Source organism: Aotus nancymaae, unplaced genomic scaffold (genome assembly GCF_030222135.1).
Source record: "Aotus nancymaae isolate 86718 unplaced genomic scaffold, 86718_ANA_hifiasm-v0.15.2.pri h1tg000040l, whole genome shotgun sequence".
Lineage (NCBI taxonomy): Eukaryota > Metazoa > Chordata > Mammalia > Primates > Aotidae > Aotus > Aotus nancymaae.
In genome coordinates this window covers 37,674,488-37,737,276 of record NW_026988454.1, presented here as the reverse complement: position 1 = coordinate 37,737,276, position 62,789 = coordinate 37,674,488, and the positions used below count along the sequence as shown (strand labels likewise).

General features: G+C 36.0%; 1 protein-coding gene across 6 annotated transcripts; it reads right to left on the bottom strand.

Moving 5' to 3' along the window:
• Positions 1-2,176: 2,176 nt before the first annotated feature.
• TMEM244 (transmembrane protein 244) lies at positions 2,177-35,028 on the bottom strand. Of its 6 annotated transcripts, none has more exons than XM_012458356.3 (9): positions 34,783-35,028; positions 34,004-34,087; positions 27,849-28,178; positions 19,489-19,574; positions 17,264-17,337; positions 13,304-13,429; positions 11,540-11,584; positions 8,755-8,833; positions 2,177-5,961 (listed from the first exon to the last, which is right to left on the bottom strand). In XM_012458356.3, the coding sequence occupies exons 4-9, from the start codon at positions 19,506-19,508 to the stop codon at positions 5,874-5,876; spliced, it is 432 nt and encodes a 143-aa protein (XP_012313779.1). In that variant the 5' UTR covers positions 19,509-19,574; positions 27,849-28,178; positions 34,004-34,087; positions 34,783-35,028; the 3' UTR covers positions 2,177-5,873. The 6 variants fall into 6 exon arrangements, with proteins under 6 accessions (XP_012313779.1, XP_012313780.1, XP_012313777.1 ...); XM_012458357.3 differs by lacking the exon at positions 27,849-28,178 and adding an exon at positions 20,289-20,438; XM_012458354.3 differs by lacking the exon at positions 27,849-28,178.
• Between the last annotated feature and the right edge of the window lie 27,761 nt (positions 35,029-62,789).

The following is a 62,789-nucleotide window of genomic DNA, read 5'->3' as shown; positions in this document are numbered from 1 at the left end:
CTGTCACTGTGTAACTGATGGATCCTTTTCCCTCTCATTTTCCACTGCAATCACAAGCAGTGGGTGCCTAGAGAAGAGGAAGATTAATCTAGTTTTGACTATGGAAGTTGATTACCTCTGATGCTTCTTCTCCAGGGTGGACCTTTCTGCCCTTAAAAACTCAGCCTTGAGCTGAGCCTGATTGGGAATTCTAATATCTGCAGATGCTACTATCTTTTCCTTGTAAAATGGCAAGGAGATCCTCTAGATCTGCACTGGCAAATGCAGTAGCCACTGGTTTAAATTTAAATTAAATTAAAAATTCAGTTCCTCAATCACAGTAACAACATTTCAAGAGCTCAATAGCCATATGTAGCTAGTGGCTACTGTGTAACACAGCATAGATAGAGAGCATTTTTATCATTGCAGAAAGTGCTATTGACTAGAACTGTTCTCCAACATACGTAGAATATTTCCATTCCAGCAGCAAAATTTGGGCCTGAGAAGAGACTTGATATCTTTTGATAAGCTGACTGTCTTGGAAGGTCCTTTGGGATAGGACAAAGTGATACTCTGAAGGAACAAGATTGGAGAACAAAGGATAGTTGTTCTTTGGTCAGCTAAGGATTTTGCTTCGATTGCCTGAATAAGTTAGCTGTGGTCTGATCTGCTTGGCTTGGAACATACAGGTGTTTTTTAGAGGCTGTGTGGAGAGAAGGCAAGGAAGGGAAAAGAGATATGGCAATTAGCAGCAGCTAGAGGAGAGAGCCAGGATGTTTAATGAAGGGCTAAAGCAGTATGCTTTGTCAAGTGCAATGCAATCCCTTCCTCCATCTCCCCTGAAAAACCTTGTGTAAAATATGCTTTACTCACGAATGAGTTGAGAATTTAAGATGTTGTTTTTGCTGAGTCTGCTCTCAACAGGAGTACTGGGAATGTACAATGTGTCCAATTACATTGGGTTTAAACATTTTACTCCCTTGCTACTTGATATCTTCTTTCTCCAAGGCAATCTATGCATGTCTTTTCCTTAGGACATTAAAGACTTTTGATTGGCTGAATCAGTTCAATGATCAGTCCCTTCCCGGGTGTGCCCGTGTTTGATACTTCCCTGGAGTCTTCCAGTTTGCAACTAATTTGATGGATTGTAGCTGACTGCTTTGAAGCAAGGAAAAATGAATTTGTTTTTTCTTCTCATTTAACAAATATTTATGGTGCACTTGATATGTACCAGACACTGTTTTAGAAGTTGGTTATATAGCAATGAACAAATCCGTATTCCTGCCTTCAAATAGCTTAAATCTCTCCTCCTTCTATGCCCTATCATCTACCCCAAAACGATTAGTTGCGGATATGACGATTACTAGATACACTGCTTTACCTGTTACACTTGACTATGCTAAACGTTATTTAATTTAACAAGTACCATTCACTTGTAAGGTAAGGTAAAAAGATTCATCTGGGTCACACAGTTAATAAGAGATAGGGGTAGGGTTCCAACACAAACTTCCTCCTTTCTATCTTCCTTTCCCGCCTCTCTCTTGAGACATTATATGCTTAGGTGAACCAAAAGATGGGAACCGGGAGAAAAATCAGTTGTGTCCTTTGCTTTTATATTTCCCATAGTGACTAGCATGATATCCCAGGACCTAGCAAAATTGTCTGACATGTAGAAGGCATTCAATAAATATCTGTTGGCTGGTTACATGAATAGCTACATAGATGGATGGGTAACTGGCATCCTGTGCAGAGTGGCATTTAATCCATATTTGTTGTTAAAGGCTACTCCAGAAGTAGAATGAAATTAAATTCTTCTGAATTAGATTTGGCTTACTAACCACCTTAAAGGTTTCAATTATACAAATCAGTTTTTGGCAACGACTTTGGAGTTGGTATTTTTTTTCATAAAAATATAATTGTTAGATGCATATTAATAGTGTAAAATAATCATTCTTAATGTTGGAAGGATATAGCAAAGTGTGTATGCTCAAACTTCTGAGGGGAGAATAAATAAGTATAGCATTTCTGAAAAGTAATTTGGAAATATTTTTCAATAATAAAAGATTGTCACACCATATGACTTAATAATTCTACTTCTAATGATTCATTTAAAAAATATCCAAGAATGCAAATGAAGACCTATCTAAGGTGTATCTACTTAATGTGAGAAAAAACACAAAAAATTCAAGCATCAATATTAAGTATAAAATAAATTATAATATTTATATCACAGAAAAATGTACAGCCATTTGAAATACTTTTTATAACAAATTTAGAATATAACGTTAAGTTTTAGAGAAGCAGAATTTAAAACTACAGTATAATCCAAAGTACTCAAATAATGCACACACACATAGACATATACACACACATACACAAATACTGACTGAGATTATCTTCAGCCTAAATTGTAAGATTATGAGTTAACTTGGTTTTCTTCTTCACACTTTTTGTATTTTTTTGTTTTTAAACAATAAAGTATATAATACTGAGTGTTAATGTACAAGAAATACACAGGCGTAATAAAGAAATAAAACTCAGTTTTAAATAATGAAATGTTATGCCAACTTTTAAAATATTGGTTAGATTAAGAGTTTGATATTTTACAAAGGTGTCATTTAAAATAATTAGCTGAAATAATATTTCTGGTTTATTTGAATTATTGGGTCTGTGGGAATGGTGGTGGTCAATATTCTTCACGAAAAGGAAGTCAAGTGGTAATTAACTGTTTTTTAGGAAGTATTTGAGCTTCTTGTTACTGAACAACCAAAAACATTTATAAAATAAAAGAAAATGTAAAAGAGACAGCTAAGTAAGAAAAAATACATGGAAAAGTTGTAATTTTATTGTCCTCTATTAAAAATGTGAAATATTCCCAAATATTTACATATTTTATAACTTTTTATAAAGTTGAAATTTTCTATAGAATAATTACATTATCTTCATATAAACCATGTTGCATTTTCTTCCTTTTGTGACAATTTTTACCAAAGCCATATCTATGGATGCTTTGTTATGCATTTACTTACCTAGTAATTCATGTTTCTAGAGTGTATAAAGCAACATTAGGAAGTGCTTTTGTTCTTCTGTAAGATATTTATCATAAACAAGATTATCTATTTTATAATATATATATTCACAATTTTATAGGATAATCTCTGCAGCTTTAGTGATACTAAATAGCTTTAGAATTTATCAGTTCAGCTGTTAAGGTAAATTGGTTGAACAAAACCCATAAAATTTTAGATAGGAATCTGATCTTTATACTGCAAATGTGAAAATAGTTCTCATACATATATTTGGGATTATTATCAGCAAAAGAAAAGACACTGTTCATTCATTTGGGATATAATTTTTTTAAGTAAAACATTATTAAAATAGTATGTAAATGGATTTAAATATAAAATAACACAATGGCATAATAACTTTAAAGCATATTTGTGAAGAAGTTATGCATAACATTAAAGTATTATCCTTCTTAAAAATATGAAAATATTAATACTAAAAATATGCATCAAAATACTGGGTAGGATTCTACCAACTTATGCTTTTATATGGGACACTAGAAAAGTTAGTTAAATAAACATAACTAACTCTTGGTCTTTGAGAAGGTTTTATTTATCATTTAAAGCAATAAAAACTAAAGTGAATATTTAGTTGGTATGTTTGATATACCAATATTTTTGTGCTAAAATATGTGTTCTAATTGAATTTTAAATTTTTTTGTGTCAAGAGATGTCATCAAATAGACAATGGTAATCATCTTAATGAGTAAAAGAGGAAAAGCACAGATTATTCCTATGATCAGAAGAGATAAAATGAAAGAGTAACACAATAGTAATTACCTGAGCAGGTGGATTTCTAATTCTAGAAATAAACATGCTAATTAAACTACACTACAGAATGACAAGATATTAAGGTCTTCTGAGTCTGCAGAGATTGTTATTCTAATTTACTAGTAGAACATAATTCTCATTATATTAAAAAGTACTTAATCAACCAAATCTCTTTTAATTAACAAATGTATTTAGGCAGTTTTAGTGTTTCTAAAAATTTCTTCTAAGGGTGTGAGTTTTACAGGAGCACACTTCCTCATCAGTGTATTCATGGTTTGTTTAGCGTCTGCACTTTGCACAGAGCAGAACTGAGATTCGTTGTCTCTCTGGCAAGGCACTTTTTCCTGTGTGCTGTTAATGGGGATTTTAATTGGAGAATCAAAGCTCATACTGCTGGAATTTTCATAGCTATCCTATGCTGCCTTCCTTAAAAGATATAAAAATCTTCATTAGTAATAGGAATTCATAGTCCCTTCAATGATTAGGTGAACTGCAGATTTTGCTACTTCCGTGACCAAACATTTTGGAAGAAATTAACTGGAAAAATGGGAATAATGGATGGGATACAGAAGTTCATGTGATGTGTAATGTGAGAAAGAAGCAAAAGAGCAGTGTCATATTTTCAAGCTTAAATGTACCTGGTAAGTTTACATTTTCTAAACTAGCAACTGATCAATACATCGCAGTTTTTGGAAGGACACATAAAATACAGAAAATCAGCATGACATTTCTTATTGGGAGAATGAATGCCTTTGTGAAAGAAATGCATTTTTAGGACGAAAAGACACAGGAGAAAAATCTTGGCAATGGTTTAGTTTAGTTTCTCATTTGTGTGGGTGTGTGTTTGAGGAAGTGTTACTTTCCGGTCCCTTTTCTTATCCTTATATTTTAGTCGTTACCATAGTAGGCACTTATTTTATATCAGGAGATACTTTAACTACATTAGAATGTGGTAAATATTTAACACAGTTATAAAAACTTAACTCACCTCAGTTTACATCCAATTCAACAGGCATTTATGGAATAATAATTATGTTTTTTTAAATAGAGGACTGGTGATACAGAACTATGCCAACTTAAAAAAAAATATGATCCCAATTGCTTAGACCCTTGTTACTCAAAGTATGGTCCAAGCACAGGCATTTCTTGGGAATTGCTAGAAATTCAGAATCCTGGGCCCCTAGAAATTCAGAATCTTAGGCCCCATTTCTGCCCTCTGAACCAAAATCTGCATTGTTAACAAGATCCTCAGATAAATCAAATGCACATTAAATTTTGAAAAGCACTATGTTAGAAGACCACAGTGTAAAAAAAGGAAATAATTTCATAAGAAATGCTCTAACAGAGAACAAATACCAGAGGCTAATCATAGAATGTAATTCTGGTTGCAGGGATTCACATTAGGTTTGAATCTGCCCTCTTACTACATTATACTTTCCACAGGATTTATCAGCAGCTTCTAAAGTGTGTCCCTGGTCAAGTACATTTAAGAAACAGTGCATAATGTACACTATAGATTAGAGATGGCTTGTTCTTAATAGTATGTTAAAGATTTTAGCCAGGTGTGATGGCAGGTGCCTGTTGTCCTGGTTACTCAAGAGGCTGAGGCAGAAAGATTGCTTGAGCCCAGGAGTTGGAGGTTGCAGTGAGCTTTGATTATTGCCAATGCACTCCAGCCTGGGCAACAAAGTGAGATCCTGTCTCAAAATAAATAAATACACATTCAGAGAAGTCCTGAAATAAATAAGCCTGTTTTACTTAAACCCAGGATTCCACATATAAACACGAAACTGTTTCTCCTTTGCACAGCAATATTACATATTTTAGAACCAGCATTTTATGGAACACACTTTGGGAAACACTGCATGTTAAGAGTTTCAACATTTTGCTTATGAAGTTTTTTACTTGAGTTGTTCTGCACTCCATTAACTTCTTTTTATACTGAATACATTTAACCTTGAATATAAGTTTGAATAAAAAATAAAATTTGGCTCTGACACAATGTATGTAATAATACAGAAATTCTGAGGCAAATTAATTCAACTGTTCTGTTAAAAATTATCCAGATCTGGATAGATAAAGTTGTCTTTGAACAAACAGTATGCTAAAGTCTGGCCTCCACATATCATTGAAATTAAGCCGGATCCTGCAAGTAAATGAAAGGGATAGTTAGTTAACTATCAATAATGAATAATTCATTGGTGAGATTATGAATAAGAACAATTGTCATGACTAAAATAATGTTTCTGAAACTGACATAGCATTTGAAATAGAATAGTTTATAGATTCAGCTAAGAGAGGGTAGGTATATAGTCTGAGGATGGTAAATTGTTGCAATTTAAAACTTCCTTTGGGGAATAGGTGCATGGTTCTGTCAAATGATAGTAAGGAATTCTTAAAACTCAGAAATCAAAGGCAATGGAGTCAAAGCACATGCCAAGGAATCCATGATTCTCAATTCTTTTAGCTCTTCAATCTGTCATTTGTTTGTTTTGTGGTTGTTTAAAATACATTGTTTTTCTAAAGTGCTTTCCCTCTAATTATAAAAGGAAAGCATGCCCACTAACTTGGGAAATATTTCAAGTATAGAAAATATATTTTAAAAACCAGAATCTCACCTACCTGAGATTCTAAACTATTTGGTTTTATGAAAATGTCTTTGGTTCTGATTTCATTGACCCAGTGATTCTTGTTTGTTTTAAAATATTGATCTGGTCTTACACAATTTTCATAAATCTGCTGTTCTCTGTGTGGCAGTAATAGCATAACTCCCATAAAAGATAAATTTTCCTGAGTTAAGAACTCTGACAGGTCTGCACAACTTCCTCACACAAAGACACATGTCCAGTGTGAGACCATGAGATAGAATTTCCCAAGCATGTAGCCACTGTTCTCTTACATTTAAATTTTTTCACTCAAAGAAAAAAAATAAGAAGACTAGCTCAAATGTCACCCTGCAGCTTTTTTTTTTTTTTTTTTTCAGATGGAGTCTTGCTCTGTTACCCAGGCTGGAGTGCAGTGGCATCATCTCAGCTCATTGCAACCTCCACCTCCTGGGTTCAAGTGATTCTCCTGCCTCAGCCTCCTAAGTAGCTAGGATTACACATGCATGCCACCATGCCCGACTAATTTCTGTGTTTTTAGTAGAAACGGCTTTCACCATGTTGGCCAGACTCGTCTCGAACTCCTGACCTCAAGTGATCCAACTGCCTAGGCCTCCTAAAGTGCTGGAATTACTGGTGTGAGCCACCACACCCAGCTGCAGCAACTGTCTTCTAAGTAATTCAACCGTAGTTATTGAACCAAAATAGTCATCTAACTCTTAGTAAATTGAATTGGCCATTCCATATGCTTAACTTGACTCTTCTTGGCATCAAGGTGGCATATGCCATGTGCCTGAGCTGGCTAAGGCACAGTAAATTCTGTGGTATTACAAATAAAATCCAAAAGTTATAAGTTCTTTTTTTTGGGAGAGAAAAAGTCATTTCACTTATGCTTATAGCATTTCTTTCAGTACCTTTTCTGATGTATTAAAATTACTCATCTAAGACTTTACAGACATGTAAGATAAGTGGAGAATTAAACTCTAGTGAAGAAGCCAATAAGTAATGTAAATAATATTAGTACCCTAAACAGATAATGTGAATAGATATTGTGATCAACATCTGGCTTAAGCGAAACAAAAAACTTTAGAAAAGTTCATTTTCACTTGGTTAATTTCCTTACTAGATATATGATTGACGAACTCAGTTAACTTTGTGAGAAAAAAATACAGTTTCACTCTTCCGGTACTACTATCATAAAGTCAGTAATGTCATACATGAAGAAAAGTGAAGGTGTCACAAATATATCCAGCGTGTTATTCTCCATAGTTTTAGAATAATAAAGTTTTTGAATTCTTTTGGTTTAATTACCTGACCCACAGAAAAATATTTTCCCCCATCTTTATACAGAAATACATAATTATATAACTAATATGTAATATGCATATATTTATAATGCTATATATAATTACACATAACATATACATATATATATATATATATATATATATATATATAATTATTTACAACAGTCAATTGTCTATGTTCTTTTGGAACCCTCCCATGGTGAAGATTGAATAGCTTTTCTTGATAGTCCACTGGAGTGTGTTCTCTGTCAGGACCCCAAATATACTCATTACATGCCAGGAAAATCTCTGCTCCTTAATTTTATCTCATTTAATTCTCCCCATACTTACACAATAAATATTTATTAATGCTCTACTGTGTGCCAGGCACTGCAGTGGGGACTGAATATTTTATTATGGACATTTTAGGTCTTAAAATATTTTTGTTTGATACTTGAATGAAAATTAAACCATTCCATAATTTTCTTTTCAAAAGGCTAAGCAGCATTTGCTATTTTCCAGTTGAGTTTAGAAACAATTCCTTTGACCATTTGTATGTTCTTTCCCAAGTCATGTTTTGTATATTTGCCTCTGTGTGCTTTGAAAGCAACAGTCACAGAACTAGAAAGCAACAGGGAAGTCCTACTATGTCTTGTGACACTAACTGACCAGTCTATCTTCTTTTATTTATTTATTTTTTGAGACAGAGTTTTGCTCTTGTGGCTTACCACAACCTCCACCTCCCAGGTTCAAGCAGTTCTCCTGCCTCAGCCCCCCGAGTAGCTGAGATTACAAGTATGAACCACCTTGCCCGGCTAATTTTGTATTTTTAATAGAGATGGGGTTTCTTCATGTTGGCCAGGCTGGTCTCCCAACTCCCGCCCTGCCTCGGCCTCCCAAAGTGCTGGGATTACAGGCGTGAGCCACCGTGCCCGGCCCAGTCTATCTTCTTTTCCATTTCTTTTTACTTGTCACATTGCCTAAATGGTGTTCTCAATTTCTGTAAGCTCTGCTCTTAAGCCCGTATATTCTTTATTTTAGAGTGCGTACCCATGACAGAGGCAGCAAGCATCACATCTGTGCAGTTGCAGCCTCAGGATTCTATGCAGAAGTATCTCTGAGTGGCCATCTATGTTGAAGGAAAGGCTGGTTAGTGGACACACCTTAGTGACTGTGAAAATGCTCCTAAATTATCCAATTCTATAAGCTTTGGTTTTTACATTTGCTAAATTGGAATATAATACTTATCTCACAGGATTGTAATAAAGGTTAGTGAGATAAATGCAATGTCCCTGGCTCATATTATGCAAATCAATGAGTGATAAGTACTATTAATATTGTGTAGTCCATTAAAATTGAGTGGCAATTCCAGAATATGTTTGCGTATGCATGCTGTTGTCAGAACAGATTGAAGATATTAGACAAGATTATTGCCAAATCAATTAAGAGCGATTTAGAAAAAGATTATACAACCTTTATATTTGAAAGCCAGATGCAACAGATTTAGAACTAAATGGTTTTCATATTTGACAAATATTGAAATCTGTTTAGAAGCATCCAACTTTGCTTTACGTTTACTTGTATTTACTTTTTTTTTGTTTTTTTATTTTTTAGAGATGGGGTCTCACTCTGTTGCCCAGGCTGTAGTGCAGTGGTGACATCATAGCTCACTGCAGCTTCAAACTCCTGGTCTCAAGAGATCCTCACACCTCAGCCTCCCAAGTAGCTTTGATTACAGGCATGAGCCACAATGCCACTTGTGTGGCAGTTTACTAAGACAAATAAATGTTAATATTATAATGTTGCATTTTTCTCCTAAATTTCTAGTTACCATTACATAATATGATTAAGGAAGAAAGTAAGTAAAAGTGATATTGTAACAGTCTCATTTTCCGTATGTTTGCCATTTCGTATCTTGGTTTTCCTGTTTCATAAAATAGAATGTTTTATTTCCATGTTCCATGGAAAACATAATCCAATTTAGATTGGATTTCTTGGAACTAAGAGTGAGCTAAATGTGGTTGGCTACTTCAATTCTAGAAAATGATGATTTAAAAAACAAGAGGGGAGATTAAAGTTAGGTACTTTGAAGAACTTCTCAATTGTTAAGAGCTTGAAAATACTATAGAGGCATAAAATTGATTGACTTTGTTTTAACTTAGGGGTTGCATAAGAGAATAAAAGGACTCAGAGCAATGTCTGTGCTATTGTAGCTCCAAGTATGGTCTCTAGACAAGCAGTGCCAGCATAACCTGGGCCTTACCCAGGCTGATGACCTTTTTGCAAGATCTTTAGGTGATCTGCATGCATTATGTACATTATAATCTGAGAAATTCTGCTCTGAGATACACTTCTAGGTTCTTTGTATTAATACGGGAAAAAAAAGCATGGAGGCTAATTTACCTTCGTATATTCTTATGTTCCTAGTTCCTTACCTGGAAGCTCTTTTCACACTTTGCTAGTTTCAATACACATTCATTTTTGTTGCTGTTTCCTGCATCATAATTTTGTCTTCATTGAAGTATAGCTTGAGCCTTGACTATTTCACTTGAATTCATCTACAGAGGGCAGTTCCCTCCAGTGTCTATAAATCAGGTTTCAACCTCTTTGTCCTTCTAAAAATTCAACCTTTTGAGGATCCGTAAATGTTACTAGAGAGTTTATTTAGATAAGTTGTGAACAATAAGAAGTTAGACAAAACTGTGTCTTGGGACATAGGAATGTAAATGAAATATAGTCCCATAATAAGAGGTGAGAGCAGCATGAAGCTCTGTGAATAGATTCAGGAGATGTCAGAGAAGGAAAGAAGAGGAACTGTATTGTTTGGCATCAGGTCTGTGTGTACCTGTAACTCATACTATTTCTGAATCTACCCAGTCGACCTGTTTTTACAGTGGAACGTTTGATGCTCCCGCGGGCATATAATCAAGTATGTATGTAGATTCCATTAAAAGTGCAAAATTTCTCCCTAAAACACTTTTTAAAGAAAGTTATATCTGCTCTAGTTTCCCTCTGCATGGAAACTCAGGTCTTATTTCCTACTATAATGAAAAAATGAGAGGGGAGGAAAGGGAGAAAAAACTGGTGTAGATCAGTCTTGGAGGCAAGCTAAGAAAATGTATGGCTTAATGAAGACTTTGCCGGAATATAGAGTCTTTCTGGCTTTCACTCCGGCTCCTTCATTATTGCTTAACATCTGTCCTTGCTTCATAAATTCAAATTTTACCAAAAGGAGAAGTAGGGTATGCTGTACATTTTTTTTTTTGAGATGGAGTCTGCTCTGTCTCTCCCAGGCTGGAGTGCAGTGGCGCAATCTCGACTCACTGCAACCTCCATCTCCCAGGTTCAAGTGATTCCCCTGGCTTAGCCTCCTGAGTAGCTGAGATTACAGGTGCCCACCACCATGCCATTGCTAATTTTTGTATTTTTAATACAGACAGTTTTCACCATGTTGGCCAGGCTGGTCTCAAACTCCTGACTTCAAGCGATCTGCCCACCTCGGCCTCCCAAAGTCCTGGGATTACAGGCTTGAGCCATCACGCTTGGCCACTATGCTTCTTATATGTCTATATACCAATGTGTTTTTGTTTCCAATACATGTTATGATGGTAGCATCTCTCCCATGGTTGGTATCTGGGTTGGCCTGAGAGTATATTTGGGCCAAAAGAGACAACCAGTGGCATCCATCTTCAGCAAAACTTTTTTTTAAATTATCTTAAATATTATTATCTTAGATAATAATTATAAAATCTGTGAGAAAATCAAATCTATTTCCACATTCTATTTAACATTATTTTTGTGCATTAGAGAATCTAAACAAACAATTCTGATATACCTAAAGCAGCCCACCAATGTGATGTCAAGGGAAATTCCAACATAACTGCAATAGAAAAAAAAATGTTTAGTTTCAAAACATGCCCTTTTATTTTTTACTCAAGAAGAAATGCTTCTGTTTGGTCAAATCATATTCACCCATCAAAGAGAAAGTTCATCCATATTCATGAAATCAAGTAGCCCCAAATTGTACTTCAGTCCTGGTCTAAAAGGTCATTTGTTAAGCCAAACCTTTACAACACCTCCTAGAAATAATGCTATGAATCGTGAGGGTCTCAGGTCAGCTCCCAAAGTTGATTTTAAGTGATCATCCTAAGGCCATCCTGAATCCTCAATGCCTAGTTCCCTCAGGAATTCCAAACCACTTCACTCTGAAGTCACTTCTGCCCTGTAGTCATTTGTTAACATTTTCTAAGTGCCATGTGTTAGACCATTAACTCATAACTTTTCTAGGTCTAAAACCTATAGCTCATCTCAACCCTGAGGATTGAACCACCTATACTCCAAGCCCTTTTACAAAAATCAGTGGCTGTCTTGCAGAAAACATTAAGCCCTAAAGTAAAATACAGCACTTCAGAAGCAGAGTGATGGGGGCGGGGCATCCAGTGATCCTTTGCATTACCGAGGGAGAGTCTGTGTCTCTGGAAATTAATGCTAAAAGATGAATATACTGGCTTTCTCTAAGAGCAGTGAAGCTGGGAAGTTGCAGTTCCTTTGGAAATTGTGTGTTCTTCAGGTGGAGACAGATTATACTATCAAGAGATCAGGGCACTGAAAATATGACGGTGATTTAAGTTGGTCATAAATAATAAATTTAAATTATAACCCATGGTGGCGATCACATATTTTGACTGATATGCTTTTAAAAAGTAAGGCAGTATAGTAAGGGAGAAATAAAATATGGTGGATGAGTAAATTTTTAGTGGATGGGTGAACAAATGAATGAAATAGTCATTTACTGAGTAATTATTATATGCTAGACACATGTCAGACAGTTCCTCCATTTTGTAGAGAAGGAAACTGGAGAGATGTGACTTGTCCAAGATAACCCCCCTAGAAGGAGGTATGACTGGAATTTGTATCTATTTTCTTCTGACTCCAAAAACATCACAGGTACAAATAAAAACCACTTAGTCTAAGAACTGGTATTTGTGTTAAAATAACTATTATTGGACAGGTGTCTGTGGATCCCAGTTCCCAGTCTTTGATCAGTTTCTGCCCTCAGGGAAGGATTTTGGAGGAAAAATATGTCTTACAGGGCAAACCTCGTCCAGTTGGTGACAAGTTGAATATGAAAGGGAAACATCTCTATTTCAGTTCAGTTCTGATTAGATTAGATCTTGAAAAAGAAAAATGATGTAGGGAAAACCAGGATAAAGTCTATAGTTTCGCTAATAATAGTATCATACCAATGTTACTTTATTAGTTTTGGCAATTGTACTATGGTTATATAAAATGTTAATATTAGGGGAAGCTGGGTGAAGGGTACATGGGAACTCTCAGTTACATTTTTGTAACTTTTCTGTAACTCCAAAAATTATTTCAAAATAAAACATTTTTAAAAACGTTAAAAAAAACCCTCTCTGAGAAGAGTGGTAGAACAAAATGAGGCTGGAAGGAGGAATGAAGACCTTTCATCATCAGTTTTTGTCATTTAGCTATCATACAAGAATATGCAGACAACAAAGTTCTATTCGGGAAGTGGTTTAGCTCCAATATCTGATTTAATACATTCTCCTTGTTTCTGTTATTTTATTTTGCTTACCAGTTGAAGTGATGGCAACATGAAGAATAGTTACTGAAATAGCATAATCCCAAACCCATTCTTCCGCAACCGGAACAAAAAGCAATCCACAAACAAAGTAGGTGACTTCTGTTGAAACCAAAAGAACTGCAAATAAAAGGAAAAATATAATTATTGGGGACTAGAGCAACTCACATTCTGAAATACAACTAGTAACAAGACCAGGAAAGCTTACTCTGAGAAGAAATTTTGGTAAGAATTTTTTAAATGTTCCATTTCCTAACAATCCACAAATCTGGATAAAATGATTAATATATTTTATCTTTTAATAATTCTTAGATTTGTAGAAAACAACAATATATATCATTTCTGTTTCACATTCTTTGTACTTAACATTTTAGAAGGTGAAATATAATAAAGAAATGTTATAATGTAACCAATATGTGCAAATCTGTAATCGGATTGCAAATCTCATTTTAAGATATATTAAAACTAAAGAAAAAAAAGTTCTGAATTTTAAGAAATGAAAAAAAAAATAAACCAAATGTAAGAGTTTATCAAACTACAACATGTTTGATACCAAGTACTGCCTAACTTACAAATGAGTTCCTTTGTATCTTTATAATAAAATGATCCATTCAGATCGTTGCTTGGGAAACATAACTGATAACCATGGATGAAAGACAGTCTCATAAATGACAGGTATGGATGGAGACACTGTTCTAAATACACTGGTTGTGACAGAGTGGTTTACCCGAACATGTATAAAGAGCTGGATATTTACAGGTGAGAACCACAAATCTCTAAGAATCCTGAACACGTGATGGGTCAATCTTCTTTCTCTTATCTTTGATATGGATCTTTAAGACTATCACAGTTTCAAAAGAGAGATCCATCAAACTTTAAAGAGACAGGTATATGTGATAAACCACCAAGGTCCCTTTGTAAATGATACCACTTTCCATAAAAATTACCTTTCTTTCTTTTTAAAGCACAGGAAATAAGTGGCATGTTCAGATAATTCAGGAGTGAATACATCTAGGTAGACAAACTCTATATTTTTCAAAGCAAAAAATAAAATAATCACCTTATGTCCTACTGTGCAGAAGTAATTTATTATCCAGCAAGCCAGTGATTGCAGCCGGTAAGCGAGGTACCAAGGACACAAGCCCCAGGTGCAATCTTTTTAAAGACCTCACACTTATTCCTCTTCAATTCTATTTAATTTAACTTAACAGGTTTCAAAAGTTAAACATAGAATTCATACTAACTCCTTTTCAATTGCACAGGAATCCCTTTGACCAGTGGAGATGAGTTCAGGATGTCCTGCCACCTAATATTAAGGAAAGAACTGTCCTATTGTGTCGTATTGATGCTATCTCTTTCCATCACATTTCATTCCTCCCTCCCCCACTGGTTTGCAGAATCACTACATTATTGTAGGAAAAGAGAGATGCATCTTTTGTCAGCATTTAGAGATTTGATAGGTTAACTTGCAGCTGCTCGGAGGTATTGATTTTAGTCTTGCACAAGCTGTATTCAAGTTTGTTAATAGAGAATACTTATGCTTTGTTTATGATAGGGCATGGCTTAAAGGAAGTAATACAAAATTTGAAGTCAAGATACCAGCTTTAAGTCTCGCCTTTAGAGCTTAAGAGTCATAAGACCTTGGCTAGGCATGGTGGCTCACACCTGTAATTCCAGGACTTTGAGAGGCCAAGGTGGGAGGATCACTTGAAGCTGGGAGTTCAAGGCCAGCCTGGGTAACGTAGCAAGACCCTGTCTCTAAAAGGAATTTTTAAAAAATTAGCCTTGCATAATAGTGTGCCCCATAGTCCTAGCTAATCAGGACGCTGAGGTGGGAGGATCTCTTGAGTGCAGGAGTTTGAGGTTACAACAAGCTATAATCACATCACTGCACTGCACTCCAGCCTGGGTGACAAAGTGAATCTGTCTCTTTCCCTCTCTCTCTTTTTAAAAATGTTATAAGAACTTGAGCAGGATTTTAACTTCTAGATCAGTCTGTTTTCTTCTCCATAAATTGGAATATGGAGTATTATCTATCTCAAAAAATTGTTGGGAGTTTTAATGTAAAAATGAAAGAAACTTGCAAACTATTCTCTGCAATGCAAAGGACAGATATTAGTAATTGAAATATTTTAACTGGACTCACACTTTCCATTGTCCTTGCTAAAACTGATCTCATGGGTGACAAAGTTATTGAAACCTACACAAAACCTGACCGTAATAAATACATGCCAAAGTCTCTGAGACTACTCTTAGATTTTATTAATATCTCTGAGATTAGACAAATATCGATTCTCAGAGAAACAACTTTGAAAAGTTATGACATGTATCTCCCCAAGCCCAAAATTAAAGATCTAATGGGCCAAGGGTTTATTGATATCTTTGTACAAATGTTTGTGTTTCATGAGAGGAAAGGACGACTGTAAACTTTGCCAGGCATTCTGGGGATCTTCACTAATCCCTGCTACATAAAAGATCATCACTAATCTCTGCTATGAAAAAACACAGCCTTCTTCAATAAGCCTATGATATTGTCCTTTCTTTATTGACTGGCCCAAAGACTAGAATTAAATAATGACAGTTGAGTTTTAAATCTCTTCCTCTACCCAAAACACACACATGGCCCATACTCATCTCTTTACTGAGACTATTTTTTTTTTAATCACTGGTGGATAGTATTGGTAAAAACTAGGGAAGTGCCTGAAAGAAAGTTAAGATAAAGTGTTAGACCTCTTGTATCTCGGAATCAAAGTATCTTGTTCTCACATATTTTTCACTACCCAAAGTTAAATCAATAATGATACCAAACAAGGATACCCATTTGAGGATGCTGTTCTAAAGCTTTTTTTTGAATTTAGTAACTCTAACTGACTAAGTTTCCTTATACAAATTACATTAGAAATCAAATTTCATTGGCCTTTAGCAATTTTTCTATATTTGCATATTTGTCCCCTCAAAAGATTGTCCAGTGGTGTTCTAATGATCTCTGAAGATGAATGCCCCAGAATGTACTGTCAATTTAAGGAATTGACAGTACATTGAAAAACAATAATAGGGAAAAACAACAAAATATTAAGAGTAATTACTGTATACAGGATATAAGTATGTGATTAATTTATTTTTCATTTTTCTGCTTGTAGATTTTTTTAAGCTTCCATTAGTTTATATGTTTTATTTTATGATAGAAAATAATATTAAAATTTTACTTTTCAAAAATGGGGCAAACCCACCACGAAGAGTCCCCCAAAAAGTATGTTTTACATAAATTCAAGGTACCTAGGTATGATTATTAACACACATAAGGTGAACATACTAGACATTAATTAATAACTATTCAATAACAATGCCAAATTTAAGAGAGAGAAATTTTGCCTTAGTATATTCTTTCTTATTGTTTTCCTTCTCAACAAGTTCTATACTATTTTGGGAAGAAAAATAAAACGAAGCAGAAATGTACAAAGTAGAAAATGAAAGTTCTCTGTCATCCCAGATGGGAGATAACAGTTTGTTGCATAATTCTCCAGATTTCTTATCACTGACACCATGTATTTTACTTTATGCCACAAAAATGAAATTATACTATATGAAATCTTTTGTTGTATTTAATTTTCTATTTTATGCCTCACAAATATTTTTCTACATCAGCACATTAAGTCACTATTCCTCCTTTTATTTAAAAATATTTAATGAACAAAAATTTACCCCCAGTACCAAGAAACGAAAATTTATATAAGAATTCTTTTCCCTTTTATCCATATATTCCATCTTACTCAATCTCCAAGGAATAACAACTTTAAACCTTTTGATGGCACTTTTCCTAATTAATTGTTGAAGTCAGATAAAATACACAGATGACTGTGAGACAGTCCTGATATTTAAATTTTTTTATTAAAAAATTACTTTTAGTGGCATTTAGTTCACTAATTGATAAGTATTTAAAATTAAAACAATTACCTTTGTAATATATGTTGTGCCATGAGGGATTTGTCTTGAAATCGAATGGTGCCAGGACATCCAACTCATGCACCCTAAAGATGTAAATGAGAACAGTTTACTCTGGCTGAGGCAGTTCATAACTGCACATCAAAGCTTTCCACATTACTATTCACATACAAGGATAAGTCATTCGATTTACCCACATTGTGGCACATTTAAAAACTGGCTGAAATGGGAAGGAATCAGCAATGATGGCAATAATTTCTATAGAATCTTTTTCTGACTCAAACATTTTACTCTTCTTGCTAGATTACAAGTTGTGGTAACAATTACAGCAAAATTTCAGCTCAATCATGAGGTGAGAGGGAGAAAAGGTAACAAGGGACAAGGCAATGTCTGGTTACGAAATGTAAACTCACTTCGGGACCAAGCCAGTAGTTCTTCAGATGTAAAATAGGTCCCACCAAAATGGTGCTGTAACATATTTTTTAAAATTAAATGAGCTACTATAGCAGGTAAGATCAAATAATTAAATGCTAAATACATCCTATTATGGATATATTTTTGAAACGTAATGTTGAAAAAAGTTATAAAATGACACCTATTATTTGATACCATTTATATAAAAAATGTGCTAAGCAGAAAAAAATGAAGCGAGCTAAAAAGAAAAAAAATTTTAAACTGGCCGACTTGGACGACAGCCAAATAACATTTTGTCCATATTGTCTACTTTGTCCAATTAAGTCCCACATTGTTCATCAAGTGGACTTAATTTTATTTGATGTCTCAGCTAGAATCTTGGTAGTTCCTGCCATCAAACATGGAAGGAGAACTTAATATCCTGGAGACAGCAGAGGTTTAAAAACAGCAAAGTACAGGTTCTAATCCTCCTGATGTTACAACCATGAACTTGGACAAGTCACTTAACCTCTATAGGCTCCAGTTTCCTCTCTGTTAATTGAAGAGATTAATCTCTCAGTTCCCTTCCTGTTCTAAAATCTGAGTCTACAAAGTATACACCTGGACTTTATACGCGGCCCAAGTTTGTAGTTGTGTGCACCTGGCCAACCAGTTAGCTGCCTCCTGAAGCTTTAAGGTCTAATTACTTCAAATTCCTCACCTCTGACTCATGTTAACTACAAACTCTTGATATCCCATGCTCAGAGGATCCTACAGGGTCTTGCCTTCTTACTCCAGGCATAGCCTCACCATCTTCAGTTTCAGGGAAGAGGCTAAGACTGCATGTGAGCACCAGATACTTCCTCTGTGGGTTTGCCTCCAAGCATGCTGAATAACATTCTTTCCATTGCAAACATTGGTATCATTATATTTTGATAGTTGCATATTGGTATTAATTTGCATATTGAAATAGAATTCTTTGCTTGCACAATAGAATTGTATAAGCACTCAATTTCTAGGAAATCATTTGTAAATACAAATAACGTATCTCAAGGCAACCAATATATTGGCAACTTAAATCTTTAGAGACAAAATTCAACCATAGCAAGACAAAAACTTACCTGAAAAAATAATGTTTTACACTTACATTGAAATAATACCATTAAAATACATGTATTATCCCATTTTATCCTCATAATAACTCTTTTTTTTTGGATTATTCCATTCAACAAATGAAAGCATTGAAATAGGAGATACTGTGATTTCGTTAAGATAATTCAGAAAGTTAGTAAGAACTTGGGTCAGAATGTGAGTCTACTGACTCCAAAAAATGATTTCCAATATATAACAAAAATTATTTAGATTGGATGGGGATGATCTTTAAGTTCCTTTCTTGTTCAAACCTGCTCTGATACCAGACCAGGGACTAATGGGTTCACTTTCTTTCCATGAACATCCTCCAAAGAGGTAGGAGAAACAGTCCTAACTGGTTCTAGCCACTTCATTTCATGATTATTACTTTTATCATTTTCAGAGATAGAACATTTGCCTATTTTTACTTAAGTAATGAAAGTAGGCTGGATGCAGTGGCTCATGCCTGTAATCCCAGCACTTTGGGAGACCAAGGCAGGAGGATTACTTTAGGCCAGGAGTTCAAGACCAACCTAGGCAACATAGTGAGACCTTGTCTCTACAAAAAATAATAAATAAATAAAAGTAAGAAAATATGCCATTAAAAAATCCATGTCCTCTAATCCATAAAGACATGTGAAATGTTAAATATAAAGTCCTTTCCTATTCAATGTTAGCTTTTTAATTCTGTTTGAAGACAGTATGCTACTTACTGAAACATTATGCAGCCCATGCTCAGGGACACATAGTACACAGTGTAGAACAGGATGACACATAGAAGAAGCTTCTGCAAAACAACCTGTGGAGAAAACAGGCATGAGATCCAAGAGCCTGGGCTTTTTCACATGGTCTTTGGTAACTAGTTTGACAAAAGATGATGAATGACTAGTAGATAGTGTTGGTTAGCCTTGTATTGCTTAAAGACCAAGGGCATGGGAAGGACTTCAAAGTGCACTTCTTGGACCTTCTTCAGCGGTATAATTTTCTTAAGACTCATGTGTCTTGGGTCTGCTTTATTCTTCATACTATATATTGAAATCAATCAGTTTTTCTTTTAATTTGAGCATTAATAGCCTCTAGATATTTCTACATGATTGCTTTATTTCATTTTGATCCAAAATAAGATGAATAATATATAGTCTCTATATTAGTATGTATTTTCAACCATGAAACTTTTCTTATTTCTGTTAATATAAAATTTAAATAACATTTTAATTTTTTAACACATTCACTTACTATAAAATTTTGCTTGTATAATCCAAGCATGAGGATTGTACTACATACCCAGAAAACCTACAAATACTAAATCTGTGTAAGACATTTGGAACTATTTTTAATTAAATTATAATTTGTGAGACAATATATTTGTTGACAAATTTTACACAGAGATACACTTACTTTTTCTCAAATTTATAAAACACTACATATGAAAACAGTGTTGCTTCCTGAAGAGGTTAACATCCTACACATTTGCACCAGGGATTAATGCAATATACAAATCCATATCACTTACCCTTCATTCACTGGAACAAACTTCCTAAATACCAATATTTGTATTTTACCGTGACAAAACGGTTATAAACCTCAGCTGTGATAATATAATTCTTGCCAATTATAATAATGGCAAGAACCGCAGTTACTTTTGCACCAACCTTGCACCAACCTATAAAAACATGAGAACAGGTAAATTCCAAATAATATTAACAAAAAGCCCACATAATAACACAATAATTAAACCTCTGCAAGAATTTACAGAGCAATTTGCTAAAACACAATAATGGTCCTGAAATTGACTCTTCTACATCTGAGACCTAAGAAAGAAACACTGCAGATTAATGAGAATCAGATGGATTATTTGACAAATGGTGCTGTGAAAAGTCTAACTTCTAAACAGAAAAATTCCATTAGATTCCAGTCTTGTACCAGACACCACAATAAATTTCAAGTGGATTAAAGGCCTAAATGCCAAGGAATAGGTTGGGAGAAAATATTTGCAATATATATCACAGACAAAGGATTGATATCTATAATGTATAAACTCACACAAATGTTAGAAAAAGATAAACCAATAGGAAAATGGACAAAGTATATAAATAGGCAATTCACACACATGAAGAAACACTTAAGAAGCCAATAAACAATCAAAAATGTGCCAAACTTCACTATGAATCTTTTCAAAGATATCCTTATGAATATAATAAAGGTTCCAGCATTTCACATGAGAAATGCTTAATTAATTCAGTTTATTCTTTCATGTTAGCATCTTAAAGCCATTTTTGCTTAGCCTACACCCCAACATGTTAGGATTATTATTAATTTTCTTTGAATGACCAATTCACCAAACTGACCACATATTTTCACTGGCCTAGGTACAGAAGGAGCCCACAGCCAGAGGCAAGAGGAGAAGGTAGTTAGCAGAGAGCATACCACAACCAATTGTCTGAATAAACCAGATTTACAGATCCACCAAGAACCTACTTCTTCCAACTATTTTTAAATGGGTGGATGACAGGCCTAAGAGGGCCATGAGAAAACAGGACTCTAAGGTTCTGGGACCTTCAGGATCTTCCCCCACCCCTTGTTCCCACACCATCCTCAACACCCACCCCCTACTGTTTGCCTATGTCCACCCCAGTCCCACTCACCAAGTCTCGACTAGCTGCCCCTTATTCTCATTCCCACTTCACCCTCAGGCTCTCACATTCCTTGTCTCTTAATCTCTTCTCCCTTATGATGCTCAGTCTCTCTTTCCTTAACCTTTTGTCTCTTCCCATGCATGCTTTTCATTCTCTCCCTAAGACCTGCATAGCCTGTGGTTCCATGATAGCTGACACAACATGATTTTTAAAAAGGAGTAAAAGGATGTGTGCCAAAGAGACCTTCTTCCCATAGCTGCCTTTCTTTTATCAGAGAATAAAAATCCTTCCTAGAAGCTGCAAACAGACTTCGCATTATGTCTCATTGTCTGCCACAGGGCCGCATGCTCACTTACCAAATAATCACAGGCAAAGAGTAAATGGGTTTACCCTGGCAGGTTTAGAACATCATGACTGAGCTTCCAGGGACAGGGACCTACTGCCTCAATAAAAGAAAAACTGCAGTTCTATTAGCAGGGAGGAAGGAGTCAGGGCAGGAAACTATGTCTTCCTTTGGAAGGAATCAATATAAAAGCCCTCATTTTGTAGAGAAGAGTCTTCAAAGGTCAAAAGAAAATGTGGAGGCATTGCCTGAGTTGAAGGCCCAAACGTTGTGCCCGTACATCAACTGACTCAATTCCTCCCCAACTTCTGGGATGAGAATTTGCTGATGAGAGATGGGTATGTAATCGGGAGCATCTTGGAGCTCCTTCAGCACTATAGTTTTCTTAAGAGTCATGTGTCTTTGGGTTTGCTTTATTCTTCCATGTATTTAAATCAATTAGTTTTTCTTTTAATTTGAGCATTAATAGCCTCTAGATATTTCTAGATGATTGCTTTATTTCATTTCTATCCAAAATAAGATGAATAATATATAGTCTCTATATTAGTATGTATTTTCAACCATGAAACTTTTCTTATTTCTGTTAATATTAAAATTTAAATGACATTTTAATTTTTTAGTACATTTACTTACTATAAAATTTTGCTTGTATAATCCAAACATGAGGATTGTACTACAGACCCGGAAAACCTACAAACACTAAATCTGTGTAAGACATTTGTAACTATTCTTTAATTAAATTATAATTTGTGAGACAATATATTTGTTGACAAATTTTACATAGAGATACACTTGCTTTTCCTGATAAATTTATAAAACACTAAATATAAATATAATAACAAAATAATATATTTTTAAATGATTTGTAAAAAAATTTTGAAAAGGAAGGCATAACTTTTGTAAATAATTAATTTTTCTATCTGAATTATAAATCTAGATTTTCAAATAATACTTTTGTCATAAGCAAATTCACTTGCTTTTAATATTTTCTTCCTCAAATCTATGTGAAAAGTGCATATATATATATATATATATACACACACTCTACAGAGCCTACGGAACCTAACAATTTTCTTTTTTGTTTTTTCTTTTTTTTGAGACAGAGTCTCACTCTGTTGCCCAGGCTGGAGTACAGTAGCACCATCTCGGCTCACTGCAACCTCCAACTCCCAGGTTCAAGCGATTCTCCTGCCTCAGCCTCCCGAGTAGCTAGGATTATAGGCGCCCACCACCACATTCGGCTAATTTTTTTTCTTTTTTTTGTATTTTAGTAGAGACAGGGTTTCACTATGTTGGCCAGGCTGGTCTTGAACTCCTGACCTCAGGGGATTCACCTGCCTTGGCCTCTCAAAGTGCTGGGATTACAGATGTGAGCCACTGTGACCAGCCAAGAACTTAACCATTTTCTAAAAAACAATCAGACCATGAGTTCCTCTGCTGATATCCTTTTATGGCCTCACATCATCATCAGGATTTATTCATACATTTTTTCATTTGACAAGTAGTGGCTGGGCAGAGTGGCAATGCAAGATAAACTGGCTGTGGTCCAAGCCATAGAGATGCAGTTGAGTTGTTGTTCTCAAAATACAAGCATCAGACTCACATTAAGGTCCTGTTAAAACACAGATTGCAGGGCCCCAATCCCAGAATTTCTGATTTGGTAAATCTGGGATGGCCTCAGGAATTTGTGTTTATAACAAGTTCTCAGGTGACGCTGGGTCAGCTGTACCTATTACCACACTTTGAGAACTACTGATCTAGAGGCAAGAATGAGTGAACAAATGGCTACAATACAAAGAGAAGAGGTATAATTGAGGAGGGCAGAGAGTCTATGGGAAGCCCAAGTGAGGCAGATAACGGGTTGTGTGTGTGTGTGTGTGTGTGTGTATGCACACGTGTGAAGGGGGCATGAACATTTCCCCAGAAAGTCTTTTACAACATTTATTGTAGGTTTTCTTGTGTTAAGGCATCATTGCATTACCTCGTTTAATCCTTACAAAACTTCAGAGAGGTAGAATCCTTTTTTAGAAGAAAAATGAAGCTCAGAGACGTCTCGTAACTTTCTAAACATTTGACAATAAATTGTGGAGTTGAGACTCAACCCTTATGCTACTTACGATGAGCTAGGGCAGCGGCAGGGGTTGCTCTAGGCACAAGAGGCACTTGCGGAGACCTGGGTGAAGTGAAACTTGATGGAGAGGGGTTTTGGTAGGAGAGAGTTAAAGAGTTGAAGTCAGACGTGAAGGGAAATGTATGCCTTAATGAGGAATTTGCCTGTCTCTGAAGGCCCTGGGGAGAGTGAAGGATTTAAGAAGCAGTACAGACGAGAGGGGCCATTAGGTCGGTAAGGCATTTAAATGGGTTCGCAATGGAAATGGAGAGGAGGACAGGTGTGTGAACTATTAAGAAAACAGAATGGATAGCTTGTGGGGGTTAAGGGACAGGGAGCTGGTGACTCTACCTCCCAATTTTCCAACCCAGGTTTGTTGACTAGATGGGCAATAAGAGTAGCAGGATCAGTTCTAAATGATTGGAATAGCGATCAGTGATCTAGCCCAGTGCTGTCCAGCAGAAATACATTGCAAGCCACATATGTAATTTTAAATTTTTTAATAGCCACATTTATAAAAATTTTGAGAGGGTAAAATTAATTTTAATATTTATTTAACACAATATATCCACATATGATTTTGACATAAATGAATCATCAGAAATAGAGATATTTTATGTTGTTTGTTCATACTATGTCTTAGAACTACAAAGGGTAGTTTATTTACAAGATAATCTCAGTTCAGACTAGCTTCATGTCAAGTGCTAAATGGCCATGTGTGGCCAGTGGCTGCCACAGTGGACAACACAGTTCTCACCTCTGCCCGACCTCCAGCCTCATCTCCTCAGCCCCTACCCCAGTTGATAGCCTAACTATATTGGCTATTTACTGAAATATTCCTAGTGACAATCACTGTACCCATATTTTCTCATTTTATCCACCCTTCCCTCTACCCCACCACTATATGCACACAGGAAAAACCTTCTGGGTTTGGTTGTCTTTCATTTGCATTTCACAGACTTGGAAACTGAGACAAAGAGAGATGAAGGAAATAATCCCAGCTCATGTGGCCTATATGTGGTAGGGCTCTAGGCCAGATCTGCTGGATGTTTCCTCTCAACTCCGTGCTGTCCTGCCTCCCGCCCGGAGGTTCACAATTAAAACGTGCTAAATAAGCTTTATTTATTTATTTATTTATTTTGAGATGGAGTCTTTCTTTGTCGTCTAGGCTGGAGTGTGTGATCTTGGCTCACTGCAACCCCTGCCTCCCAGGCTCAAGCAATTCTCATGTCTCAGCCTCCTGAGTAGCTGGATTTACAGGCGTCTGCCACCACGCCCAGCAATTTTTTTTTTGTATTTTTAGTAGAGATGCGGTTTCACCATGTTGGCCAGGTTGATCTTGAACTCCTGACCTCAAAGTCATCTGCCCGAGTTAGCCTCCCAAATTGCTGGGATTATAAGTGAGTCACTGCGCCAGGTCTGAATAATCAATTCTAGCTCAACACTCTCTTTTTCAAAGTATGAAAACTGCAACTTGGACAAGTTGAGTGAAGAGCCAAGGACACATCTTTATTTAGTGGCCAAGTTGAGATTAGGAAAATAATTGTATTGAATTAGCAAAGTAAAGGCACTTAATAGTGCTATCCAAATGAGGGAGCATTATTTCATTATGATACAATATTCTTGCTGCACTCTAGGAAAAGCCAATATGTGAGACTCAGAATTTGTAGCAGTCTAGATATTTAGCTACTGCCAAACTTTTAATTATATTTTTAAATATATTTGGATCCTGAATCAAATAAACTTAAATTATGACACTTATGAGACATTTGGCTATTTAAACTTGACTAGCTATTTAATAAATATTAAAAAATTATTAAGTTTTTAAGGTAAGATAATGGTATGGTGTTTTTTTTTTAAGTCCTTATCTTTAAAGATGCATGAGGACATATTTGCAATTGAAATAATGTAAAGTCTGGGTTATCTTCAAAATAAAAAGGTAAGAGAATAGCTGGAAATGAAGATGAAACAAGATTGAATAGTTGATAATTTTGAAGCTAGATGAGGGATAAATGGGATTCATTATTACCATTTTACCCAAATTTGCATATGTATACTTTTTTGGTAATAATTTAAATTTTTTTCAATAAATTTATTCAACCATTGAGCATCTTTGCAAACTTTGAAAGTATGCTGTGATTAATACTATGTTGAGGAACATCCCTAGGGGTTGTGGTAAGGGGTAACCTTTGCTTAATTCCTGTATGTGCCAGACGCCAAGCTAGCCACTTTGCAAACCTTATCTCCTTTAATCCTCACAACAACACTACCAGACAGGAAGTATGATCCATCTTTATCACCGCAATGCAGAAGCTGGCACTTTGCCTTCTTTGTTCCTCTGGGGTCAAGGACATACAGTTTCAGGGGAGTTACAGGTACTCTGGCCCATTGAGATAGGGCTGGCATGAAGAGAAGAGGATCACTGAGCAAGTCCATGGACTCAGCAAAGTCCCAGGGATCAGAGGACATGTTATTCTGCTGGACTATACAAGGGCAATGAAGAGGCAGGTAGCTACACCTACTGGCAAGGAGAAACACACCTTCCCCCATTAGCAGCAGGTTAATAGGGCTCTATGAGAGGTGTGTCTGCACCCAGTGCCTCACCTTTCTTTTAGCTCCCTGGTGCCAGCCACAAACCGTTCTAGGTAGCCTTCTCCTGCCTTCTCCAGCTCTTCTCCATACACACCCTACAACTTGCAATCCAGTCTCAGCCTGTCCACACCACCCCCTCCTCACCATCTCCCTCTTCTCTGCCTCAAGATCTGGTGCTCCTCAGGTAGATCCCTGCAGAGTCTATTCTAGCTCTCTCTGGGATTCTTTTCCAGTCTATTGATGGAGCTCATTTTGGAAGCTGAAAAAACAAACGAGCACCCACAGCATTGAATGTTCCTCTTCGTTGCATTCCTGCTACACCAAATCTAATTCTCCGGCACAACATCACCTCCAAATGGAAGAACTGGTAGAAAAGGAAAACACAAGAACATTTCACAACATTATCTTGTGTATATATGAAGATCACTCCTGAGTCCTGTTATTTCCTTTGGGTTCACTCTCCTCTTTGGTGCTCCAGCCATACTTAAGTACTTCCTATTTCTGGAAAAGTTCAATGCTGTTCCCCCTGTCTAGAATTAACAGCTCCTCTCTTTGGAAAACTAACTCCCACTCATCTTTTCGGGTCTAAACTGTTACCTCACTTCCTTCAGGAAGTTTCCCTGACTTCTTATTCTCTATTGTTTGCTCCCTAACACTCTTCTCTCCCGAAAAAGCCCTCATTAGTCTGAAGATTTATAATATTCGAACACAGAAAATTATAAATGCAATTTCTTTATTAAAAAGCTTCTGCCTTTTGTTTTGCAATTCTATTCAGAAAGTGAAATAAATGTGCACCAGTCTGCAAATTGTGCACATTTATGATGTAATGAATGTTTTTACAAGTTGCTTTCAGAAAACGGTCTGCTACAACTGATCTTTACATCCTTGTCATCTTTTTTGATCAAACATTTTGATACCAGCCTTTCTTCCACTGCCCTAAAAAATAACGCATTTTTAATATGTTAAAATTAAGAAAAGACTATACCTACATAAAAAAGGATAGAGGAAAGTATCATTAATTTGCGCATTTAGAATCTCCCGAAACCATGAACACTGTCTTTGCTAGGGCTAGGCTGGAAGCTGGATAGAATGTGAGTGCGTGCAGGTGGCATCCCTAAGGATTCAGAGCTTAAGTGGAGCCTGAGTACTTCAGCAGTGTAATTCACTTGACTGACTTGCCAGTTTCTACACTGGCTTGATGGGGCATAATTCAAAAAGGAAAAGCTCATATTCATTCCACTCTCCTGGAGTTGAGAGCCACCTCTCTTCATTTAGCTCTCGAGTTTTTCTTGTTGTGTTTAATAACACCCTAGTGGGATGTCTTCTACATATGATTTTATGGTTCTGCAAGTAATTGCTAAAAGATAGGTCTACTTTTTCTGCGCTACTTACCTCATTTTATTTAAGAAGAGACTTGGAGGAAGAGATGTGTCCATTTGGCTCTCTAATGTATGTATAGTGTCTGGTGTGGTTCCTGGCATACAGTAGGTATTTAAAGAATGTAAGTTGTTGGATGATTCATTATAGTTTTAGAATTAATTAGAAGCATGGACCTACAAGACATTCTGGTTATTTAAGTAGAATCAGTTATGATTGGTCAGAGTCAAGGCCACACTGAACACTACCCCAGATAAAAGCGATCTTTGCTGTGCAGTGAGACGGTAACCAATCAGGAGATAATTATCGAGTGTTGACATTCTGCCCAAAACTGTTTCAGACTTCCTGGGAATAAAAAGGAAGAGGTGAGAAGAGACAAAATAATCATGCAGAAAATAATTAGAACCAGCAAGTATACCCAACATTTATATGATCTTTAATGTACACTTGTCTGGATTAGCTCACTCATCAAAATAAACATGTGGGTTAAGATTATAGTCACCTCTTTATGGATGGGAAAACGGAGCCCCAGAGAAATTAAGTGATTTTCACGAAGCTAGTCACTGGAAGAGTTACAACTGTATATAAAATTTAATGAATCTTGGTCAGATAGTAAGCTTTGTGGTTCTGATTACAGCTAGTGCCTGACTTACGATGGTTCAATTTAACAGTTTCTTAACAACAGGTTTATTGGGACATAATCCCATTGTAAGCCAAGGAACATCCATAATTGCTAAAAGTAATTGCAAAACTACCTCGCAGAAAAGAGATGAGCTAGGCTTCATAAAGATCTAGGCTCTTAGGAACAATCATAATGGCCCATACTCTCCATATTCAATATCTGCCCAAATACATGTCCTTTAGGTGGTTCACAAAGGTTATTATTGTTAACCCTGGTAACTGCATCTTCACAAACCTCTCAGGTGATTACAGTGCTAAGATCTACTGAGGATATAGGAACTGGTCTAGATGACAAACAGGAACCTAGGCCTGTCCTAGTGCTTCCCCTCAGGCAGGATTTCCACATGAGACATTTGCAGGTTTGGGTTCCTGAGCAAAATGGGCAAGAGACAAATTTCCAATTATGATGAACAAATATAATCTTTTACTTCACTAACAATAAAGAAACACACACCAAAACTTCATAGACACTATGGTTCTATCAGGTTAGCAAAGATATTTTTCTTTTTAAAAAAATGAATAACTTGTTCTGGTAAATGAAATGCACACTGTTCTAGACAGCCTTGCTAAACATGACTGTGTATAATGTGTCAAGCTAATGTGACATTATAATACAGATTATCAATGACAGAAAGTGACGATAAACTTTCCAAAGAACTTAAGTATATTTTCCCAGATTCTCACAGGAAGGAACAAGGACATTCTCCTACAATTCACAACTATTACCACACACAATAAATCTTACATGGATGTAAAATATTATTTATATAGAGTTTATATTCAGATTTCCTCTATTCTCAAAATCTGAGAATTCTAGAATTAATCGTATTTTCACATGTTACATTTGGTTGTCATATCTCTTTAGTAACCTACTCTGAATATGTCTGATGATTTTCTCACGATTAGAGTCTTAGAAGAATTAGAAGAATTCTACAAAGGTAATATTGTGCATTTCCCATTGTATCTTATGAAAAGATGCATAATATGACTTTCATTATTAGTGATGGTCAGTTTGATCACTTGGTAAAGGTGATATCTACTAGATCTATTTTCACTGAACTGTTCATCTTTTGTAATTAATAAGTAAACTGTGGGGTGATACTTGAGACTATATAAATATCCTGTTCCCCCAAAACTTTTTAGCAATCCATTAACATATCTCATCTGAATCAGTTATTTATGTTGGTATTGTAAACTGATGGTTTTATTATTTTATTTTTTCTTCTACATTTTAGTAGATATTCTTCCATAAAGAGATTTCCTTTCCTACTCTTGAACTTACCTATTAATTTATGTATTTATTTTTTATTCATTTATTTTTGATAACCTATGGTCTTTTTTATTTTCTATGTACCATAATCTATTAACATCATAAATCCTGTTGATGCTAAAATTATCCCAATTTTGACCAATGTGAGCACCTACCAGATACTACCTGTGTTCTTTTTAAATATACCCACTTTTTTTGTACTTTCTTGCTTTATGACATTCCAGTGGGATAATGTCTTTTTCATTACTACATTTTCATATACACTTTTGTCTATTTGTGAGCTTTCTATTCACTTCCATTGAACTATGCACTCATGAATCAATACCACACTGTTTTAATTATAGAAGCTTCATAGTATGTTTTAATATCTGGCAAGGTATTTAATAAAAGGATAGAGCTTGCATTAAGTGTTCTTACCACACCTGCATGAACACATGCGAAACCATCAAAGGAGCACAAGGAAACTTTATAATGTTTAAAAGGAAACTTGTGGAGGTGATGAATATGTCTAGTATCTTAATTATGGTGATGGTTTCACAGGTGTTTGTGAATGTTCAAATGTATAAACTCGTATATATTAAATAAGTGCATGTTTTTTATATTGATTTTTTCCTCAATAAAACTGCTTAAAAAAATATCTAGTAAGGCTAGTCACCTCTCATTTTTCTTTTCTTTGAGGTTCTTGCAGCTATTTTTATTTTTTCATATAAACTTCAAAATCTACTTGACTAGCTCCATAAAAACAACTTTGTTATTTTTATTGAGATTATGCTAAATTTATTAAGATGGGAATAAATTGTAGCTTTGTGATGTTTACGAGTACTATTCAAAAACGAGAAAAATTTCCAAACTTATTCAAGTCTACTTTTGTATCTTTCAGGAGTATATTAATTTTTCCTTATTAAAATTCTACACACTTCCTATTAAGCTTATGATTAAATAAATTCTCTTTTTGCTACTAATGCAACTGAAGTTTCATCTTGTTACATTATCTAACTAGCTATTGTTTGTGCATAGAAAGGCTTCTGATTTTTGTGTTTTAATAGTCTATTACCTTACTGATTTTTAAAATTGTTTGTGTTAGTATTTTCATTGATGGTCTTGGATTTTCCAGATATACTACAATATCAATGGTAAATAGAGATACTTTTACTTCTATTTTAATTCTCATGGCTCTTTTATTTATTCCAATCTGATTGAATGGATTAGTACCTCTAACATATTTTTTTAACATATTCCAATCTGATTGAATGGAATAGTACCTCTACATTTTTTTTTTTTTGAGACAGAATCTCGCTCTGCCACCAAGGCTGGAGTGCAATGGTGAGATCTTGGCTCACCACAACCTCTGTCTCCTGCGTTCAAGCGATTCTCCTGCCTCAGCCTCCCAAGTAGCTGGGATTACAGGCACATGCCACCACGCCCAGCTAATATTTTGTATTTCTAGTAGAGACAGGGTTTTGCCATGTTGAACAGGTTGGTCTGAAACTCCTGACCTCAAGTGATCCACTCACTTCAGCCTCCCAGAGTGTTGGGATTACAGGTATGAGCCACTGTGCCCAACCCTAACATATGTTTAGATCATGGTGGAGTTAGTGGACATGCTTGCCTTGTTCTTGGCCTTACTGTAAATGTCTCTAGTATTCTCCATTAAGTAATATACTAGCTTTAGGACTGCAATGTGTGTGTGTGCATGTATGGGTTTATATATATATGTATCAGTTATATGTCTGATCAGACAAAATCATCAGTTTTTTTTTTTTTGGTGTTTTAATCAAGAGTGGTTCAGAAATGGTTGCCAATTTTTGTCAAAGGCAATCTTCATAGACGATTGAAGATGAGGGAAGATGATCATATGATTTTCTACTTAGATTTATAAATATCTAAATTATGTTAGTAGATTACCTAATATTGAACCATCCTTACATTTTTGGAATAAATGTCACTTGGTCATGATGTTTTATTTTTATGATGAGTTCTTGGGCTCTGTTTGCTAATACGTTTAGATTTTCACTTCTGTATTCATAAGTGAGATTGGTCTATAGTTTATTTTTTGTACTATCTCTATATGGCTTAGATGACAACATCTTTCTTGTTTCACAAAACTTTCTTGTGGTTCTTCCTGTTTTTCTATACTCAAAAATGGTTTAAATAGCATTGGGAGCATATGATCTTTGAAGATTTAGGAGAATTCCTCTGTGAAATCTAGGCCTAGTCCTTCTATAATAGCTTTCTCCATTTATTCTATGAAAACTGGAAGTCCTTAGGTGATTCTGCAAAGCAGAATGTTCCCATTGCCTACAATAGCTTCACCCTTCTTTACAGAGCAAGTAGCTATATTCTCAAGGTCTGGCTCACTATCATCTTCTCACCCCACCCCGCACTATAAGACAGAATTAATGTCTATTTTAGTTTACTGCTTCCATAATATTATATGTGACTTATAGATCTGATCACATTTGTATTGTAGCATACTTATTTTGGGAGGTATACATTTCTCCAGCTTCTAAAACCCAGTCACTGATTTGATTACATTTAATTCTTCAGTCCCCAAAATACTGGTCAGGCTTTGGTAGGTATTCAATAAATATATTTTGAATAATAATAATGGAAGGAAGGAAAGAAATAAGAGAAGACCACTATAGTAGGAACCATAGTCTTTTTTTTTTTTTTTTTTTTTTTTTTTTTGAGAAGAGTCTTTATCTATCACTCAGGCTGGAGTGCAGTGATATGATCTCAGCTCACTGCAACCTCCACCTCCGGCTTCAAGGGGTTCTCCTGCCTCAGCCTCCTGAGGAACTGGGACTACAGGTGTGAACCACCACACTCAACTAATTTTTATATTTTTAGTAGAAATGAGGTTTCACCATGTTGACCAGGCTGGTCTCAAACTCCTGACCTAAAGTGATCTGTCTGCCTCGGCCTCCCAAAGCGTTGAGTTTACAGACATGAGCCACCACGCCCAGCCAGAACCATAGTCTGTTAATAAAGTACGTGGACTGTAGGTCAGCTACACTGGGGTTTCTCCCCCAGTTCATCACTGGCAAGTGTGTGACATTGGCTGGTTACTTTCTGAGTCTGGTTCTACTCATCTACAGATAAAGTTTTATAACGGATTTGAATTCTGAACATGTATAAAATTCTTAATATTAAGTACTGTGTGTGCTCAATAGATAATACTTTCTCTCCTACTTCTCCCCATGAGAAAATCTGCATTGTAGATTTTTGGACAATTACAGGAGAAATTATGAGGTATGACTCTCTCACCTGCAGAATCACAGCAAAGGATCCATCCTGCTAATAAGCAGTTCCCTTTGAAATTGCCTGTATGTATGAAACTCTCCAGTTCAGGTGAAAAACTCTGAGGATACACAGGAATGTGTTGTGCTTCTGAGATTTTCACAACATTTGTTTTACAGAGGAAAGTTTACATTATTTGAACATAGTTAGGACACGTAGTCTACTGGAGTAGAACACATTGTATTCCGAACAATTTAGCAGTCCTCATACTTGGGCTTTCTTCCCAGTTCTTGTGCTATTTTCCCAGACAGCAAATTAATTAAATGGCCTTTGGCCATGACTCTTCGCTGTGAGTCAGCTTTTCTCTCATTTAAAGTGTAGAGATAGAGGTTATTTAATTAGCCCAATGCCTGGCACACTGCATGCACTCAGTAAATGTTTGTTGAGTATTCGAGTTATCTCTACATGAAGGTCACTTTTGCTATTACTATTAATTTATGAGCAGATCAGTAATTTTTGTGCTGATAATATTGACAGTGAACAAGCACTTAAAAGAAAAGTTAACTCACAACTTAAAGGGATGTATCATGAGAATTCAGATAGTCAACAACCTATTTCGAACATATTCACTATTCTTCTCAAGTTCTAAGGCTGTAATTCTCCACATGAAGCTCAGATGATTCTAAGATAGTGAGGAACTGCAGCAACTATCTGGATATTTTCCCTGCAATGAATGTGTGTGTGTGTGCGTGTGTGTGTGTGTATGTGTGTGTGTATAAGCCCCGACTAAATATAGAGTCCTCATTCTTTGTGTAAGCCACTTAAGAGAAATGATTTTATCGTTTAATTTTTATCTCTTCAGCAGAAGTTATTCGTGCTAGTTTAATCCCAAATCTATACATAAATTATCAACAGTTTAAAAACCCCTTAAAAATAAGTTTTTAAAAAATATTTTTCCTGAAGTAGTGTTTTTACTGACCTTGAAAATTTTTCTTAGCTGTTGTCATGCTCAGCATTTCTTACTGATGACATACGTGGTGATGATGGCAGTGTACAGAAAAAGCTTGAGGAAATACACACGGTATTGATATTTTACTAAAATGAATGTAGCACTCATTCATAATTGTAATTTAATTTTTAAGTAAAATTCTGATTTTCCACTATCATTCCCTTAAGGCTGGCTCGTTACAGGCCCAAAGCCTGCGTGAATTTACACAGCTGCTTTGAGGCTTTGCATATTTCCTTGTTTCAGAATCTTTGATTTTTTTTTTAAAGGGATATTTTTACACTGAAGTAAAACACAACTATTAACACTAGCCTCAGGGGAAAAAGAAACTAACAAACCTAGAGCTTGAAATGTTTCAATACTTTGCCTTTAAAATTTTGCACACCCTTTAGAAGTTACGAAAATAAAAGCCACCCCCCAGAAAAAAAAAAGATTGAGAACTAACTGTCATGATTTCAGAAAACGATAGCAGACGTGCAGGTGTTAATACCAGGGAGCTTACCTCTAAATAAATGGTGCCTTCTAAACAGCCACTATTTACATGTTTTAGAATCCTTTCTTGGGCATGGGTGCCTTTATATTGCCCAATTACCACAAGATGCAAGCCGTGCAGCAGAATGTTTTCAGTATGGTACCCAGCCAAAAGTGAAACAAGTTGCCCACTGACAGAGAGGCCATTTATAGAACATATTCATTTACACCAGTGCTAGGCAGCAACTGAAAGGCAATGCAAAGAAGTAATTTCTCTTTACCTTGCTTGGAGCAACTCTGACCTGGAGAGCCATGTACACATCCTGCGTCAAGGAGGTGATGAAAGCCCCAGTCCTTATAGCGATGACATCTGGAAGAAGACACAATTGTCACTGTGAGCTTTTCAATTACTCCTGGAGACTAAGTGTGAGACGCAGTAGTGCAGGATGATTGGATTACGCAAAACGAGACAGATGCCATCTGTGAGCCATGCGTAAGCTGCTGAGTGCCAAAATGAACATCCTTATTAAACGACTGAGTTCTCATACCATTTGTAGTTTGGTCAGATTTGAAAGATGAGTTGATTGTTTTTAGATAGTGCTGCAAATAGGCAGGGACTTGGAATCCTCTCTGGCTGTATGAGTAATTACTGTCTCATGCTTAAATTAGAAACATGGGTTTTCAGTTAGGTCTTGAGATTGTTTCCAAAGGATGCTGCTGCATTCATGTTGAAGCATAGTCTGCCCTCTCTGTTTCACTCACAAGGCCCACAGAGTTCGGAGAAAGAAATCATCAGTTCCCTTCACGTCATGGCTAAGAAATGGAAAAATTCTGACTTTTTGTTAGGAAACAAAAGGGTTCCCATACTCTAAAATAATGGCCACGATACAGTCGGTGGAATGTTTTCAAGAACTGACAGGAGGCAGTATTGGAACTCTATGTCTTTCTGTGCCCAGAGGCTTCAGAAGTAAGCCTTCATTTACAATTCATTCTCTCATCTTTTTACTGGCATCAACTCTATTATTATTTTTATTTTAATTTTTAATTGCTGTGATTACATAGTAGGTGTATATATTTGTGGGGTATTTGAGATATTTTGATACAGGCATATAATAATGTAATGATCACATCAAGGTAAGTGGGGTTTCCATCACTTCAAGCACTTGTTCTTTGTGTTACAAACAATTCAATTACATCCTTTTAGTTATTTTTAACTGTAAAATTAAATTGTTAGTGACTATAGTCACTCTGTTGTGCTATCAAATACTAGATCATATACATTCTTTCTAACTTTTTTTTGTATGCATTAACCATCCCCACTCTCCCCCTACCCTCCAGCTACCCTTCTCAGCCTCTGGTAACCATTCTTCTACTGTCCATCTCCATCAGTTCCATTGCTTTAACTTTTAGCTGCCACAAATAGGTGGGAACATACAAAGTTTGTCGTTCTGTGCCTGGCTTATTTCCCTAAACATAAAGACTTCCAGTTCCATCCATATTGTTGCAAATAACAGGATCTCATTCTTTCCTTTGGCTGAATAGTACTCCATTCTACACCTGTGCACAATTCTTTACCCACTTGCCTGTTGATTGACACTTAGGTTGTTTCTTAGTCTTGGATATTGTGAAACATGCTGCAATATACATGAGCATGCAGATACCTCTTCAATAGACCGATTTCCATTCTTTGGGGTATATACCCAGCTGTGGGGTTGCTGGATCGTATGGCAGTCCTATCTGTGCTCCTTTGAGGAACCTCCAAACTGTTCTCCGTAGTGGCTGTACTAACTTACATTCCCACCAACAGTGTATGAGGGTTTACTTTTCTCCAATAACAAATAACCAGCATTTGTTATTGCCTGTTTTTGGATAAAAACCATATTAACTGGGGTGAGGTAGGTGATATTTCTTTGTAGTTTGATTTGCATTTCTCTGATGATTGTGATGTTGAGCACCTTTTCATATACCTGTTTGCCATTTGTATGTCTTCTTCTGAGAAATGTCTATTCAGAGATTTTGACCATTTTAAAATCATATTATTAGATTTTTTTCTATAGAGTTGTTTTATCTCCTTATAAATTCTGGTTATTAACCCCTTGTCAAATGGGTAGTTGGTGAATGTCTTTTTCCCATTCTGCGGATTGGTGTCTTCACTTTGTTGATTAATTCCTTTGCTGTGGCACCAAGTATAGATGGGAACTTAGCTGTACACTGTAATCCTTTTTCCATTACAGCATCTTCTTAACCTCTATAAAGAGCACATTCTGCAATAACTACCTGCATACCAAAAGCAAAGGTGAAAACCATGCCTTCAGCAAGTCCAGGCCTTCATAGTTTTCATCTGAATATGTTATCGAATTTGACATTCATAATGCATATTAATAACACTATCAATGCCCTTTTATTAATATACCTTAGATAATTCCTTTATTATGTGATTACTCTGTTTTCTGCTTATATTGTGAGTTCTTGCAGAGAAAGACTTTTCTGCCTGCTAGTAACATTGTAACACCTCTCAGTGTCTTCTTCAGATTTTGGCAGGTGGACCCTCAGTAAATGCAGATTGTCCAAATCCCATGCCCTGCCCTATTTGTAACAGTGATAAGCCAGACTTTCACTTTAAATGGGACAGGTGGAGGCCGGGTGCAGTGGCTCATGCCTGTAATCCCACACTTTGGGAGGCCGAGGTGGGCAGGTCACGAGGTCAGGAGTTCGAGACCAGCCTGGCCAACATAGTGAAACCCCATCTCTACTAAAAATACAAAAAGTTAGCTGGGCATTGTGGTGGGCACCTGTAATCCCAGCAACTCAGGAGGCTTAGGCAGGAGACTTGCTTGAGCCTCGGAGGTAGAGGTTGCAGTGAGCCGACATCGTACTATTCTACTCTAGCCCCAGGTGACAGTGCAAGACTCTGTCTCAAAAAAATAAATAAATAAAGAGGGCAGGTGGAGCTTCCTGGGAGTCAGAGCGTAGCATAAACAGAGGACTTGTGCCTGACTCACCCTACTCCCAACAGAGTGCTTTGTGCACAACTCAGATGCCTTCTGAATTACTCAGGTAAACAGTAACCACCCAAAAACTATCCTCCCAGGAAGTTGGCACCATACATAGAGAACCAATACGCCAGCAACTCTAATGGATAAAATACTGAAAAATACTAATTTTCTACAATTACATAGGAAAAATATTTGATGGTCAATTGTCTAGTGGGTAGAGATTATGTGTATATGTATATTTACATCTGTAATAAGCATCTTTTTTTTCATCAGAGGCGCCACATTGGATTTAAGCATCAGCTTTTAAACTACTACTGTGATCTATTGTGAGAATAAGGCATGAGGCATATGCATACACATTCAGCAACTCCAATTCTGATTTCTAAGTCTGTCATTAGACTGATGAAATATTTACATGTGTACATTTTATATGTATATGTGTGTATATATATATTGTGTGTACATATACTCATTCAGCACATACTTAAGGTAAAGAACAAAATGCATAAAACTCTTCACATTCTTGAGTTCTGAATTGTGCTCCTTGATATTTTATCATATTTTAAATTATTCTCAGTCCCTTTGTTAAAACCTGACTCAGCTACTTCCTTCATGATAGAGACATTCAGAAACTTCAAGGTACTAAAGAAACATTTTCAAGATTGTAGCACATAATTTAAAATTTCTCCTTGAAAAAATCAAAGGAGAAAATAAGCTCAGATCCGCAATTACTAATCCAAATCATCTGGGCCAGATAGGTTTCCAATTTCAGAAAATTTTGAATTTTAGTCAGATTGTAGTATCCTTATAGTACATTATATCACACATCCAAGTGATCTAGAGCTTCCCTCTATAGTCAAACATTGTTTGAGCAGCAAAATATATAAATATTTACCACAAGTGGGATAAATAAAAACTAAATAATTTTGTCAATTTGGTTTCATCACCAAATTCATTAAGGTCTGGTAATATATTCTGTCACCCTAGGATTATAAAAACAGTTTCCACAGATTTTTAGATTTTCCAGTTCACAAAAGAAGTAGATAATCTACAGACTGGTATTGATAATAGAACTCTTGCTAAATTAAACTAAATTCGGCCTAAAGCAGCCTCTATACAGAACAAACTTCAGACTAACTTAAGAACATATTCTTAAAACAAGTGGCTGAGCCTCTGCCAATCATAGCAGCTGAGCTTTGGCCAATCACAGACTGCCAACCAATCAGAGCATGTCTATATCAGGCAAATGCTGAGCTGTAACCAATCAAACTGTTTCTGCATATCATTTTCTTTTCCCATATAATAGTGCCTGCCGATGTTGGGTGGAATTCTCTGAAACTCTCCTGGTTCTGAGGGCTGCTCAATACATGAATTATTCTTTCCTCAAATAAACTCTGCTAAATTTAATTTAGCTAAAGATTTTCTTTTAAAACTGTAAATATAATTTTAAATAACGTGGTAAAAATAAAGATGCTGTGTTGACAAAGTCAATTTGTCCCCAAGAAATTAAAAAGTAAAATCTTTGCCCCCAGTGACAGAACAAAATAAGAGATTTCCCATGATGCTTTCTGCTCCATTATAGCTGGCTTTGCTTTGGAAGTCTGATGGTGCATATTTTTAGTTGTACTGATTCTCTCTAACTCATTTCTTCCCTTCAGGGCCTTCTACCACATCTATTGTTCACTGCCTTTTTGAAATTGAATTATTCTATGGGATATCACTAAATCATACAAATATTAAGAACAAATGGACTCTATTTTATTTCAGGGAGCTATGAAAATAATGGTCAAAGTTGGGGTAATTTTTTAAATCTGTTTACAGCCTTCATGGAATTTCCTTTAGGTTTAGGTCCATGTTACAGCAAAGATACGTGTATACACACATGAGCACACACTGATTTCACTGCTTCATATTGAGTAATAAATTGTGTCTTGAAAGATAAAGGCACAATAAGGAGCAGTGCCCTGTATGGTAATGAATGGCACAGCATCAAAAAACAGTTGGCATGGATGACCAAGTATGAATATCCAAACCATTACTAGACAATAATTTCCATACTTCCTCCCATAAACCTAAACCAGGGTTACCAGTGACTGCAAATGTGGACACTTGAGTCAGTATCTCATTTTACCTACTTTTAAGCAAGTTGACCATGTGCTGCATCTTATCATAGGTAGTAGAGAGTAAAGGATCATCATTAAGAGGATATAGAAAAGATCTGGTGATATACATTGTATCAAGTTGAATTAATATTTGGAAAGAAACATACAAGTTAGAGCAATCCAATACAGTGATCACAGAGAAAATAAATATTGAAAGACAAAGTTAGAGCCCTAATTCAAGGAATATGAATTGTATCTTCAATAGGAAGAGAAAATAGAGTGGAGAGAAGGAAAGAGAGGTCATTTAGTTAAGAGAACTACAAAGTGCAAAGGAAGTGAGAACAGGCAGTGAGATCCGCTTTGCTAGAGAATGAGGAATAAGACTAATGCAGGGGTGGAATGTTGATTGGTGAAGGCCTCAAAGGACAAAAGGAGCATTGTGTTTTGGTTCAAAACAGCACTGTTCTTGAGTAGCAGCATGGAAGACAAAATCAGCATATGTGAAAAATTATTTTAACAACAATATAGGATCGGAGACTACGAAGTGGATATATATTGCCTTATTGAAAAGGCTTGAGGTTTGATTTTGGGGCCTAGAATAACCGAGAAAAATGAGATTTTTAAGAATGCCTTGGAAAGGACAGCCTTCTTGATGAGAAACTGAAGAAGGGAGAATAAGGAAGAACAAGAATAGCTTCGAGATTTTGATACCAACAAATTAAGGGGATTACAGTGCTATCGATAAGAATAGGTTAGGAAAACAGGAAATGAGACGCAAACTGTGGGATTCAACACATTAACTTTCAGGGTCAGTCCATACTTCAGTGGGCGTCGGAATTACCTGGAGACTTTCTGTGTGATGGAAGGGCCATCTGTGTGATGGAAAGGCCTCAAACCAGAGTTTCTGATTCATTTGTTTGCACTTCTGAGTACCATATTTTGAGAAGCACTTATTTAAATTATGTCTTCTAAGACAATTAATGATGGTTGAAGGTGGAGATGGAGGTCTGAGCCAACAACGTAAGTATGAGATTTTTCTATACCCAGGCTATTGTTGAAATTTTGTTCTGGAAATTTCTGACTTACAGCATTTTCTATCATTTTGATACCTTCCATCAACTGTTTTCTTAATTATATGCTCACATTGAAGTGAAATGAATGTTCATTCCTGGCAGTTGGGAGTAAAAGGGACTAAAGTTTAGGAAATAAAAACATTCTGAAAATAGACTATGAGTGTATAAGGGAAGATGAGAGCGTAGCTTTTGAAGGATGCAACAGAAAGAGAACCAGGAGGGAATTGCAATCAGACATTATGTGATAATGGGAAAAAAGACTCTAGGTACTTGACAATCTACTCTAGAAATTTCTTCTCACTCTCTGCAAAGATGCAAAATGGTGGAAATTTAAAACGAAAAGTTAATAAGTCTACTTTGTATTTTAATTATTGTCAAGTACCCAGGTGCTTAAGTGAAGAGTTTCATGTACATATAAATTACTTCTGTGCCCTAGCATATTTGTAGAAATCTAAATGAGATGTTGTTCCATTTAAAATTTAAATAACTCCCTTGAGAAAATGCCAACCAGACTGCTTCAACTAGAAGCCAATGCATAAACATGTATTTGTTATTTACTTGTTAATGTGTTCAGTATCTTGATGTATTCCGGTGTTTTTTTTTTTTTTTTTTTTTCATGAAAACTGAAGTCTTGTGTAATGTGATTAGATGACCCTAAAATGATGTTTAGAAAAGTAAGCAAACAGTATTGTGGTAGATGCAGTCTATACCATTTATACAAAGGCTCCCCCAACCCCTTCAGAAATAACAGTTACAAAGTGATACTCCACTGCTTCCAAAGGACCCAGACGTGTCTGAGCTTACACTTTTTACAAAATGGCAGGTTCAGATCCCTGCACCTCACTTTTTAAAGGATGATTCAGTGGAAGGGAGTTCGCTTGAGACTCCAGAGCCCAGAGGGTGATTAAGGGGCAAATTCGGCTTTGTTTAGCAGGCTCAAGCTAAGTGTGTCAGCTTCGGTTCTGGCAAGGCAGCTGCTGGCAGAAATGTTCAGCCATTTCACATTCTCTATATCCTGATTGGAACTTACCTCTTATAAGAATGATTTGAAGTTAAAATGAAATTGGGGAAAGTTCAAGCAATCCTTAATACTCGAAAATGTGCAGCTTCCAGGCTCTGACTCGAGAAAAATTTGACTAAAGCTAGATTATATATATATATATATATATATATATATATATATATATGATGCCCGTAGGGTTTCTTGGACACAAAATTGTTTTTCGAAAACAACAATATGATGAGTTAAGAGTGAATGAATCAGAAACATACGGATTAAATTTTCCCTGAAATGTGCATGGATTTGGAAGTCATGGAGAAAAGGGCACTTGGCAAAATGCATTTGGGATTTTACTGAACCAAAAACATTTGAGAAATTATCTGAGGTTCTTGGGTGGATGCAAAACTGTGCCAATTTTTTTTTTCATTTTTACAAACAGTTCTAAACTAAAAAAAGAAATAAAAGTCACCTAATTATAATTTAATGAAGTTGTGGAATACTGCTTGTACAGCAACTACCAAGCTTCATGGATAAGCGTGGGTTTTCTAAGGGATAAGGCTGAGGGCGTTTAAGAACAAAGATAAATCAAACATGAGCATTCATTTCACAAACTACAAAGAAATGCTCAATGCCCAAAGATACAGCAGGAGTACAACCTGATGCTGTGGAGAAAATGTTTCATTTGCTGGCCATTTTTTTCCCTCAACCTAAATGAAATGAAAATAAACAACAACAATAACTAAAATATCACTTAAAGAAAACACATAGTGATGCTTATGTGTATGCATTATTACGGTTTTTGTTTGTTTTAGTATATAACATGTCTACGGCAGGATACATTTGGTGGTGTGACCATGGGGGGCCTTCTGGGACTTCTAGAATCAGGTAAGACAGAGCCAGGTTTATACTAATTTTGGTGCTTTAGCAAGTAAAAGTAAGCTTCAAGTTGCTTTATAAGCACGTACAAGGTTATTAACAAAATGATATATGAAGAAAACATACACTTTTAAAAAATCTCAGTTCTATTGTTTTTATTGTATTAAATATTGTTCAACACTAGCAAAGATCTTAGTTTAACATTTTTCCCATGCCTTTTTTTCTGGTGGATCAAAAACTAGCATCCTATTCATATAGGATCCTATTCAATAACTATATTCATGTAATAGCTTAGAAAGTAGCTATAAAGAGATTTTCTAAATAGTCACTTTTTAGTGTTTAGTTGAAAAGGAAGGTAGAGAAGAGAAATGGAATACATGGTGAGAGCTTTTATAGGGTTGGATAAGTATGATAATCTTTGTAGTATTAATCCATGGATCTAAAATTTAAACATAAAATGGACATATGCAAGAATATCAGAAACCTCAGCTTACTCCGAATTTGCTCTTGACCCTGGGTAAGTGAATTCACTGTTTTTTACTTTGCAGTTGGGTTCTACTTCTCAAAAGAAAGGATCATTTCAGTAGAAAACCTATCATAAGCACTTCTAGCTAATAAGCTAATAATAGCAGCCATTTTTAAGTGAAATCTGAGCTGAACTGGGGAGTCATTTATAGATCCTGTTAGGTGTGCACATTTTTACTTGGGCAAACTAAATTAGCTGTATAAATAACATTCAAAATATTTGAAAGTCAGTCTCTTGGACTTTTTACCTCTGGCAATATCCTGTCAATGCAGAGAAGGATAACTTGGGGAGGGTAAACAGCCATACGCAAGTGGATGAGTTTACTCAAAAGATGGTAAGAAATCCAAGATATGGAAGTTTGATTTCTATGTTTTTCTTTAGAGAAAATATCATATCTATCTGAAGGGGCTAGGCCTTCATGTTGGCAGTCAGGAAGTCCTGAGACCTCTGTGAATTTCCAATTTGAATGCCACCATTAAACACTATTTTCTTACAAAACAAAAGCAAAACCACAAGTGAAGATCTATGCACCTCTTTAGACACATGGTGATTTATTTTTCTCTCACCTACAAGTACATTTTTACTAGCTCTGATATTTGCTGTATCAGTTTTTCAATCTGCTTTTACTTATTTTCATACAGAACACACAAGGGAGCTCAGTTGTCTCATAGAGTGGAGCCATTGTAAAACAATTCAATAGATCATAGAGTTCTATTTTTATGGCTAAGAGCCATTAATTTCTTATACTAGTTACTTCATCTTCCCTTCCATCTTTGGCCTTAACAATTGTCTTTCTGTCCAGGGCCTGTTTTTTAAATAAGAGCAATTTTGTCTCATTACCAGATTTACTGCATGTGCCATATTATGGAGGGAAAAGAAACTGCTCCAGCGTGTGGCCATTGAATGAATGAATGAATGAATGAATGAATGCCTCTCACCTTAGTGAGGTGACCAGTTCTTATGGATGAGCTCCAGAGCATACAGAACTCAAACTTAAGCCTCAGCCTGAGACTCGCTTCCTTCAGGGTGTTTTCCAATACTCTTTCCCACCCCAACTCATTCACCTTAGTTAGTGCATCTACCTGTGTGTTTCTATGGCACCTTGCACATTGCCCATCATAGCTCTTGTCACTTTCCATTGTGATTGCCTATTTACTTATCTTTATACCCACCAGACTATAAAACCTATGAAGGCAGGTATTGTGTCTAACCTGGATTGTTAATTTCTATAATCTAAGCACACAGAAAATGCCCAAGACACACACACACACACGTGCATGCACATATATATATATCTGTAGACACGCACATCCATACATATATTAACAGATGAATAAATGGATCATGGGCTACATTCAGTTATATACAGTCCTTTATTTTAAGTGGAATACGGTACCTACTATGGACTATATACATTTGAAGGTGTGAAAACATGAATAGTAGAATAGCAAGAGTGTGCAAAAGTTCAACAACGAACTTAATCATGATAGATTTCCAGACCAGAGAGATTTAAAAGACATTTTTAAGTGTACTTTTTCTTAAAGAAACATACATTCCCTCGTTTTACAATCTTCAGTTTTCTTTCATTCCTCAGCATTGAATACACTGTTGACTGCTTTAGATCTATTTAACAGACAAACCAATTGAAGCTAAAAATTGTTCCTAATGATATCCATCTTTGTCTTGAGATATCACGTTTATGAAACCCACAGTTTTTATCATTAATACCAACATTTTCATTTTTCCAATTCTTATTGTTTTACAAAATAAGAAGAGAAAGGGCGGTAAAGACTAAAATGGGTGTATAAACAGAGCTGTGCAGGCCAGAAAGGTGACAGTGCCAAAAAAGAGCTGAGGTTTGGCAGACAGCTTCCCCACATGCAATCCATCAAGTTGCTCTGGCCCTTCCTCCAAAGTGTACCTTGCATATATCAGCTTCTCTCATTTTCTATTACTATCTCCATGGTCAGGCCACCAACATCCTTCCCTACACTACTCTATCAGTCTCCTAACAACTCGCTGCTTTTACTTTTGCCACCATATAATAACCATTTACCACAAAGCAGCCAGAAGCAGTTTCATATATAAGTCAAATCACTGGTTTAAAATGTTCATTGGATTCTTAGTGCTATTAAAAAAAAAAAATTCTAATTTTTTATTTTATCATAGAAAGATCTCCCTGCCTGGACTGGTTGAATTATCTGACCTCATTTGACAAGTACACTCTTCTCCTGCCCATTACACACTTTTGTATACATTTCTTCCACCCACTGGCCTTTGTTGCATCCCAAATACTGCAAACTGTTTTCCACCTTGTGTGGCCTTTACTCTCTGTTCCTTTTGTCTGATGCTCTTCCTCTCATCTCTGTCACCTCTTTCAAATCTCAGGTTATCTGTCCTCTAAAACAGCCATCCAGTGACACCAACATACCATTCTATTTTACATCTCTGCAAAGAGCTTATTGCTCTTTAATAATTTTCTTCTTTTTTATTTATTGTCACTTTCCCTAAAATAATGAAGCGCTTTGAGAGTAGGGGTCTTATGACTCTTGGAGGATGTCGAAGCTCTTGGTTAATGGGTAGTTCCCTTATTTTTTTTTTTAATAAATCAAAAGCTGATCACGACCTTCACAAGAAAATTATGTCAGGAAGATACCAAATGCTAACAAACTCCCTTTGTCCATGAGATTGCTTTTTTTCTGAATACACAGGCTAATGGGAAAGAATGAATGCATATGAGGTACTGCAAAAATCCCTGCACACATAGAAAAGGGTAATGGGGGTGGAAACACAGTGCATAACGTGTGAAAACACTTAGCACAATACCCAACACATATTAGGCACCAAAAACTGTTCATTGGTTTATATATTTATCACTTATTATTTGTTAGTCCCCAAATTTATTCACTTACCAGGTCTAGCTCACCAACCCCAAGAGGAGCTGCAGTTATCGATTATAAAATTTACTTCTTATGCTTCTCTACATGCCGTCAGAGAGGAGTAAGAAGTAAATCAACCAAAGCAATTAAAGTCTAGAAAAGCCGGACCTAGAACTGGCTGCTTTGCAGCCTTGCAATGTTAAGTAGCAACAAAACCAACAAGAAACTTTAATGGCTCAGAACTGAATACACTCAACATAGAAATTTTTCTAAGAGAGATTTGATAGTTGATTGCTGGACAACTAAGCATGTGCTTGATCTTAGAATCACTATTGATTTTCAATTCTCTTAAAAGTGAGAATAAATTCATAAATTTGCTAACTATGAAGACCTTTAAATATTATTCTAGTTATCTGAAAAGTTGATGGCACAAAGTAATGATTTATTATGCCCATAAATTCTAAGTCAGGAATTCAAGAAGGGCACTGTTGGTTAGTTCTCACTTAGGGCTTACTTGTAGTGACAGTCAGATGTTGATTGGGGCGACTGTCATCTGAAGGCTTTGGGGCTTAAGGACCCTCTTCCAAGGTGCCTCCCTTACAGGTGTGGGAAGTTGATCAGATGCTCCAGTTTTCCTCTTCAAGGAGCTGCTTTAGAGCCTTCATTCTATGGTGGCTATCTTCCCCCAGAGACAGCAATCTAAGATATCAAGGCGATAGATACAATACCTTTTACACCTCTGAGACTCATATATAATCACTTTTGGACTCTCTCAGTTACACAGGGCCAGCCTTGATTCATTGACTGAATCCAGAAGTGACTATATAAGGGTGTCGGTTATTGGAGGTCATTTTTTTTTTTTTTTTTTTTTTTTTTTTTTTTTTTGAGACGGAGTTTCGCTCTTGATACCCAGGCTGGAGCGCAATGGCGCGATCTCGGCTCACCGCAATCTCCGCCTCCTGGGTTCAGGCAATTCTCCTGCCTCAGCCTCCTGAGTAGCTGGGATTACAGGCACGCGCCACCATGCCCAGCTAATTTTTTTGTATTAGTAGAGACGGGGTTTCACCATGTTGACCAAGATGGTCTCGATCTCTTGACCTCGTGATCCACCCGCCTCGGCCTCCCAAAGTGCTGGGATTACAGGCTTGAGCCACCGCGCCCGGCCCATTGGAGGTCATTTTGGAGGCTAACACAAATATCATTAAATATTAACATTTTGGTAGAGAGTATTATTAGAGGGTGCATGAAGACTGAACAAGGATTTTTCCATGACAAAAGTCAAGAGAAATGAATTGATTATAGCAATCAGTAATATAAGTATAGTTTTAAATAAAATGCATAATTATAGCATATGCATAAAAAAAGTAACATTATTTTCATCACTGAATGCTCTATATACCTTTGTAGACAGGACCATTCACTGATTCATTTATCCAAACATTCATCTCACTAAAATGTATTGAATAACTGCTATATACATGGTCTTATGAAAAAGTATGAATTTTGGCATCCTCTTTTCAAATGTAACATAGGTCAGTAAAGGCATTGGTTGTTTGACCAATAAATTATAGAAAAAAAGAACTCTCTACATTGATCGCTGCTTTAAAAAATTTCAAAACATTTTGGACTATTCAGTCCCATTTCCTGATAGTTTTCCACAGTTCCTTCCAATGCAAACCCACAGTCAGCACCAGGGATGGGGCTAGGAACCTTAAAACTTGATTTGGTTAACCATTAGTTTCAATGTAAAGCTTGTCTTTTATTTAAAGGTGTATATGAGCACACATGCACGTGAACATGTAAAACATACACCCTACATGCATATGCCCATTGCCTTAGAGTATTGATGTGGCAATAAGTTATGCTGCTGAATTTTGATCCTCAGGTTCTTCTCTCTGAAAATCAAGTCCGGATGATCTAAAACAAGCTGACAGTAAGAATGAGAGAACAGGTTTCACCAAATTTAGACCCACTCAACGTTTCATGGAATCTAAGTTTAGAATATACTAAATTTTCCAACTCTTTCTGGGTTTTGCTTTGCCTAGCACTAGGGAGTGCATCTTTCCAGCAATTTAAAAGAAGGAGGAAGAGCAGTAGCAGCTCGTGAAATAACTTTTGAAACGTTTAGAAAATAAAAAGGGTAGAGAAAACAACACCTATCGAGTTATCATACTTGATTGTTAACTTGGCACGTTTCTCTAGAATTCAGTTACCCATAGGGCATGGACAATTTCAAATGGATGGTAGGAAGGAGATGTTAGGTGAAGGTCTTTTGAGTTTGAATAAATCTGAAGTATTTGAGAAGTATCTGGAAATAAATGAGTCTAAACTACCACTGGACTTATAATAGATACTGTTACAATTTACCAGGACATTTAAAACTCAAAACAACTTCTTCCAGGCTCCTAAAAACAAAATAATCAATGGTCACTGATGAAAAATCATATTATTTATTCATTCCCTGTTTTCTAGTATTTCAGTGTTTACTACTGTCCAGCCTCATCTTGTTTATATTTTAAAGACCAAAAGTTTTCTTACAGCTATGAATTAGCTTAAACAGTACAATGTAGTAACCATATTATGCTTCAACTGCTAAACCTATCATGTCACAGCACTAAAATGATTCATCTAAAAAATCAAGATTTTAAAAATATATGTTGATTAAAATGTACCACTAGAAAGTTATTACATGTCTTATAATGGAAGTGAAATGTATATAGGGTAAAAAGGCAAGTCACTAGTATGAGATGAAAACTAAAATTTTCATGGTAAAATACCAGCATATATGTACTTGTATAGTGTATACTTCTAAAAAGAGAAGGTTTATAAAAGTAAATGTGTTAAATAAAAGTTTGATAGTTTATCATAAACCTATAGAGAAAAAAACAGACTTTGTGTTTTTGATATTTTGTGCATTAATATATTTATTTGTGAATTTTTGTTTTAGTTATTTTCTTTGAAGTCACAGCATTGTACTGGCTTCATTTCTGTATAGAACTGTTTCAATCGCAAAGCATCTAGACTTCCCCTGACTATCTAGTTTTTATGTTGTTATCTAAGGCACTAAAGTAAGTGTTTTTTGAATCAAAAAAGAGGATACTGCTACAGAACTGAGCATATTGAAAAATTTATAAAAAGAACCATTCAATAATACTGTTTCAGACGCCACAATGCAGACAGGTGTTCCAAAAATAAGTCCATAAGCTCTGTATTTGCATTTCCAGCCCGGTGTTCTTGCGAAACTCAATCATAATGAGTCTTGAGCCTGGTAATTCAGCTAAGCATAATTGAATATGGAAAAATTTACAAAGCTTCATGCCAAAAGAAAATATTTATGTTTGCATATAGCAATGACATTCTTGGACAATTTGAAGTTTTGCAGAAAAACCCCATGCGAGATAAGACCTGATGCATTAATTAAATTATGCTAGCTTGCTCAAATTGCTGTGATATAAACTGGCATACTGTCTTCATCATGGGTTAAAAAAATAATGATCTATTACAGAAAGTGAAACCTAATTGCATGAAACCAAACCCACACAGAACTGAAGCTACTTCAATAAACAAAGTTTCCTACGAGAAAGCTTTGCCTTGCCCTTCTTTAAGACATTAACTGTTTAGTACTGTATGTCACATTTAAACTTACCAATCAGAAAATTAAAGAATGAATATTTGTCTTATAAGAAGTTCTTTGTCCCTTCTCTTTTCAATTGCAAGGTCATACATTTTTTTCTTCATGCCCCGTTACTTTGGGAAGCACATTTATTAACGTAAGATTAGAGACTTTGGAGAAGGTCCATCACTCCCTTTGTCAATGTTTAAGTAAATGTTCATTTGCAAGCCTAGTTATCCCCAGGGCATTATTTATTCTAACATAAATAGTGTTAACAAAATTAATTAGAGAAAGATTCCTCCTATTTGTAAGTTACTCTAAATTTTTGCTTTGAATAAATTAATCACTCAGCTCACAGCGATGAGTAAGATGCTCAAGGTTTACTGAAAGGAAAAAAATATTCCTATCAATCCTTCCGCTTGATCTTACCAACAGAACATTGATGGAACAAAGGCAAACGAAACCAAAACAAAAGAGCCCAAACTGATGCTGGGAAAGAGATGGACATGTGACCTCTGCGGAGGATAAATACAATGGAAGCTGCACCTGGCCAAGGTGGGCATTCAGACAAGAAATAAACCAAATTTAATGGTAATCCAAAGTCAGTACTTACAAAGTGATCAGACCAGGAGATGTGCCAAGTTTGTGTAAGGAAAGTAGAGGAATATGGAAACTCACCAAAAGAATAAGAAATAACACCTAATTTCATTTCTCAGATATAATCCTTGTTAAATTTCAGACTATTAATATAACTTTTTTGGTTTTTAATAGAGATCATATTTTATGAACTTTTAATTGACATTTCCATGTGCCAATAACTATTCTATATTTTAAATGGCTGTAGAATGAATACTGCCCAGTATGGAAATATCATTTTATTTTATTTTATTATTATTTTTAATTTTTTTTTTTTTGAGATGAAGTTTCACTCTTGTTACCCAGGCTGGAGTGCAATGGTGCGATCTCGGCTCACCGCAACCTCCGCCTCCTGGGTTCAGGCAATTCTCCTGCCTCAGCCTCCTTAGTAGCTGGGATTACAGGCACACACCACCACGCCCAGCTAATTTTTTCTATTTTTAGTAGAGACGGGGTTTCACCATGTTGACCGGGATGGTCTCGATCTCTTGGCCTCGTGATCCACCCGCCTCGGCCTCCCAAAGTGCTGGGATTACAGGCTTGAGCCACTGCACCCAGCAGGAAATACCATTTTATTTTAACAAATCTCTTATTGCCAGACTTTTACCACATACAGGCCTGGTTGTAATTGTTGCTGTTGTTTTACTATTTTAAATAATGCTATGATGTGAATTATTTTATGATTGTGAATAAATATTTGAATAAAGTAAATTACTAAAAGAAGAATTGCTAGGTAATTTGCACATTTTCTAGGAATTTGTTGTGTATTGATAAATGCTCCTCCAGAAGGGCTATACTGATTGATAACCAAGCATGTAGGAAAGGTGAGGTTCTTTCCAAGGCTTCAGTCTCAGCCCTTGCAATCTTGTCTTAGTAAGTCTTAAAAGCATGGTGCCTGAGGCCTAGAATTTAGAAGGGAGATGGGAAAGCCCTGCTAAACATGTGTGCAACTGTGCTTCTTTGACTTTATCTGCTTATTCCTGTAATCTTGTAAGTGGAACACATTACACATAGGAGAATTGTTGGCCAGTGCTAAAGGACGGAAAGCAGGATAAAATTAAGCTTTATAATTTTTATCTTAAGTGTAAGAGAGATTTATTTTATATTTTATTTTTATTTTTAAGTTCTAGGATACATGTGCAGAAGTGCAGGTTTGTTACATAGATGTACCTGTGCCATGGTGGTTTGCTGCACCTATTGACCCGTCTTCTGAGTTCCCTGCCCTCACCTCCCATCCACCAACAGGCCTTAGAGTGTGTTGTTCCTCTCCTTGTATCCATGTGCTCTCATTGTTCAACTTCCACTTGTGTGTAAGAATATGCAGTGTTTGGTTTTCTGCTCCTGTGTTAATTTACCGAGGATGATGGCTTCCAGCTTCATCCATGTCCCTGCAAAGGACATGTTACCATTCCTCTTTATGGCTGTATAGTATTCCATGGTATATATGTACCACATTTTCTTTATCCCAGTTTATCATTGATGGACATTTGGACTGTTTCCATGACTTTACAATTGTAAATAGTGCTGCAATAAATACATGTGTGCATGTATCTTTATAGTAGAATGATTTATATTCCTTTGGGTATATGCCCAGTAATGGGATGGCTGAGTCAATTGGTATTTCTGATTCTAGACCCTTGAGAAGTTGCCATACTGTCTTCCACAATGGTTGAACTAATTTACATTCCCATCAACAGTATAAAGCATTCCTATTTCTCCACAGCCTCACCAGTATCTATTGTTTCTTGACTTTATAATTAAATTGCCATTCTGACTGGCATGAGATAGTATCTCATTGTGGTTTTGATTTGCATTTCTCAAATGATCAGTGATATTAAGCTTTTTTTCATATGTTTGTTGGTGGTATAAATATCTTCTTTTGAGAAGTGTCTGTTCATATCCTTTGCTCACTTTTTGATGGTTTTTTTTTTCTTGTACATATGTTTAAGTTCCTTGTAAATTCTGGATATTAGACCTTTGTCAGATGGGTAGATTGCAAAAATTTTCTCCCATTCTGTAGGTTGCCTGTTCACTCTGATGATAGTTTCTTTTGCTGTGCAGAAGCTCTTTAGTTTAATTAGATCCCATTTGTCAATTTTGGCTTTTGTTGCAATTGCTTTTGGTGTTTTCATCATGAAGTCTTTGCCCATGCTTGTGTCCTGAATGGTATTGCCTAACTTTACTTCTAGGGTTTTTTATGGTTTGGGGTTTTACATTTAAGTCTTTAATCCATCTTGATTTTCATATGAGGTGTAAGGAAGGGGTCCAGTTTCAGTTTTCTTCATATGGCTAGTCAGTTTTCCCAGCACTGTTTATTCAATAGGAGATCCTTTCCCCATTGCTTGTTTTTGTCAGGTTTGTCAAAGATCAGATGGTTGTAGATGTGTGTTATTTCTGGGGTCTCTATACTGTTCCATTGGTCTACATGTCTGCTGTGGTACCAGTACCATGCTGTTTTGGTTACTGTGCCTTGTAGTATAGTTTGAAGTCACGTAGTGTGATGCCTCCAGTTTTGTTCTTTTTGATTGGGATTGTCCGGGCTATACGGGGTCTTCTTTGACTCCATATGAAATTTAAAGTATTTTTTTTTCTAATTCTGTGAAGAATGTCAATGGTAGTTTGACGGGAATAGCATTGAATCTATAAATTACTTTGGGCAGTATGGTCATTTTGATGATATTTATTGATTCTTCCTATCCATGAGGATGGAATGTTTTTGCGTTTGTTTGTGTCCTCTCATTTCCTTGAGCAGTGGTTTGTAGTTCTTGAAGAGGTCCTTTATATTCCTTTTTGCTGTATTCCTATGTATTTTATTCTCTTTGTAGCAATTGTGAATGGGGAAGTTCATTCATGATTTGGATCTCTGCTTGACTATTGTTGGTGTAAAGGAATGCTTGAATTTTTGCACATTGATTTTGTGTCCTGAGACTTTGCTGAAGTTGCTTATCAGTTTATGCAGTTTTTGGGCTGAGATAATGGGGTTTTCTAAATATAGAATTATGTCACCTGCAAACAGAGACAATTCGACTTCCTCTCTTCCTGTCTGAATACCCTTTATTTCTTTCTCATGCCCGATTGCCCTGGCCAGAACTTCCAATACTATGTTGAATAGGAGTGGTGAAAGAGGGCATCCTTGTCTTGCACTGGTTTTCAAAGGGAATGCTTCCAGCTTTTGCTCATACAATATGATATTGGCTGTGGGTTTGTCATAAATAGCTCTTGTTATTTTGAGATATGTTCCATCAATATCTAGTTTATTGATAGTTTTTAACATGTAGCGATGTTGAATTTTGTCAAAGGCCTTTTCTGCATCTATCGAGATAATCATGTGATTTTTGTCTTTGGTTCTGTTTATGTGATGGGTAACGTTTATTGATTTGTGTATGTTGAACCAGCCTTGCAGCACAGGAATGAAGCTGACTTGATCATGCTAGCTAAGTTGTTGTTGCTTTTGTTGTTGTTGTTATTGTTGTTTTGAGATAGTGTTTCACACTTGTTGCCCAGTCTGGAGTGCAATGGCGCAATCTTGGCTCACTGCAACCTCTGCCTCCTGGGTTCAAGCAATTCTCCTACCTCAGCCTCCTGAGTAGCTGGGATTACAGGCACATGCCACCATGCCCAGCAAATTTTTGTATATTTAGTAGATACAGGTTTCACCATGTTGGTCAGGCTGTTCTCAAACTCCTGATCTCAGGTGATCCACATGGTGGCTAAGTTTTTTGGTGTGCTGCTGGATTCGGTTTGCCAGTATTTTATTGAGGATTTTTGCATTGGTGTTCATCAGGGATATTGGCCTGAAGTTTTCTTTTTTTTGTTGTGTCTCAGCCAGGTTTTGGTATCAGGAAGATGCTGGCTTCGTAAAATGAGTTAAGGAAAAGTCCTTCCTTTTCAATTGTTTAGAATAGTTTCAGGAAGAATGATACCAGCTCCTCTTTGTACCTCTGGTAGAACTTGGCTGTGAATTTGTTTGGCCCTGGGCCTTTTTTGGTTGGTAGGCTATTAATTACTGCCTCAATTTTAGAACTTGTTATTAGTCTGTTCAGGCATTTGATTTATTCCTGGTTTAGTCTTTGATGAGTGTATGTGTCCAGGAATTTATTCATTTATTCTAGATTTTCTAGTTTTTTGTGTGTAGAGATGTTTATAGTATTCTCTGATGGTATTTTGTATTTCTGTGGGGTCAGTGGTGACATCCACTATATCATTTTTTTATTGTCTATTTGATTCTTCTTTCTTTTATTCTTTATTAGAGTAGCTAGTGGTCTATCTATTTTGTTAATTGTTTTCACAAAACCAGCTTCTGGATTTACTGGTTTTTGAAGGGTTTTCCATGTCTTTATCTCCTTCAGTTCTGCTCTGATCTTAATTATTTCTTTTCTTCTGTCAGTTTTTGGATTAGTTTTCTTTTGCTTCTCTAACTCTTTTAATTGTGATGTTAGGGTGTCGATTTTAGATCTTTCCTGCTTTCTGATGTGGACATTTAGTGCTATAAATTTCCCTCTTAATATTGCTTTAGCTGTGTCCCAGAGATTCTGGTACATTGTCTCTTTGGTCTCATTGGTTTCAAAGAATTTCCTGATTTCTGCCTTAATTTCCTCATTTACCCAGGAGTCATTCAGGAGCAAGTTGTTCAATTTCCATGTAATTGTGTGGTTTTGAGTGAGTTTCTTAATCCTGAGCTCTGATTTGGTTGCAATGTGGTCTAAGGAACTGTTTGTTATGATTTCAGTTATTTTGCATTTGCTAAGGGGTGTTTTACTTCCAAATATTGGAAGTAAATTTTAAATTACTGATTAAATCTAACTTGTTGATTTTAGAATAAGTGCCACATGGCACTGAGAAGAATGTATATTCTGTTGATTTGGGGTGGAGAGTTCTGATTAGGTCCACTTGATCTAGAGCTGAGTTTAAGTTGAATATGCTTGTTAATTTACTGTCTCATTGATCTGTCTAATATTGACTATTGTTGGGTGGGAGTCACTCAAGGAGGCTGAAAAACAACAAAGATGGGTGCCTGCTCTTTCTTCTGGGACCTCTGACCTCGAGGCGCACCAGCTGCCTCCCTTGGTTGGGGGTGGGGGCTCCCCTGCCCTGCTTTGGTTCTCAGATGGGCACTGAACCACACGGCTCTTCCTTCCTCTCCGTGGATCACTGGAGAGATTTACTGACTTTCTAAAGGTTATATAAGCCACTGAAGACATGACCTAAGAATAAAATGCAGGCTAGTGACTCTTCAGATAATTACCAAACCAATTTTTCATCCTCATAAAAGTAATTCAATTTAATTTCTAGGTTAATTTAAAATTAATAAAAGATGTCAGATGAATAGCTCAGAAAGCTCCTACTTTCTTAATCTACAATCCAAACAATAACATGCTTTTAACAACATAATTTACAAATGAGCTAAAACTGTGTCATCTCCATGGCCATAACTCAGGACACTGGCAGGTTTATATGTGTTTAAGAAATTCAGTCAGATCAATTTATTAAGGCTTCTTAAAATGTCATGATGAATAGAAAACTTCAAGTGGGAGTAGGCGGGGGCACCTAGACAGGCAATGTAAATTGAAATGATTAAATCTCTTTGGTCGTGTTTCATTATTCTGTGGTCATTTTGCCACAGATTCTATTTTCAGATTTACTTTCTGGTTTTCTTAACATATTATATAGCTGGGAGGCAGCAGTTTGGAGGGGCACATTGGACAGGGAAACCAGGATTCATTCTTGGCTTTCCTACTAACTGAATGACTTGAGATCATTTCTTTAAATTTTCTGATCTGCAGTTACTTCATTTGCCATGTAATCACTTATGTTGATGATAAGCAAATGCCACTGTTAAAATATAGATATGACCCAGTTGAGTTGATATGGTGGTTAAGATATTTGACTCTGGAGCCTGATTATAGGTTCAAATCGCACTACTTACCACTTAATAATCACGTAACTTTGGGAGATTTGCTTAACCTCTCTGTATGTATCAGTCCCCTCATCTGCAAAACATGAATAATAATAGCAACTACCTCTGAGAGTTCATGTGAGAACTCAGTAATACAGGTTTTGCCTGACATATGTTAAGTACCCACTAAATGTTAGCTGCCAATAGTATAACACTCATTGTAAGTGCAATAGCAATGTATTATATGGGATCCTTCAATTCACCTAATCTAGGAAACCGTGGGATTAATGCTTTCCTTGAATCTATTTGAGCACTATTTAGCTCAGTAACTTCACTGGCATTAATGATTTGTTTTATTCTCATGGTGAAATTTGCTTAATTTTCTAAATAACATTTTTGTACTTAGAAAGCCCTTAATTTTATCTTTATCTTCTTGTTTCAGACCTGCTTTCAGAAAAACACTGACAGAGTTGCTAATATTGTTATGATTATATTCAATTGGCTTTCAAAATATGCTTCAAATTTCATGAGATCCTAAAATTTGTACATTTCCTTTTTAAAAAATTATTTTGAATCACATCAGTCATTCTGTTAAATAAAAAATTTGACTACACAATCAATGACAGTGTTGAAATTTGGCATTGTGTGGCTCTGTCTTGGTCTGCCAAGGGAGGGTAATCATCAGAAAAGCAGAAAATCATCAGTACAACACGATTCACCCTAAGAAGGTCCTTCAGCTGTTTCCGGAGGGCAATTGGAATAACAAGCAAGGCTTTAGTATAAAAAGAATCTTTATTAATGTAAAAAAACTACTAGTATCAAAAATTTAATATTACCTCTTAAATTACTTCAGTTCCCATGTGGCAAAAGTAAAATTAAATGAGATATCAACATAAATGCAGATATGGCCCTGCACAGGTTACGATCATTTGACAATGAAAGAGTCTTTCATGTCAAGAGGAAATATATTAAAACAATACAAGGGATAAAAAGACTCCTTTATTTGAGTTGATAAAAGAGTAAAGCACTAAAGTAGACGCAAAAGAGATCTATATAATTACACCAGAGACAAAAGATAAATTTGTCAATATCCCAAATTTGTGATATTTTAGGAAGTTGTAGTCTTTTCTTAATTTAAATAAACAAGATAAATCTGACAACTCTTGGGAAAAAAAAATCAATTCTTCCAGACCGCACGTTGTTAGGGAAGAATAGATTTAAAAATATATATATTTAAATGCTCATTTTTGAGACAGGTTACTGAAGTAGTTGAAATTTATGATTATTGCCTTATTTAGCACTAATATAAAAGGGGAATGATTTTGTGTATCTTTAATTAATTTTTCATCATACCTAAGTAAGCTTAGGATACATTTTAAGTTTCAGATTTAAAACATACAATGCAGGGAAATCAGAGCAATAACTGGATTTTAACATCAAACATTCTGATGAAGATAGCACCTCATCAATTTGAAGTGTTTTCCAAATATGCAAAGTGATTGGAAGACACAAGTTAAAGGAGCATTTCAACCCCAATTTTTGACATAAAGCGTTTCTGAATTCCATGCAATAAAAGGATCTTAACTTTAATGTTTTCTCATAAAGCCTTATATACTTTGAAGTATCTAACTAATTTTGTCCAAACTAAATATAAAAATAAATTGCATTTGAAATTCATGTATTGACAGCTAAAGATGAAAAGGAATATGTTTGTGGCACTGAATCAAACCAGTTAGTGCAATTTAAATTTCCAAATGCATCACATGTGAGTATAGAAAAGAAATTAGAAAATATGATCTTTGTTTTCAAGATAATCCATCTATATGTAAAATGTATGGTTTAAGCCAATATCTCAATAAGAGTAGAAAGATGCAAGCATTACTGTTAAAGGGTTACAAAATGTTAATTAAGTTGGTTTCTCTGAAGGAAAACAATGTCTCCATTTCACTACATATTCTAATTCTAATCATGTGTGATTATCCAAAAGATATGTACTGGGGCCATGTTGTTTTATTGGCCCATGAAATTGTCTTAACTGGGGTTTAGTATTACCTTGCTTTTCACTGAGAGAACTTTCAATAAATGGCCACATGGGCATGGTGGCATGCACCCGTAATCCCAGCTACTCAGGAGGCTGAGATAGGAGGATAGCTTTAGCCCAGGAGTTCAGGGTTGTAGTGACCTATGATTGCACCAGTCTGGGTGACAGAGACTTCATCACAAGAAGGAAAGAAAAGGAAGGAAGGAAGGAAGGAAGGAAGGAAGGAAGGAAGGAAGAAAGGGAGGAAAGGAGGGAGGGAGGGAGGGAGGGAGGAGAGAAATGCTTACATGAATTGCCATTTCTGAAAATATTACCTCACAATGTTCACTTGGCTGATACAGACTTCCTCCAACTGGGAAAATGGATATGCATGACATATGATAGACAAAAGCTAATATCCCTAAAAAATGAAAAGCACTTGGTAATCAATTTTTTAACTTACTGCAGAAATTGGCAAAGGATTAAAAGCATCAAAGGCCACTCTTAGAAGACAAAATAGAATTGGTCTTATATATTTACAATATATATATAAACACATAAATATATAAACATATAAAAGTATGCCCAATCTCACTCTTGATTTTAAAAATGAAAATAGAAATAATGACAGACTAATCTCAGTTTCCTCCCTCCCCTGTTGATAAGTTGGCAAGCAAAAAGCTTTTGGGTGTGAAAGAAATAAGCACTTTTATAGGCTGATAATAAGAGAAAAATTAGTGCAAACTTTTGTGAAATAATTTGGCATTATTTATCAAATGTTTATGTGATCTTTATTTTGCAACTCCACTACTAAGCCTTTATCCTGAGTCTATACTGCAAATTTACACAGAGACAGATAGATGCATTAAGATCTATAGTAATAATTTTTGTAATTATAAAAAAATTGAAAACAATGTGCTTTATAAGTAGGAGATTAGATTGATAGATTGTGACCATTCATACAAGGGAATATCACTCAGCTGTTTAGATGGATGACGTCTATTTATCCACCAAGATTTATATATACTATGTATGCAAACCAGCAGCTCAGCTTAGTGAGTAGATTCTGAAGGCTCAGTGCAGCCTCTGGAATGATATCTGGGTTTGAAACTCTGCCCACCATTTATAGCTGGAGTTACTTATAGCAAGTACCATAATATCAGTATGTTTCACTTTGCTTATCTGTGAAATGGACACAAGAATAGGACCTACTCATGAGCTGCTATGAAGATAAAGTGATATGATATTTGCAAGGTACTTAGACAAGGGCCTAGCACATAGAAAGCACTATATACGTTTTGGTAAAATATAATAAACACTCATACGGAAAGTCATTTAAAGTACATGAAGTAGAAAGTAAACTGGTGCAGAAGAGTATATCCATATATGGAAAAGAAATGATAGAGGTGAGATACATACTTGCATAAATATAAAACATTTCTGTAAGCCACAATAAGAAATGTTGAGTTTACCTCTAGGATATGGCTAGGAGTTAGATGTTCTTAGGGCCCTTTTACTCAAAAGATACCCTTTGGTATCTTTTGAAGATCTTTTATTTTTATTTCATTGGGAAGTGGAACTGGAGACACAGCAGCAGCAGCAGCTCCTGGAAGATTTTATGGTGGGTGTGAGACTGTTTCACCCTGAGCTCACAGGTGACCTCTGCAGCGCGGTAGGTTTCATGCTGGAAGCTGCTGGGCTCACATCATCTCGTCTCTGACTTGACCAAAATACTGTCTCTCGTGTGTGTGTGTGTGTGTGTGTGTGTGTGTGTGTGTGTGTATGTGTGGAGAGATAGCATGGGGAGAAAGGCCAGATAGAGGTGAAGGGGAGGAAGGCAGCAAATCACACTGCCACATGTGTACCTATGCAACAATTTTGCATGTTCTTCACATGTACCCCAAAACCTAAAATACAATAAAAAAAATTAAGGTCATGTAGTAAGTATAACTTTTATTTCTATTATTATTATTATTATTTGAGATGGGGTCTCATTATATTGCCCAGGTTGGTCTTGAGCTCATGGAATCAAGTGATCTCCTGCCTCACCCTCTCAGGTAGCTGGGATTACAGATGCATGCTTCAATGCCCAGCCCTATTATTTTTAGTTAATAATTTATTGGGGGTGTTTTCCCATTTTACTAAATTTTCTTCAAAAATATGATTTTAATAACTGCATAATGTTCTACTATGTACATACACTACAGCCTTTTCTGAACAGAACTAAATGGGCCAAATGGAGCAGACGATCAAGTCAGTATCCTGTGAGGTCAGCCTACGCAATGTATTCACAGTATTCATTTTTTGCTGCTGTATGCCATTCCTCCTCATGGTTATAAAAACGTAGGAGGTAAGGATCTGGCAAGCTAATTCACTTTAAGATACATATTACTGATATAGGGGAAGACTGATACTGATACTTATTGGGAAAAAAACACTCTGCATTTTAACCAGAAGCAAACCATTAATCCAAAGATTTAATATTTAACGGTAGATTTTCACTTATTAGCAAGATGAGTAAGGGAAACATTGAGGATGGAAGAAACATTTAAATGTAGCATTTGCAGATTAGACTGGGTGGACGTTGGCTGAATTGAAATATTTGGAAGCTGGCACAAATAGGCCTTCAATGTATCATCCTTTTATTGTTGCAAATCGCTACAGCATACAAACCATAGCCCGTCGAACAAATCACAATAATTACAACAGACCACGGAGATCCCTGGAATATAAAATCCTGGTTTTCCAGTTTTGCCCAATCGTGGTTTTTTACCTTGGGCAAGTTTAATTGACTTTTCTCTGCCTCACGTTTATCACCTACACAATATGATCTGCCCGAAGCGAATGTTCAAAATATTCAATTCCACACTTCTCACATTCGTCCTTCCCTTGCCTCTCCCCACAAAGGAAGGCTGAAAGTTATAGGAGATGGGACACAACACTTTTGACAAAAAAAAAGAAAAAAAAAAACACCCATGAATTCAAGTCTTGCCTTAGACACTTACCATCTAGGCAGGCAAGTAATCTTAGCTCCCTTTGCTAATCGATAAAAATAGGCTAAAATATACAAATGCATGCTTTGACTTAAATGAATGTTTATGTCTGTTGTGCCTATTGTCTGACACTTTTAGTGCCATTGGGAGAAGAAGCAGGAGGATAAAAATACACTGAACATTTTTGAGAACATAATATGAGTTAGCTTTTTCGGTTGCTTACCTCCTTTAATCCTCAAAGTAGCTGTCTAAGGTAGATACTTTACACAGAGAGAGAGGAAAGCTTAGAGTTTACCCCAGTGCACACACTTCAGAAGCAGTGGAGCTGGAACTAAAATTCTAAGACCTCTATCTGCTGCTGCACACTGCCTATGTGATCTTTAGAGATCTGTAGAGGCACATGGAATACAAGAATTACTATTATCATATTACTAACTAGTTATGAAACCAAAATGGCATGAGTCACCGAAGTGGGAGTGACTCACCAACATCTTTATTGTGAGAACTTTTTGTTCTGCAAATCTTTCCTCAGAATGGAAGGAACTAATTTATGATGAAGTGTTTCATAAAATAAAAGCATGATACGTCAATGCCTATAAGTGTATGTCCCAATGATAGCTGGATTTTTAGGCACAGATGACTAAGCTTCTTACACATGTGTACACTATACAGATATTTATATAGATATTACATATATCAGAAAATTATGATGTGTGAATATATATGATGATATATATGTGTGTGTATGTATATGTAAAGAAGAGATGGTTGGACTCTTACTTTATATCTAAATGATTGACAGGGAAAATTGAGTAAAACATTTGGAAATAGGCAAATTCAATTCCTTTTCTTTCCCTTTGTAAAGTGAGCCACACACCTTCTAGCTACTTTCTGGTGAATCATCTTAACATCATGTCCACTTACATTATTTTGTCTTTCTCATGGAAAGACAAAAAATTCATGTCATTCCCACGGAAACCAAGAAAGTGAATCTTACACACCTGTCTTCTCTTCTCTCTTAATTGTGGCCAAGTGTCTCATCCTCCATTCAATAAACATGCTTGAGCTCCTGTTCTGGTGCCAGTGACTATGCCAGGCAGAGCAACACAAGGCACTGCATGTGCAAAGACAGGAAATCACATTTCTGCTCTCCAGGAGCTCACGATGGAATGAGAAGAAGCTCAATTTGGGTGGTGGAGCCAGTGAGGCTGACTCGGACGTGGAGGAGGCGGGAGGAGGGAAAGTAGTGAATAGAGACAGCCAGTGATGATTTTTTGACAAAGTCTGAGAAAGCTGGTTAGAAAACGTAAAGAAGGTACCAGGAGAATGTAAGCTTAAAGGATTTCAAGCCACGTGATTTGGGGATATTCATCAGCTGGCTTTAGAAGGAAAGAAATGAGAAAACATCTAAATTCAGGAAAAGAGCAGGGCATTGAGTCATTTTTCCCACCTTGCCATTGACACCTTCCCTACCTCCTATGCTACGAAAAATATTGGTCATCTTGGGTAAACCGCTTGTCCTGAGTCATGTGGTCACACCAGGGCCCTACATACGAGTCATCACAGCCTCTCTCACCTAGTGTGTACCCCAGACCGTGAGCTGCAGTGGTAAGTGAGGCTTGACTATTCGAGTCAGACAGGTGGCCCTGATGTTCGCTAGCCTTCTCATCTCTGCTAG

What these genes read in the sequence shown, in the direction of transcription:
- TMEM244 (XM_012458351.3), bottom strand. Translation starts at nt 34,815, where the DNA reads ATGGCTCTCCAGGTCAGAGTTGCTCCAAGCAAG. An exon ending in TCAGAGTTGCTCCAAGCAAG is followed by an intron (nt 19,575 to 34,782) that starts GTAAAGAGAAAT and finishes TTTTCTCCACAG; the next exon opens with GTTGTTTTGCAGAAGCTTCT. An exon ending in GCTTGCTGCCTCTGTCATGG is followed by an intron (nt 5,962 to 8,754) that starts GTACGCACTCTA and finishes ATTTACTTGCAG; the next exon opens with GATCCGGCTTAATTTCAATG.